This window comes from Haliotis asinina, chromosome 10, assembly GCF_037392515.1.
Source record: "Haliotis asinina isolate JCU_RB_2024 chromosome 10, JCU_Hal_asi_v2, whole genome shotgun sequence".
NCBI lineage: Eukaryota > Metazoa > Mollusca > Gastropoda > Lepetellida > Haliotidae > Haliotis > Haliotis asinina.
The window spans coordinates 6566027-6618806 of NC_090289.1; the positions used below are offsets into that span (position 1 = coordinate 6566027).

The 52780-nt window shown below is 39.7% G+C and overlaps 3 protein-coding genes and 1 pseudogene across 3 annotated transcripts; all 4 read right to left on the reverse strand.

Moving 5' to 3' along the window:
- Positions 1–407, reverse strand: part of LOC137297838 (uncharacterized) — a 2336-nt pseudogene extending 1929 nt beyond the window's left edge.
- Positions 408–3712: 3305 nt separating this feature from the next.
- On the reverse strand, positions 3713–13635 carry LOC137299136 (solute carrier family 49 member 4 homolog). Its single transcript, XM_067831669.1, has 11 exons — positions 13226–13635; positions 12424–12520; positions 11440–11603; positions 10889–10955; positions 10624–10676; positions 9861–9911; positions 9099–9228; positions 8325–8501; positions 6141–6259; positions 4664–4846; positions 3713–4064 (listed from the first exon to the last, which is right to left on the reverse strand). Exons 1-11 carry the CDS (start codon positions 13632–13634, stop codon positions 3931–3933), a joined length of 1584 nt encoding a protein of 527 aa, XP_067687770.1. The 5' UTR covers position 13635; the 3' UTR covers positions 3713–3930.
- A 5836-nt stretch (positions 13636–19471) lies between these two features.
- Positions 19472–29285, reverse strand: LOC137297873 (solute carrier family 49 member 4 homolog). Its single transcript, XM_067829842.1, has 11 exons — positions 28877–29285; positions 28075–28171; positions 27091–27254; positions 26540–26606; positions 26275–26327; positions 25513–25563; positions 24636–24765; positions 23876–24052; positions 21939–22057; positions 20211–20393; positions 19472–19605 (listed from the first exon to the last, which is right to left on the reverse strand). Exons 1-11 carry the CDS (start codon positions 29283–29285, stop codon positions 19472–19474), a joined length of 1584 nt encoding a protein of 527 aa, XP_067685943.1.
- Positions 29286–40839: 11554 nt separating this feature from the next.
- LOC137297842 (solute carrier family 49 member 4 homolog) lies at positions 40840–48686 on the reverse strand. Its single transcript, XM_067829804.1, has 9 exons — positions 48598–48686; positions 47401–47564; positions 46926–46992; positions 46675–46727; positions 46008–46058; positions 45030–45159; positions 43551–43727; positions 42622–42740; positions 40840–41075 (listed from the first exon to the last, which is right to left on the reverse strand). The coding sequence occupies exons 1-9, from the start codon at positions 48684–48686 to the stop codon at positions 40840–40842; spliced, it is 1086 nt and encodes a 361-aa protein (XP_067685905.1).
- Positions 48687–52780: the final 4094 nt, after the last annotated feature.

The window sequence follows — 52780 nt, forward strand, 5'->3', positions numbered from 1 at the left end:
CCTGCTTCTGGATGAAGCCCGTGGGCCTCTGGTTGAAATTGAGAGTCCCCACCCAGATGACGCTGCTCCCGCCGGTTATCATGTAGAAACACGACAGGAGCCAGAAACCTTGGTGACTGGAGTAACATTAGAGCCACTTACCCACGAATTACTACAAATAAGGGGTATTCTACACTGACGTTGGTAATAACACATATAAATAACATAATAATTGTCGGAAAGATTTTTAAAAATGACATGTTTGATCATCAATCAATTATCAAGTTAAAATGACGACAGGAGACGCGACAGTGCGATCCGAAAATCAGTAACGTGTACGAACGGAAAAATGATGGGGGTTTGCAGTCTTACAATCTGGACAGCGATCGGTCAGCTTGGTCCCTCTCTTCCCTTGGTAATCGTGGCATGTGGCTACTGCCGAACAGTGAATAGTTCGGTGCATGTTCGGTGAATCTTCCTATACGGATGCGCGTACATTGTCATTTTCGTGAACCTCGTCCCATCATTACTTTAGTGACTGCCTTTTGACGACATGTTTTTGTATCAACTACAGAATCTGAAAACAAAGTTACTTGAACAATGGATACGAACCAGTTCTAGCTAACATATAAAAAAGTGATTTTTTAAAAATCAAAATTGAGATAAAAAATAACTGGCAAATTTTTTGGTTGGAAGACTATATCAGAACTATATCAGAATCAGGTGTTTGTTAGCTTGGTTGGTTAATGCCTTACCTACAACTACCTCATAGATTTCTTGTGGATGTGGGAAGGGGTATGTCGCTTTTATTCTAAAATTATTGTTGTATTTACATCTCGTGTTTTACACATAAAACACGAATAGATGTAGGTACCAAATTAAAGGCCTTTTCATAAGTTAGTCATTCTGATACATTCACATCGTGTAGATATAATTCAGTATCAAGTATATATTACGTTATAAAGAAAAAATCACAAGTTCCTATTTAACAATACTTTCATTATTTAAAGCAATAAGTATTAGTGGAGGAAGGTATCACTTAGTGACCTCTGTTATCGATACGAAATCCTTATGGTTGCTGATACAAGAAACTTGGAGATAACCGACTTAACTTACACTCTTCACAAAGGTCATGGGCCATAGTCATGAGTCATGAGCCAAAGACAAGTGTTGATGACCTAAACATCAGTGTTGAGTATGACTAAACAATATGCCGTAGTCAGTATTCCCAAATATCGGGTGGTTACCTGGGAAGTCCATTTCCGGTGTCCCCCGCCGTGATATTGTTGGAATATTGCTGGATTTGGCGTAAAAGCATACTCACTCACTCACTCACTCACTCACTCACCACAGCAAATACATGGAAATACTAAAGGTTTCTTTGAGGAAATGGAATCAATGTACAACTTTGAAACCAAGTCAAATTTCATTCAATACTGATGCAATGCTGAAACAAAAGTGTGAAACTGCTTTGCTTTAACAGTGACGCCCTAGTTTCATAATAACGTTTAGCGTATTTTGTCCTTACTGGTGCGTGTTACACGCACTGCTGACACTTGTCTGCATTAATGGTATGCTTGAATGCCAAATGAATTCAGTGGTATTATAGAGTAATAACTGCCTTTCAAAATACTGATGTAACAGAATGTCAAATCAAACTCAAACTCTGTAAAATGAATCACATGATAGTCTCACGATCGTGTACTCTATGTTAAACAATAAATGTAACTTATTGAAATTCTCTTGTGTTCCTGTGAGAGCAGCATTTCTCTGAAGTTTCAAAGTTTCCTGATTAGACATTTCTACCAATGCACACTTGAAAATAACAAATTCCGAGTGTCAGTAAATACAAATTCTGGACCTATCGGAAGATAAGGTCAGAAAGACTGTCCCTTTTAACTCAAGAAATAATCATACATTGAACGCCGAAGGCAGGATAATCCACGATCGAGGTAGCTCTTAGTTTTCTATTCTCCCTTTGCGTTTTATCGTATATGAGATATCGACGGTATTTAAATTTGCAGAATGTTATTTAGAGTGGGGTTATACATGTGTCGGTTTTACCATATCGACTTGCCCAAGTGTTGTGCTACAATTTACATGCACTTTGCGTCTTTGATGTTGTAATTGTGGTACTTTGACCAGCTCGTCTTCACTGAACTGCGTGATTTTGTTTATAGACGAACTATCAACACGAGGGCCATGGAAGGGACATAACCAGAAATAGCCGTTAGTGGCGCTACGATTAAGCCTCGAAACCCCGGATTTTTTAAGTAACTCAAAGTCGGGGAAAAGAACCCAATTAGTACATGCACAAGAACGGTTTAACCGGAAAAATATTTTCATATTTTCTGAACGAGTCTGCAAACTAACTAACTAACGCCACAGTTCTGCAGAAGAAGTATCACGATGAAAGCATTTTGAAAACTTTTCTTTAATTCAGTATGAACCAGGCCGGAGTCCCATCATACAGGAAACATAGGAAACTACAGAAGAAAAGACAGAAGAAAATGGTCCCAGTGTCATTGTGTATTGATTCAAGTTTCAGCTGTTATCAATAGCAGCAACTAGTTAACAACATTGATGTGTATAATGCATACTGAGTGAAAGGAATGTTATATAGCCAATGTCCGTACATTATAAAGTTCACATGCAGTTAATTAGATTAACATCTAATGTCTGTAATGAACATTTTACAGAAAAAAAAGGTTCATAAATAATAATCATTATATATAATGAAAAGGAGCTCAGAGATTTTCTTCAGTTTCATAAACTGTGGTAAACTAGACTTGTCACGTATTCTAGACATGCATGGATTTTCTTTCACGCTTTGTGTTTGTTTCAAGGTCTGTCTGACAAACTAACAGATACCCACCGTTGTGTTGAACTTGAGGTGTTTAGAAATACAAGCTTGGTTCCTATGCTCCAAAGCATTTCTTGTCGATCACAGGATAACCCGAAGAGTATTACACAGCCAACACCAAATTCGACACATTTTTTTACGTTATATGGAAATTAATGAATCAAAATCAAAAGCTCCTTAATAACCGTACCCTAGTACAGATTTTTTTTTTATTTCAGGCTGTTTGGCACTACAATGCAATTGAGCGCAGACAAATTGAAATGCTCCACAGAGAGTATGCAATATTCTAGTATTGAACTCATATATACGCCTATTAGTAAGCGAAGTTTCAGCATGAGGTAAGGAGCGAAATCAGGGTAGCATTATAAATGTACAAATGTGGTTTAATGTGGTGAAAAGGACAAATTTATAAGGACGTCAGAAAAGCTTGGGGAAAGTCGTTAGGTCTATAACTTTTTGACCAGCCCTCGTACGCCCAATGGTTAGAAATGAAAACGAAATATTTGACATTGCTCACATCTACTACACGCGCCATGCAAATTGTTCGTATCTAGGTGAAACTATTTCTGCACAGTGCCTTTCTGAGAAGCCTCCCTTTTCATACTGATTATCATAGTCACTGTAAGTTTTCAGATAACAAAAGAGAACATCAACTGCCGCACCAGATCCAAATGTATATCTGAAATTGGATTTCACAAACATACTATGAAGACGTTAACAGGCAGAGACAGGTGAAGTAAGAATGAAAACGTTAGCAGGCAGAGACAGGTGAAGTAACAATGCAAACGTTAACAGGCACAGACAGGTGAAGTAACAATGAAACCGTTAGCAGGCAGAGACAGGTGACGTAACACTGAAAACGACAACTAATATGTTCGTAAATTTATTTTAAAAAATATCACTATCGAATACTATTGAATAGCCACGAGTGTATACTTTTTGTAAGGAAATTTAGATGATAAATCAGACATTGTGTAAACTATTACTGATTCAAAAGTACTTTTAATATTTAATCTCATACCAGTTAATAACACTGACAATGTGTGACACGTCAGTGGTGTATTTTCGAGAGCGGTATTATCATTAAATCAGTGTTCCTTTTTCACGGAAGGAGTATGTTCTGTATCAATATCTAGCCGTTGATGTCGCTCACGAAGAAGTAGTAATAACAAAGGCGTTGATGCCACTGCTCCAAAAATCCCCCAGTTGAGCCACATCGAACCTGAAAGAAATACTATTTTATACCATACCGTCACTCAAATCATAACAGTTGAAGACCCACCGTGATGTTTGTGTATGTTTTCTTTCTATGTTGTTCAAGGCTATTCTGAGCAGTATAACAGAAGCATGGCGACAGTCTGTAAATATCGCGCCTGTACCATACAATCCAGTGATTATCTGTGAGATTGAACACCCCAAGCCATATATATACATGTATATAGAGAGTCTGGTAGGTGGGGTAGCCTAGTTGTTAAAGTGGATAATCATATTCACCACGACATAATTGTACTGGAAAAGCTTCAGAAAAGTCGCTGTAAGGAGGTGTGAAACTGTACATTAACCTCATAGTATGGACAAACTACTCCTATCAGGTATACAATGGTATCCAACGTTCATGGCCAAGCAAAAATGCCTTACAAAAAAAGGTACATGAAATTCAAATTGTTATCTTGCCGAGTATTGTAACCCAATTTTCACGTGTCTAGCTACGAAAGGGTCACTGTTCTTTTTGTTTTGAAAAAAATAACCCAACAGATTTTTGTTGTTGTCTCTGGTAATTATAAACAGTAACCATGGCGACGAAGGGCGTATCATACTCACCAACATGTGGAATCATCATTATAAAGAGAAACACAATGGTACCAAGCTGGTTTGTGAAGGTTAATATAACGCTTGCTGTCCCCTCCCCGACAGGATAGGCCACCTCACAGGCCAACTCGAAGAACAGCGGGGCACAAGCGGTCGGCGGCATCTGGGCGGTCAGGAGGCACACGTACAGGCTCACTGGGCATAGGGGAGAGGTAGCACTATGCATGTATCATTAACATATCAAATACAGACCGATTTTAAAAGTGAACAATCTCCTCTCAGATACAGATTTCTAGATTTTATCATATTCGATACGTTCGGTGCTCGTTCTGTAGTCTCATATCCGCTTGTTTTAAACACGATTTCACTCGGATGAGTGAGTTTCGGTTTAAGCCGCACTCTCCAATATTCCACCTAGGTCGTCTGTAAATAATCGACTCTGGGCCAGACAATTGTCAACAGCATGAACATCGATCTATGCAACTGGGATATGATAACGTGTCAACCAAGTCAGCGAGCCTGACCACCCGATCCGTTAGTCGCCTCTTAAGACAAAGTGGGTTACTGAAGTTCAGTTCTAACCCTGATCTTCACGGGTATTTTCGCTCGAAACATCTTGACAGATAAGTACGATGTTTAATTGTATGTTTGTACTGTAGGTAATATATATTACTACAAACTGGTTAGAAATTCTTCTGCTTTATTTGGGTATCAAAGTGAATACAGGTTGTTCAAAACAATGCTTACGTCGTCAATACAATACCCTGCCTTTCATATTACTCATCAACCAGATAAAGGCTTGTCAAGCTGGTAATAATATTAGTTAATGTTTAAAACATGCGTGATTTGTTGCTAGTTCCACAAAGTACTATCTTAGTTGATATGAAGCATCACAAAAGTAGCTCTGGATGAAACTATATGAATAGTTATCTCCCTTGGGAGTGATTTCTAATTATACTGTAGGGTGGGATTATTGAAAGTCTGTTCACAGGGTTGTTTCTGCATAGATTTATGTATACTGTAAAATCCTATCTTCTAGACATATACTAGTAGTTATAAGAATTTTAGACCGTTTCAATGAATTGCATTGACCTTTGTCCAACGTCTGCTGAAAGTGGCTGTTTCGCTAACAAGAATTAGACTATTACAAAATGTAGTGGTTATACGATCTTTCTGAAGATAACATACTTGTATTCATTTAATGGCATAAAAACACTTTATAAAGTACACCTGCAAATACTGTTTTTGCCTTAACTTCTCTCGATAGTTTCATTCAAACAATAACACCTTTCAACCAATTATTTTAAAGACGGCTAAACAGACGTCTCATAAGAATCATTTTACCGTTACGTTCATAAATAAATCATAAATATGTTGTGACTTTGAAAGAATGAATTTCTATAAGGGCGACTGGCTCACAGGTGCGCTTGAATAGAAGTAAATGCAGACTGAAGTAAATACTTCGATGAGAATATGACTGACTACATACCCAAAGAAAACGGCGCCACTTTGATGCAGATGAGGGCGAACCATAAGTACATGGAGGCCGATATCAAATACAAGCCCGAGATGTACCACTTCATGTACCGAGCAAAGTAGTCGGTCAATCTGAATAAAATAATGGATACATTAGTACAAGATATTCCACTTATGCTATTTACTATCAATTTTGTGTTTGTGTATAGATTCCATTTACACTGTGTTATATATTTCGTTGAACACACCAGTTTCGGGCAAGTGTTTTAATGATGTGCACGTGAACATGGGTAAAATCCTAAATTTACAATGAAACGAAGAATCTGAGGAAGAAGACAGCTCAGGTAATTTGATATTGGTTTAATCTAAGAAAATGACGCGCATTGTATCTCACTTTACTAACGGCTTCGTCCACCTGGCATGCCTGACGGTGGAACTAAACGTGCATTGTGTACGAGACCGTAACGTTTCGCTGTCATTAACGGATTACAATCATGATATCGATATGATTGTAAAAAAACAAAAACCGAACAAACAATGGCGACACCTGGTGCACAATTCCGTTCTAACAGATCGACAGTGTTATGAAATCAGTGTTAAGGTGCCTCTCAAAATGGATTTTAATCTCATAGAGCTATAGGAGTGACTTCACAGGCGATTAGTAATAGGTTACATAGATGGAGCCTGCGTCATGAATCATGGCGGTCGTCTACGTGGACTGTTCATGGTTGAGTAAACGTTTTCGGAACCATGGTTTACTTTGGACTTATTTAACAGGCGAAACATAGTGACATTTACAGAGTATGTTTTGTTACTAAGTACCTCCAACAGGAGAACATAATTGTCACCAAATAAACATATTCATATGGGATATCATTGAACCGCCAACAACCACCGATCACTCTCAACCAACTTCGCGCTGCCCTGCAGGAAGGGTCCCGCAGGAAATATGGAATGAAATGAAGAGGCGGATATGAAAGAGTGTGACTTTTCATGGTAAATGATGCGATGGACAGTAGAGCAAAGCAATATGTATAAAAAAAACTATGGTCATCTGAAGTTCAACAACATGTGTAACTGTTAGTCCCTACTACACTGTTAAAATATTTATCACTATGATATAAAACGTGCACTATTTTGGACACCTATATACTTAACATCCCTTACTTATCAGTCGTATGTCATATGACTTTTGTAAAACATCAGTCCCGACACATGATTATCATACTCATCACTAAAGAATGTTGAATGTGTTGTGTTAAACAACAAAACCTCATCTCAAGGTTCTGTGCATACATGTATCTATAGCTACTCGTTGTGGTAAACAACAAAACCTCATCTCAAGGTTCTGTGCATACATGTATCTATAGCTACTCGTTGTGTTAAACAACAAAACCTCATCTCAAGGTTCTGTGCATACATGTATCTATAGCTACTCGTTGTGTTAAACAACAAAACCTCATCTCAAGGTTCTGTGCATACATGTATCTATAGCTACTCGTTGTGTTAAACAACAAAACCTCATCTCAAGGTTCTGTGCATACATGTATCTATAGTTACTCGTCATTTTACGAAATAAACATAGCATGTTATGATTAACATTAATATATCATGATTTTTAACTGCCTTCGCCTAGATGAATATTTTGTATATATCAGTATGTCAAGGGTACCTTGTGTTCATTTATATCCAATTTAGTCTGGCATTTTAGCTTTTAGCAAATTATACTCGCGGTAACACACAAGACGAAGAGAACGTCCGTGATCTTATTATACGGCTTTAAATGTAATACACACGTACAAAAGAATATTACCCAGTCTTGACTATTCTCAGGAATACCACATTTTGACTACTATGAATACTTAATCTTGACTATCCTAAAGAATACCCAAACCTTGAATACCCTCAAGAATACCCAACCTTGACTATCCCCAGGAATACCCAATATTGAATAACCACAGGAGTAGATTGCTTTTTGGACTGCAGGGAAAATGACGATGAAAATATTATGAATGAATCCCCTGATACCAGTTGCGCGCTTAATCTGGAGGCGTGCCTATGGGAAGCAACTCTGTTACGTGCATCTATATTGGTCGCATATTGAAAGCGGTGGCCTAAACTATAAAGTCCTTCAACGTTACGTAATCGACGACGTCATGCCGTGGGTACCATGACTGAACAGTAAGGGTGTGTCTACCTTGCCAGAATAAGCATCCCCGTACAAACGACCAAGTAGCTGTAGAAGCCGATCCACCCAGCCTCTTTCTGACTCACGTCCACTGATTTCAAATTGAGGCTGAACACACCCATCCAAGCCCCGCTAAATCCGCCAACCATAATGGATATCACAGATAGGATCCAGAAGTTGACATTTCTAGAAATATAAATCACAATACCAAAATGTGTAGTCATAGGAAAAGGTGATTTGTTCTTCACAATATTACAATAAACCATATGACCATATCAAATTAAGGGTTTTAGATGAACGAACAAATTGTTTTCATAAGAAATCAGAACAGACGGAAAACATATTCATAAGGAAATGTTTATCAATGTCATGACGAAGGGGGAGTGGGAGTCCAGCTGGTTGGCTGTTGTTTGTTGAATGAGTGAGTTTTTACGCCGCACACAGCAACATTCCAGCTATATAGCGGCGGTCTGTAAATAATCGAGTCTGGACCAGGACAATCTAATGATCAGCAGAACAGCATGGGCCTCGACCTACGCACTTAGGATTTGATAGCATGTGTCAACCAAGTCAGCTAGCCCTGAACACCTGATCCCCTGAGTCGCCTCTTACGACAAGCATGGGTTTCTGAGCACAAATTCTAACCATGACTTATGTTCTCACCCATCCCAACACTCACCCTTACACATTCATTGTAACCTAGGATATTATGTAGGACATTATCAATACTCCGGAGCAGAGTGATAATAGAGTTATAACCCAGGACACGTGCCTGTCACTCACACAACAAGTAGCTTGAGTCCAGGTAGGAAGTCCTCCCTCTTCAGAGCAGCTGAGCGACATGGCGGCGCCGGTGGCTTGCTGGGGAAGTACACCAGTATCAGTACGAGCAGTACACCCGCCACACAAGCCTCTGACAAAAGACAATAGACACCAGTATCAGTACCAGTAGTGCACCCGCCACACAAGCCTCTGACAAACGCAATACACACCAGTATCAGTAGTACATCTGCCATACAGGCCTCTCGCAGAACACAAAACACATCAGTATCAACACGAGTAATACACCTGCAAAACCCTATGCACAATGCTCAACATTAGGAGAGTTGGACTCATAAAAGCAAAAGGACAACTGAAACAGAAGTAAGTGAATGTGGTTTAAGTCAAATAAATCTAATTGTCATTTCATATGCCATCTTCTGTTGTCGAGGGCTTTAAATCACCATTCCCTTTACTGAATACTTCGGGTCCATTCACTTTGTTTCACACAGCCTCTATAGAACGACTGTAAGATTAGCCGCCCAATCGAATTATTCTCGAAGGAACAAATGCTTCCGAACCATAGCTATGACAATATGAGTAATAGTGGCTTTGGAATCAGCGTTTTATAGGAGGGTTGCGTAATACATGATCTCTTTCGACAAAAAAGGCAAAGTCGCGTAGAGAGGTTCATTGGATGCGTTCATGCTTGAATCCAAAGCCGTATTTTTAGCATCATCAAATTGTTGTCAATCATTTGCTCATTCCAATGACATGTACACTTACGTAGTTCCAGGTAGAAATAGATATCCCGTTTCAGTTCCTCCACTGTATGCCCTACAAATAGATTACCGTTTGTAACATTATCATAGAATTTGTATGACTGAACCCTACTGATAATCCTTGTATTCCAACATGATTAGGTGAAGAGTGGTTTCGCATATTTTCTATGTACACATATAGGTATACTAATATGGATCATGTCCAGGTTACAACACCTGGCTCAGAAACATAATCAAGGCTATGTTAGGTTTAACCCCACGGTTACAAACCCCTTACACTCGTCATAGCGCAGCCCTGAACGGCTCACCTCTTCCCTTGATGATCCTTCATAACTAGGTGCACAGCTGCTAGTACGTATGCCACCAAAATGCCCAAATGAAATGATGTTCCTACGTAAGACGGGATAACGGTATGAGCATGACGTAAGTCCAACATAAGATGGACATCTTTATTCTTGTTCACAAGGAATTCCTGCAAAAGCAGCGTAGATTGACGCTTCCAACTCAAGAGTATGAATTTATGAGTCTCTATCCAATAACGATAATAAAAAATGGGCGTATCATACCTCGCTGATGGCGAACCTGACATACGCATTCAAAGGCAACGTGTTTTTTTCACCTGAAGTTCACGAGAACATTGTCAAACAGGGACAAATCAGGTTATTGGTTTTCAACATTACACCTACACGAACAGTCCTGTTTGTTTGAAGTAATCGCTGCAAGTCCATTACATACAACATATTACAGATGTGATGGGGTCAACTAACCTGAAATATTGCTACGACTTCCACTTTCACCAATGTCTGAATAATCTTCAAGGCTATTAAGAAAACAAAACAAGGTAAATGAACAAAAGAAAACATGAAGCAATGAGACACTTATTCAGCAAGAGCCTTTAACATGTGCCGGATGCAACGTAATGCGAGAAGTCTGCCTTTTCGTATTCAAGCATTTAAACATAAGTAAATAGCATCCTTTTCATCTGAATAGGCGATTCTATTTATACACAATAATGATACCTCTGACGTATACCTAAATGTTGTATTGGAAGCTGTACGGTTCTGATTCAGTCGAGGTGCATCTGGAACCAGAATTGGGCCTGAAAATGAAAGAAAACTGTTACACTCAGTAAAATATAATCTACAGGGTGCAGAGAAATATGATTTAGATAAGACGATCCAGTGACTGATAACACGAATATTGATCAACGGTTTATTGATCATATGGTATACATAACACGCAATCAAGTAAGTCTAGCCAGCCAATTCCTTTAATCGCCTCTTCAAAGAAAATAGACTAGTATATTCATAGGGCGTCCCAGCGAGGAAAAGAAATCAAAGAAGATCAAAGAAGTAATAACAGTAATAACACTTGCCATTATACCATTTCACTTTGAAGTAATGTTTCAGTCGTGTAACAATACATGTTTTCTTGCACTCTCTTTACAGTTAACACTAAATGTGAACCCTGCAATAACTCCTCCTGGTAGGAATCCTAGTTCGACTCGAAACCTTTTTTAATGCGTATGGCGAAGATGTTATCTACGAACTGTTGAAATATTCATATCGCCGAAATATATGTACCAATTATGAAAGACCCAGCAAGAACCAGGAACTTGATTATCAGCGGAATCGCAGTCGCTGTTGTCCTTTCGTTTGGAGGAAACCAGTGTGAAGATATTGGCGCCATTGCGCTCGTGCAGACCGGGCCTCCAATAGCATTAAGGATCTGGCCAGCGTTGATCAACCTGAAACATAAAGTGCAAGACAGGACCACGATACTGTAGCTCACCGAAATATTTAGAATCTGAACAAAGAGTTACTCATTCATAATGGTCATAATGATCCCTAACGATCGTAATGGACAATAAAATCAGTTTTATTGAACAATCGAGACGTTGCTGGAAGCATTCATATTCAAACAAGGCCTGCATGATTACCTTTTTCCACTCCAGTAAACAATATATGATGTACCCGTGATCATAAAGAGAACCCAAAAAGCTTCCCCTGGCTGGCTGCACCATAGGATGGAAAGTTTTCAGGAACAGACATGCATATCAGTGTAGTTCAAGCATGGTAACAACGAGGTCAAGCATAATGTTTTGAAAAAGGGAATAGTATGTGTGGAATCTAATAACAAAAAAGTAAAAACACATGAATGTAACTCCATTGGTTAACTGCTTTGGAAGACTTTCGCCAAATGACTGTGCCCAACAATATTCATCGTCGACAAGTATGGAATGGTTCCATTACACTGTCATGTTCGCTCTGTTTGTGACTGTTACACTAGTATAGTAAAGTACTGTTGGAGTCCCCAAGGTCAAAAACATGAGTACCATTCCTTTCACCTTCATACCGCCCTTGTGTGAGGCCCATTTTCTGGTGTCCCCCCGCCGTGATATCGCTGGAATATTTCTAAAAGCGGCATAAAACCAAACTCACTCACTCACTCATAGCGCCCTTACCTTCATTTCAATGACAGACATTTAAACGATACCGGATAAATACATATTCATTGAAAGGTCACATACAGCATTTGGTCATATAAGGGATTAGGAAAAAACTCACCATCGATGCAGCATTGACGGTTGTTGAGCAGGGATCAGTCTGATCCCACATGCTAATCCCAAACTCAGCACTGTGATAACCATACACATTCTGAGACCTAACCAAAAAGAGACATGTCCGATGTGATTTTTGATAAGATGCTTCAGTGGAAAGCTGATCTGTTATTTTTCGACTGGTGTACTGCATTCAATTACCATGTAATATAAATAGAGTACAAATAACCTGAAGCTACACAGTATAATATTCCTGGGCCCCCTTTCACAAAACTCTCGTAAGCGTAAGGTCTTGTATTTTTTCTCGTAGCATTCCTACTTCCGATGTTACAGTATAGGCTGTACGGATGCTACGAGAACGGTTACACGATCTTAGACTCAAGAGAGATTTGTGAAACGGGGTCCTGATACGCTACCAGTGATGTGACAATGAGAACATAAGACATAAGAGCATACAAGAAGCACACAGCATCATACGCGTAAAAATACACCCTCATCTTTACGGTAGTTCAACTGGTTTGCCGCCTCTTTGATTCCTGTATCATCAAAATAATTAAGCCTATACTGTATAGAATATAGACGCATTAAAACTGATAGAAGTGTTGTCATGTAAATTGGCACAGACTATAGCCATTGAATAAAGGTTCACGCTCCAGTTGACTGATGCAAATTATCTGGTTCGCATCTCTCACCTTGCCAAACAGTGCCTTAGCTATACCTTTTTCGGTAGTCTCTGGCTAAGTGAGAGTGAACCTTCATAACAACACAGCTGAACACGGATGCATTATGTGACTGACGCAGAGTCTCACCTTTTGTATCCATCATCCAGGCAAAAATAGGCATCGTTATCATGAATGTGATAGGGCCCCAGTTAGCAAGTAATGAAATATCGGCATCATCCCAACCAAACACCGCCTCGGCAGTGTGGGAGATTGGTCCCCACGTGTTCCAGACAAGCATTTGAACAGACGCCAACAGGGAGAACAACACGACTATGTACCATCTCCTTTTGTATAGTCGTATATGCTTTTTTGAAATGTCCTGTTGATTTGGCGCTGTGACCTCAGTGATATCATCGGGAGAAGATATTCTTTCTTTGTGAGATGAGGAACTGTACTGAATTGAAGTGTCAGCTTCCCGTGTGATTGTAGAACAATAGGTAGGGGTTTCTTGTTTTTGTTTTTCAGAGAGTAGCGGTGATGTGTCAGTATCTCCCATGGTAAAACTGAAAATGGCATCGAAAAATGGTAGCTTAACGAACAGTCAATCATTTCTGTCCGAGTATATCCAGCAACAGAATATGCTAATGATGTGAACTGCTGATTCCTGAAACAGATGTTGCATTCGGCTCGTCATTCGATATCTCTACAGGATTCCGTGATGGTTTTCAAATGTTATTGAAATGATGCCAAGCTATAATGCAGAAGGAACAATCTGATAAGTGTGAGAATTCCTAGATGTGTATAGAATGTTTGGCATCTTTCTTAAAATTTTATAAAAATCATCCGAAATATTAGGGCTGTATACTTTTACAAACTAAGACCATATTAGGCGTCTTGAATCCTCGTACTTTACGTATTGTTACGAGTGTATATTTCCTCTATATTTTGTTATTACTTAAGTAATGATTACTATTGGGTCACAATGTTTAGTGTTTTGAATAGTAAATATTATGGGTCACATTTCGTTTTAATATCTGGTCAACACTTTTAGCATTCTGGCATTCCGGAATTGATCTGTTCCTAGTTTTCGATGCTCACTTCTGGGATACTGTCGCGACCATTCTACAGTGTTAACGACGTTCGTTTGTGCCCGAACTATCGGGAAGAGACTTAGTTTATATATAAACAGGCTGGTTGCCGTGTTGAGGGTGACACTCACACTAAAACTCATTTACATCTCTGCCACGCTTGATCATCAGAATCCTGTCAACACGTGAATCTACATTATCTGCTGTCGCACCGATCGGCGATCGCTTTGTTGACATTTTGCCATAGCTGTTACCTCTCACATCAAGACTTTGGTGAGTTTGATATATTGTATTTTTGTGACCCACTGTCTTAGATTTTGTCTCTCTTGAATTGTACCTGAAATCTGCATTGTTATATTGACTTGTGACTCTGTATATCTTGCTCTCGTTGTATAACAAAATAGAATTTGAACGTAAACAACTTGTCATTGTTCTGTTTTGCTGATTTACAAGGGGATTTCTTAAATTGTTGTCACGGTAAATTCTTAACCGTAACAAAATGCCTGCACACATTTACAATGTATGATGTTTCTGTACAAAATTGGTTAATCTTGACATGCTTTACGACTATGCGGAGTCGGATCTTAAGCGGAAGCTTAAATTTCAGTTTTAAGGATTTTTTTCTGTTGAACCTGACGAATACAATACTCAGGGTAATTGTGTATTCACATACTACCGACTGGGAAAGATGTGATTTTCTTTAGATAGCAAACAGATTATCACTTACTTGTATACTCGTGCGGAAATTAGCCATAAATTTCGTCACAGACAATAGTCAATCTGGTTTCTATCGTTCATCTGGCATCATCACCTTTGGACAGAGGATCGTGATGTTGTCGGAATCATACCAACTGGCTTTTATCATGATGTCCATATTTATGACGTCAAATGTATATTATCTTCCTGAGGATGATTCATAACTGACGATTGGTGTTTAACAAGGCCAAGGTAACGGGTGTGTTTGTAAGGTGTTGGTGTTTTTGTTTGTATCCTACTATTTTATTTTTAATCTAACATTTTTGTTGGGATTGGTGGCGGCTGTTGTTCTTAATAGCACTGCTATTTATGAGGTCGTTCGCCACAATGATTATCTGGTTCAGCCTTGATCTCGTCACCCCGTTGCGATAGTGTTATCTGACAATGTATACATTCCACCACCAGATAAACTATCAACATTTTCGAGATCTAGTTTAGAATGCTGTTTCAAATCAAGATCACTTCATATCCAATTTCATACAATACTGGAACAAAAGTGTGAAACTGCTTTGTTTTAACAGTGATGCCCTAGTTTCATAATAACGTTTAGCGTATTTTGTCCTTTCTGGTGCGTGTTACACACACTGCTGACACTTGTCCGCGTTAATGGTATGCTTGAATGCCAAATGAATTCAGTGGTATTATAGAGTAATAACTGCCTTTCAAAATACTGATATAACAGAATGTCAAATCAAACTCTGTAAAATGAATCACATGATCGTGTACTCTCTGTTAAACAATATCTGTAACTTATCGCAATTCTCTTGTGTTCCTGTGAGAGCAGCATTTCTCTGAAGTTTCAAAGTTTCTTAATTAGACATTTCTACCAATGCACACTTGAAAACAACAAATTCCGACCAAGTGCCAGTCAATACATCGGAAGATAAGGTCAGAAAGACTGTCCCTTTTAACTCAAGAAATAATCATACATTGAACGCCGACGGCAGGATAATCCACGATCGAGGTAGCTCTTAGTTTTCTATTCTCCCTTAGCCTTTTATCGTATATGAGATATCGACGGTATTTGCAGAATGTTATTTAGAGTGGGGTTATACATGTGTCGGTTTTACCATATCGACTTGCTCAAGTGTTGTGCTACAATTTACATGCACTTTGCGTCTTTGATGTTGTAATTGTGGTACTTTGACCAGCTCGTCTTCACTGAACTGCGTGATTTTGTTTATAGACGAACTATCAACACGAGGGCCATGGAAGGGACATAACCAGAAATAGCCGTTAGTGGCGCTACGATTAAGCCTCGAAACCCCGGATTTTTTAAGTAACTCAAAGTCGGGAAAAAGAACCCAACTAGTACATGTACAAAACGGTTTAACCGGAAAAATATTTTCATATTTTCTGAACGATTCTCCAACGCTCCTCAACGTCACCACCGACACTTTGATGATCGTGTCAGGTATTTTGTTGACTGGTACGTGAAAATGATGCTGTGTCTCTGTATTCACTCTCATCCTACATTCTCTCCAATCTCTCCAATCTCTTCAAACTAACGCCACAGTTCTGCAAAAGAAGTATCACGATGAAAGCATTTTGAAAACATTTCTTTAATTCAGTATGAACCAGACCGGAGTCCCATCATACAGGAAACAGAGAAAACTACAGAAGAAAAGACAGAAGAAAATGGTCCCAGTGTCATTGTGTATTGATTGAAGCTTCAGCTGTTATCAATAGCAGCAACTAGTTAACAACATTGATGTGTATAGTGCTCACTGAGTGAAAGGAATGTTATATAACCAATGTCCGTACATTATAAACTTTACATGCAGTTAATTAGATTAACATCTGATGTCTGTAATGAACATTTTACAGAAAAAAAGGTTCATAAATAATAATCATTAAATATAATGAAAAGGAGCTCAGAGATTTTCTTCAGTTTCATAAACTGTGGTAAACTAGACTTGTCACGTATTCTAGACATGCATGGATTTTCTTTCACGCTTTATATTTGTTTCAAGGTCTGTCTGACAAACTAACAGATACCCACCGTAGTGTTGAACTTGAGGTGTTTGGAAATACAAGCTTGGTTCCTATGCTCCACAGCATTTCTTGTCGATCACAGGATAACCCGAAGAGTATTACACAGCCAACATCAAATTCGACACAACATTTTTTTACGTTATATGGAAATTAATGAATCAAAATATAAAAAACCTCCTTAATAACCGTACCCAAGTACAGATTGGTTTTTATTTCAGGCTGTTTGACACTACAATGAAATTGAGCTCAGACAAATTGAAATGTTCCTCAGAGAGTATGCAATATTCTAGTATTAGCATTCAACACATACAGCGCATACTTGGAACTCAGATATACGCCTATTAGTAAGCGAAGTTTCAGCATGAGGTAAGGAACCAACTCAGGGTAACATTATAAATGTACAAATGTGGTTTAATGTGGTGAAAAGGACAAATTTATAAGGACGTCAGAAAAGCTTGGGGAAAGTCGTTAGGTCTAAAATTTTCGACCAGCCCTCGTATGCTCAATGGTAAAAAATGAAAACGAAATATTTGACATTGCTCACATTTACTACACGCGCCATGCAAATTGTTCGTATCTAGGTGAAACTATACTACCGATAGAAAATAAGGGAACCAAGAAATTGAATGTAGATGACTTTGACTGTGACAGGGTCCGTTGTCGTGGCGTATCTCCCAAACGCAACATCCAATGACAATGGAATTTCGCATAATGCATGTCCAGCACGTGCCACACGTGCATACAGAAGTTAACTCCTGTAAATGTACTGAAGTCGCAATCACTAATGCAATAGAGATTGACACTTACTGACAGAAATGCCTCCGAGGCAGTATCTCGGTGAAGCAACAAAATGGAGAATTGTGGGGATGATAGAGGAGGGGACATCATTGTGTGAAGTTGCCCGGCAGATGGGTAAATCAAAAAGTGTAATTTCACGCCTGTGGGATAAGTACCGTCAAACGGGTGGTGTTGCAACGAGACCTGGGCGTGGTAGACCAAAATCAACGACACCACGACAGGATCGTCTCATTACGTTAATTGTTCTACGCGATAGGTTGAAATCGGCCCCTGCCATCAATAGAGAATTCCGCACACTCACTGGAAGATGCATTTCAACCTCAACCGTTACAAGCCGACTCTATCAAGCTCGTCTTAAAGCAAGACGGCCTTTTAAGGGTGTCACCCTTTCAGCTCACCATAAGCGCCAAAGATTGGCATGGGCTAGGCAGCATCAGGGACGGGCTATGCGCCACTGGCGTTACACCATGTTCTCTGATGAGTCAAGATTTTGCCTACGATTCACAGATGGCAGAAAACGTTGTTGGCGTCGGAGCGGGGAGCGATATGCCAGAGCAGCAATTCTTGACCATGATCGAGAATATATGGTATAGGTGTGTCATGGTGTGGGGGTGGGATTACACATGACAGACGATCAGATTTGGTCATCATTAACGGAGCCATGACTGGTCAGCGATACGTTGACCAAATATTGCGTCCTGTTGTGGCTCCATTGGCTAGAGTTATCGGCCGAAATTTTGTATTCCAAGATGATAATGCCAGACCACGTCGGGCCCGAATTGTCTCCGCTTATCTCCGACAAGAAGGTATCCAGACATTGGACTGGCCCATACGCCAGGGACCCAGGACCCGCCAACCTGGCCCAGCTTGGTGCAGCTCTCCAAGAGGAATGGCGGGCAATACCACGGGCAACCATCCGGAAATTGATTAACAGCATGCCATCAAGGTGCCGTGAATGTGTTGCCCAACATGGTGGACACACCAGATATTGAACTTGACGCTCAAAATTGATTTAGTGGATATTTAAAGCAGTTTCAAATTCGCTATTATTTCATTAGTTCCCTTATTTATTGTCGCTGGTATATTTCTGCACAGTGCCTTTCTGAAAGCCTCCCTTTTCATACTGATTATCATTGTCATTGTAAGTTTTCAGATAACAAAAGAGAACATCAACTGCCGCACCAGATCCAAATGTATATCTGAAATTGGATTTGACAAACACATACTATGAAAACGTTAACAGGCAGAGACAGGCGTCGTAACAATGAAACCGTTAGCAGGTAGAGACAGGTGAAGTAACAATGAAAACGTTTACAGGCAGAGACAGGCGTCGTAACAATGAAAAAGTTAGCAGGCAGAGACAGGGGAAGTAAGAATGAAAACGTTTACAGGCAGAGACAGGCGTCGTAACAATGAAACCGTTAGCAGGCAGAGACAGGGTAAGTAAGAATGAAAACGTTTACAGGCAGAGACAGGCGACGTAACGATGAAAAAGTTAGCAGGCAGAGACAGGGGAAGGAAGAATGAAAACGACAACTAATATGTTCGTAAATTTATAAATAAATATCACTATCGAATACTATTGAATAGCCACGAGTGTATACGTTTTGTAAGGAAATTTAGATGATAAATCAGACGTTGTGTAAACTATTACTGATTCAAAAGTACTTTTAAGATTTAATCTCATGCAAGTTAATAACACTGACAATGTGTGACACGTCAGTGGTGTATTTTCGAGAGCGGTACTATCATTAAATCAGTGTTCCTTTTTCACGGAAGGAGTATGTTCTGTATCAATATCTAGCCGTTGATGTCGCTCACGAAGAAGTAGTAATAACAAAGGCGTTGATGCCACTGCTCCAAAAATCCCCCAGTTGAGCCACATCGAACCTGAAAGAAATACTATTCTATACCATATCGTCACTCAAATCATAACAGTTGAAGACCCACCGTGATGTCTGTGTATGTTTTCTTTCTATGTTGTTCAAGGCTATTCTGAGCAGTATAACAGAAGCATGGCGACAGTCTGTAAATATCGCGCCTGTACCATACAATCCAGTGATTATCTGTGAGATTGAACACCCCAAGCCATATATATACATGTATATATAGAGTCTGGTAGGTGGGGTAGCCTAGTTGTTAAAGTGGAAAATCATATTCACCACGACATTATTGTACTGGAAAAGCTTCAGAAAAGTCGCTGTAAGGAGGTGTGAAACTGTACATTAACGTCATAGTTTAGACAAACTACTCCTATCAGGCATACGATGGTATCCAACGTTCATGGCCAAGCAAAAATGCCTTACAAAAATAGGTACTTGAAATTCAAATTGTAATCTTTCCGATTATTGTAACCCAATTTTCACGTGTCTAGCTACGAAAGGGTCACTGTTCTTTTTGTTTTGAAAAAAAACCCAAAAAACAAACAGATTTGTGTTGTTGTCACTGGTAACTGTAAATAGTAACCATGGCGACGAAGGGCGTATCATACTCACCAACATGTGGAATCATCATTATAAAGAGGAACACAATGGCACCAAGCTGGTTTGTGAAGGTTAATATAACGCTTGCTGTCCCCTCCCCGACAGGAAAGGCCACCTCACAGGCCAACTCGAAGAACAGCGGGGCACAAGCGGTCGGCGGCATCTGGGCGGTCAGGAGGCACATGTACAGGCTCACTGGGCATAGGGGAGAGGTAGCACTATGCATGTATCATTGACATATCAAATACAGACCGATTTTAAAAGTGAACGGACTCCTTTCAGTTACAGACTTCTACATTTTATCATATTCGGAAATACGTTCGGTGCTCGTTCTGTAGTCTCATATCCGCTTGTTTTAAACACGATTTCACTCGGATGAGTGAGTTTAATTTTAAGCCGCACCAATATTCCAGCTACATCGTCTGTAAATAATCGTCTCTGGGCCAGACAATGATCATCAGCATGAACATCGATCTACGCAACTGGGATATGATAACGTGTCAACCAAGTCAGCGAGCCTCACCACCCGATCCGTTAGTCGCCTCTTAAGACAAGAGTGGGTTACTGAAGTTCAGTTCTAACCCTGATCTTCACGGGTATTTCACGGGAAACATCTCGACAGATGGTGACAAGTACGATGTTTAATTGTATGTTTGTATTGTAAGGTAGTATATATTACTAGAAATTGGTTAGAAATTCTTCTGCTTTATTTGGGTATCAAAGTGAATACAGGTTGTTCAAAACAATGCTTACGTCGTCAATACAATACCCTGCCTTTCATATTACTCATCAACCAGATAAAGGCTTGTCAAGCTGGTAATAAAGATTAGTTAATGTTTGAAACATGCGTGATTTGTTGCTAGTTCCAGAAAGTACTATCTTAGTTGATATGAAGCATCACAAAAGTAGCTCTGGATGAAACTATATGAATAGTTATCTCCCTTGGGAGTGATTTCTAATTATACTGTAGGGTGGGATTATTGAAAGTCTGTTCACAGGGTTGTTTCTGCATAGATTTATGTATACTGTAAAATCCTATCTTCTAGACATATACTAGTAGTTATAAGAATTTTAGACCGTTTCAATGAATTGCATTGACCTTTGTCCAACGTCTGCTGAAAGTGGCTGTTTCGCTAACAAGAATTAGACTATTACAAAATGTAGTGGTTATATGATCTTTCTGAAGATAACATGTTTGTGTCCATTTAATGGCATAAAAACACTTTATAAAGTACACCTGCAAATACTGTTTTTGCCTTAACTTCTCTCGATAGCGTCATTCAAACAATAACACCTTTCAACCAATCACGGCGCCGCGTATAGCAGTCCAGAGTAAACGTCTCCCAACTGTGTCATAAAGACATAAACTATATTGACAAACTTTATGGATAACAACTTCTTTATTTCGTGAATCCTGACAACAATACAAATATCTCTACCAAAATGTCGCACGCATGAAACAAAGAAGTTGCTATCAATAAAATCTGTATATATACTTCTAAAATGCCAAAGAAGCAATCCATCACTACCTATCATTTTCTTTCATTCCAGTTTTTAAAGACGGCTAAACAGACGTCTCATAAGAATCAGTTTACCGTTACGTTCATAAATAAATCATAAATATGTTGTGACTTTGAAAGAATGAATTTCTATAAGGGCGACTGGCTCACAGGTGCGCTTGAATAGAAGTAAATGCAGACTGAAGTAAATACTTCGATGAGAATATGACTGACTACTTACCCAAAGAAAACGGCGCCACTTTGATGCAGATGAGGGCGAACCATAAGTACATGGAGGCCGATATCAAATACAAGCCCGAGATGTACCACTTCATGTACCGAGCAAAGTAGTCGGTCAATCTGAATAAAATAATGGATACATTAGTACAAGATATTCCACTTATGCTATTTACTATCAATTTTGTGTTTGTGTATAGATTCCATTTACACTGTGTTATATATTTCGTTGAACACACCAGTTTCGGGCAAGTGTTTTAATGATGTGCACGTGAACATGGGTAAAATCCTAAATTTACAATGAAACGAAGAATCTGAGGAAGAAGACAGCTCAGGTAATTTGATATTGGTTTAATCTAAGAAAATGACGCGCATTGTATCTCACTTTACTAACGGCTTCGTCCACCTGGCATGCCTGACGGTGGAACTAAACGTGCATTGTGTACGAGACCGTAACGTTTCGCTGTCATTAACGGATTACAATCATGATATCGATATGATTGTAAAAAAACAAAAACCGAACAAACAATGGCGACACCTGGTGCACAATTCCGTTCTAACAGATCGACAGTGTTATGAAATCAGTGTTAAGGTGCCTCTCAAAATGGATTTTAATCTCATAGAGCTATAGGAGTGACTTCACAGGCGATTAGTAATAGGTTACATAGATGGAGCCTGCGTCATGAATCATGGCGGTCGTCTACGTGGACTGTTCATGGTTGAGTAAACGTTTTCGGAACCATGGTTTACTTTGGACTTATTTAACAGGCGAAACATAGTGACATTTACAGAGTATGTTTTGTTACTAAGTACCTCCAACAGGAGAACATAATTGTCACCAAATAAACATGTTCATATGGGATATCATTGAACCGCCAACAACCACCGATCACTCTCAACCAACTTCGCGCTGCCCTGCAGGAAGGGTCCCGCAGGAAATATGGAATGAAATGAAGAGGCGGATATGAAAGAGTGTGACTTTTCATGGTAAATGATGCGATGGACTGTAGAGCAAAGCAATATGTATCAAAAACTATGGTCATCTGAAGTTCAACAACATGTGTAACTGTTAGTCCCTACTACACTGTTAAAATATTTATCACTATGATATAAAACGTGCACTATTTTGGACACCTATATACTTAACATCCCTTACTTATCAGTCGTATGTCATATGACTTTTGTAAAACATCAGTCCCGACACATGATTATCATACTCATCACTAAAGAATGTTGAATGTGTTGTGTTAAAAAACAAAACCTCATCTCAAGGTTCTGTGCATACATGTATCTATAGTTACTCGTCATTTGACGAAATAAACATAGCATGTTGTGATTAACATTAATATATCATGATTTTTAACTGCCTTCGCCTAGATGAATATTTTGTATATATCAGTATGTCAAGGGTACCTTGTGTTCATTTATATCCAATTTAGTCTGACATTTTAGCTTTTAGCAAATTATACTCGCGGTAACACACAAGACGAAGAGAACGTCCGTGATCTTATACGGCTTTAAATGTAATACACACGTACAAAAGAATATTACCCAGTCTTGACTATTCTCAGGAATACCACATTTTGACTATCATGAATACTCAATCTTGACTATCCTATAGAATACCCATACCTTGAATACCCCCCAAAATACCCAACCTTGACTATCCCCAGGAATACCCAATCTTGAATGACCACAGGAGTAGATTCCTTTTTGCAGGGAAAATGACGATGAAAATATTATGTATGAATCCCTGGACCTCGGTATGACACCAGCTGCGCGCTTAATCTGGAGGCGTGCCTACGGGAAGGAACTCAGTTACGTGCATCTATATTGGTCGCATATTGAAACCGGTGGCCTAAACTATAAAGTCCTTCAACGTTACGTAACCGACGACGTCATGCCGTGGGTACCATGACTGAACAGTAAGGGTGTGTCTACCTTGCCAGAATAAGCATCCCCGTACAAACGACCAAGTAGCTGTAGAAGCCGATCCACCCAGCCTCTTTCTGACTCACGTCCACTGATTTCAAATTGAGGCTGAACACACCCATCCAAGCCCCGCTAAACCCGCCAACCATAATGGATATCACAGATAGGATCCAGAAGTTGACATTTCTAGAAATATAAATCAAAACACCAAAATGTGTAGTCATGGGAAAAAGTGATTTGTTCTTCACAATATTACACTAAACCATATGACCATATCAAATTAAGGGTTTTAGATGAACGAACAAATTGTTCTCATAAGAAATCAGAACAGACGGAAAACATATTCATAAGGAAATGTTTATCAATGTCATGACGAAGGGGGAGTGGGAGTCCAGCTGGTTTGCTGTTGTTTGTTGAATGAGTGAGTTTTTACGCCGCACACAGCAACATTCCAGCTATATAGCGGCGGTTTGTAAATAATCGAGTCTGGACCAGGACAATCTAATGAGCAGAACAGCATGGGCCTCGACCTAGGCACTTAGGATTTGATAGCATGTGTCAACCAAGTCAGCTAGCCCTGAACACCTGATCCTCTGAGTCGCCTCTTACGACAAGCATGGGTTTCTGAGCACAAATTCTAACCATGACTTATGTTCTCACCCATCTCAACACTCACCCTTACACATTCATTGTAACCTAGGATATTATGTAGGACATTATCAATACTCCGGAGCAGAGTGATAATAAAGTTACAACCCAGGACACTCACACAACAAGTAGCTTGAGTCCAGGTAGGAAGTCCTCCCTCTTCAGTGCAGCTGAGCGACATGGCGGCACCGGTGGCTTGCTGGGGAAGTACACCAGAATCAGTACGAGCAGTACACCCGCCACACAAGCCTCTGACAAAAGACAATAGACACCAGTATCAGTACCAGTAGTGCACCAGCCACACAAGCCTCTGACAGAAGATAACACACACCAGTATCAGTATGAGTAGTGCACCCGCCACACAAGCCTCCGACAACCGCAATGCACACCAGTATCAGTAGTAGTACACCCGCCACAAAAGCCTCTGACAAACTCAATCCACATCAGTATCAGTAGTACATCTGCCATACAGGCCTCTCGCAGAACACAAAACACATCAGTATCAACACGAGTAATACACCTGCAAAACCCTATGCACAATGCTCAACATTAGGAGAGTTGGACTCATAAAAGCAAAAGGACAACTGAAACAGAGGTAAGTGAATGTGGTTTAAGTCAAATAAATTTGATTGTCATTTCATATGCCATCTTCTGTTGTCGAGGGCTTTAAATCACCATTCCGTTTACTGAATACTTCGGGGTCCATTCACTTTGTTTCACACAGCCTCTATAGAAAGACTGTAAGATTAGCCGCCCAATCGAATTATTCTCGAAGGAATAAATGCTTCCGAACCGTAGCTATGACAATATGAGTAATAGTGGCTTTGGAATCAGCGTTTTATAGGAGGGTTGCGTAATACATTATCTCTTTCAACAAAAAAGGCAAAGTCGCATAGAGAGGTTCATTGGATGCGTTCATGCTTGAATCCAAAGCCGTATTTTTAGCATCATCAAATTGTTGTCAATCATTTGCTCATTCCAATGACATGTACACTTACGTAGTTCCAGGTAGAAATAGATATCCTGTTTCAGTTCCTCCACTGTATGCCCTACAAATAAATTACCGTTTACAACATTATCATAGAATTTGTATGACTGAACCCTACTGATAATCCTTTATTCCAACATGATTAGGTGAAGAGTGGTTTCGCATATTTTCTATGTACACATATAGGTATACTAATATGGATCATGTCCAGGTTACAATACCTGGCTCAGAAACATAATCAAGGCTATGTTAGGTTTAACCCCACGATTACAAACCCCTTACACTCGTCATAGCGCAGCCCTGAACGGCTCACCTCTTCCCTTGATGATCCTTCATAACTAGGTGCACAGCTGCTAGTACGTATGCCACCAAAATGCCCAAATGAAATGATGTTCCTACGTAAGACGGGATAACGGTATGAGCATGACGTAAGTCCAACATAAGATGGACATCTTTATTCTTGTTCACAAGGAATTCCTGCAAAAGCAGCGTAGATTGACGCTTCCAACTCAAGAGTATGAATTTATGAGTCTCTATCCAATAACGATAATAAAAAATGGGCGTATCATACCTCGCTGATGGCGAACCTGACATACGCATTCAAAGGCAACGTGTTTTTTTCACCTGAAGTTCACGAGAACATTGTCAAACAGGGACAAATCAGGTTATTGGTTTTCAACATTACACCTACACGAACAGTCCTGTTTGTTTGAAGTAATCGCTGCAAGTCCATTACATACAACATATTACAGATGTGATGGGGTCAACTAACCTGAAATATTGCTACGACTTCCACTTTCACCACTGTCTGAATAATCTTCAAGGCTATTAAGAAAACAAAACAAGGTAAATGAACAAAAGAAAACATGAAGCAATGAGACACTTATTCAGCAAGAGCCTTTAACATGTGCCGGATGCAACGTAATGCGAGAAGTCTGCCTTTTCGTATTCAAGCATTTAAACATAAGTAAATAGCATCCTTTTCATCTGAATAGGCGATTCTATTTATACACAATAATGATACCTCTGACGTATACCTAAATGTTGTATTGGAAGCTGTACGGTTCTGATTCAGTCGAGGTGCATCTGGAACCAGAATTGGGCCTGAAAATGAAAGAAAACTGTTACACTCAGTAAAATATAATCTACAGGGTGCAGAGAAATATGATTTAGATAAGACGATCCAGTGACTGATAACACGAATATTGATCAACGGTTTATTGATCATATGGTATACATAACACGCAATCAAGTAAGTCTAGCCAGCCAATTCCTTTAATCGCCTCTTCAAAGAAAATAGACTAGTATATTCATAGGGCGTCCCAGCGAGGAAAAGAAATCAAAGAAGATCAAAGAAGTAATAACAGTAATAACACTTGCCATTATACCATTTCACTTTGAAGTAATGTTTCAGTCGTGTAACAATACATGTTTTCTTGCACTCTCTTTACAGTTAACACTAAATGTGAACCCTGCAATAACTCCTCCTGGTAGGAATCCTAGTTCGACTCGAAACCTTTTTTAATGCGTATGGCGAAGATGTTATCTACGAACTGTTGAAATATTCATATCGCCGAAATATATGTACCAATTATGAAAGACCCAGCAAGAACCAGGAACTTGATTATCAGAGGAATCGCAGTCGCTGTTGTCCTTTCGTTTGGAGGAAACCAGTGTGAAGATATTGGCGCCATTGCGCTCGTGCAGACCGGGCCTCCAATAGCATTAAGGATCTGGCCAGCGTTGATCAACCTGAAACATAAAGTGCAAGACAGGACCACGATACTGTAGCTCACCTAAATATTTAGAATCTGAACAAAGAGTTACTCATTCATAATGGTCATAATGATCCCTAACGATCGTAATGGACAATAAAATCAGTTTTATTGAACAATCGAGACGTTGCTGGAAGCATTCATATTCAAACAAGGCCTGCATGATTACCTTTTTCCAGTCCAGTAAACAATATATGATGTACCCGTGATCATAAAGAGAACCCAAAAAGCTTCCCCTGGCTGGCTGCACCATAGGATGGAAAGTTTTCAGGAACAGACATACATATCAGTGTAGTTCAAGCATGGTCACAACGAGGTCAAACATAATGTTTTGAAAAAGGGAATAGTATGTGTGGAATCTAATAACAAAAAAGTAAAAACACATGAATGTAACTCCATTGGTTAACTGCTTTGGAAGACTTTCGCCAAATGACTGTGCCCAACAATATTCATCGTCCACAAGTATGGAATGGTTCCATTACACTGTCATGTTCGCTCTGTTTGTGACTGTTACACTAGTATAGTAAAGTACTGTTGGAGTCCCCAAGGTCAAAAACATGAGTACCATTCCTTTCACCTTCATACCGCCCTTGTGTGAGGCCCATTTTCTGGTGTCCCCCCGCCGTGATATCGCTGGAATATTTCTAAAAGCGGCATAAAACCAAACTCACTCACTCACTCATAGCGCCCTTACCTTCATTTCAATGACAGACATTTAAACGATACCGGATAAATACATATTCATTGAAAGGTCACATACAGCATTTGGTCATATAAGGGATTAGGAAAAAACTCACCATCGATGCAGCATTGACGGTTGTTGAGCAGGGATCAGCCTGATCCCACATGCTAATCCCAAACTCAGCACTGTGATAACCATACACATTCTGAGACCTAACCAAAAAGAGACATGTCCGATGTGATTTTTGATAAGATGCGTCAGTGGAAAGCTGATCTGTTATTTTTCGACTGGTGTACTGCATTCAATTACCATGTAATATAAATAGAGTACAAATAACCTGAAGCTACACAGTATAATATTCCTGGGCCCCCTTTCACAAAACTCTCGTAAGCATAAGGTCTTGTATTTTTTCTCGTAGCATTCCTACTTCCGATGTTACAGTATAGGCTGTACGAATGCTACGAGAACGGTTACACGATCTTAGGCTCAAGAGAGATTTGTGAAACGGGGTCCTGATACGCTACCAGTGATGTGACAATGAGAACATAAGACATAAGAGCATACAAGAAGCACACAGCATCATACGCGTAAAAATACACCCTCATCTTTACGGTAGTTCAACTGGTTTGCCGCCTCTTTGATTCCTGTATCATCAAAATAATTAAGCCTATACTGTATAGAATATAGACGCATTAAAACTGATAGAAGTGTTGTCATGTAAATTGGCACAGACTATAGCCATTGAATAAAGGCTCACGCTCCAGTTGTCTGATGCAAATTATTTGGTTCGCATCTCTCACCTAGCCAAACAGTGCCTTAGCTATACCTTTTTCGGTAGTCTCTGGCTAAGTGAGAGTGAACCTTCATAACAACACAGCTGAACACGGATGCATTATGTGACTGACGCAGAGTCTCACCTTTTGTATCCATCATCCAGGCAAAAATAGGCATCGTTATCATGAATGTGATAGGGCCCCAGTTAGCAAGTAATGAAATATCGGCATCATCCCAACCAAACACCGCCTCGGCAGTGTGGGAGATTGGTCCCCACGTGTTCCAGACAAGCATTTGAACAGACGCCAACAGGGAGAACAACACGACTATGTACCATCTCCTTTTGTATAGTCGTATATGCTTTTTTGAAATGTCCTGTTGATTTGGCGCCGTGACCTCAGTGATATCATCGGGAGAAGATATTCCTTCTTTGTGAGATGAGGAACTGTACTGAATTGAAGTGTCAGCTTCCCGTGTGATTGTAGAACAATGGGTAGGGGTTTCTTGTTTTTGTTTTTCAGAGAGTAGCGGTGATGTGTCAGTATCTCCCATGGTAAAACTGAAAATGGCATCGAAAAATGGTAGCTTAACGAACAGTCAATCATTTCTGTCCGAGTATATCCAGCAACAGAATATGCTAATGATGTGAACTGCTGATTCCTGAAACAGATGTTGCATTCGGCTCGTCATTCGATATCTCTACAGGATTCCGTGATGGTTTTCAAATGTTATTGAAATGATGCCAAGCTATAATGCAGAAGGAACAATCTGATAAGTGTGAGAATTCCTAGATGTGTATAGAATGTTTGGCATCTTTCTTAAAATTTTATAAAAATCATCCGAAATATTAGGGCTGTATAGTTTTACAAACTAAGACCATATTAGGCGTCTTGAATCCTCGTACTTTACGTATTGTTACGAGTGTGTATTTCCTCTATATTTTGTTATTACTTAAGTAATGATTACTATTGGGTCACAATGTTTAGTGTTTTGAATAGTAAATATTATGGGTCACATTTCGTTTTAATATCTGGTCAACACTTTTAGCATTCTGGCATTCCGGAATTGATCTGTTCCTAGTTTTCGATGCTCACTTCTGGGATACTGTCGCGACCATTCTACAGTGTTAACGACGTTCGTTTGTGCCCGAACTATCGGGAAGAGACTTAGTTTATATATAAACAGGCTGGTTGCCGTGTTGAGGGTGACACTCACACTAAAACTCATTTACATCTCTGCCACGCTTGATCATCAGAATCCTGTCAACACGTGAATCTACATTATCTGCTGTCGCACCGATCGGCGATCGCTTTGTTGACATTTTGCCATAGCTGTTACCTCTCACATCAAGACTTTGGTGAGTTTGATATATTGTATTTTTGTGACCCACTGTCTTAGATTTTGTCTCTCTTGAATTGTACCTGAAATCTGCATTGTTATATTGACTTGTGACTCTGTATATCTTGCTCTCGTTGTATAACAAAATAGAATTTGAACGTAAACAACTTGTCATTGTTCTGTTTTGCTGATTTACAAGGGGATTTCTTAAATTGTTGTCACGGTAAATTCTTAACCGTAACAAAATGCCTGCACACATTTACAATGTATGATGTTTCTGTACAAAATTGGTTAATCTTGACATGCTTTACGACTATGCGGAGTCGGATCTTAAGCGGAAGCTTAAATTTCAGTTTTAAGGAATTTTTTCTGTTGAACCTGACGAATACAATACTCAGGGTAATTGTGTATTCACATACTACCGACTGGGAAAGATGTGATTTTCTTTAGATAGCAAACAGATTATCACTTACTTGTATACTCGTGCGGAAATTAGCCATAAATTTCGTCACAGACAATAGTCAATCTGGTTTCTATCGTTCATCTGGCATCATCACCTTTGGACAGAGGATCGTGATGTTGTCGGAATCATACCAACTGGCTTTTATCATGATGTCCATATTTATGACGTCAAATGTATATTATCTTCCTGAGGATGATTCATAACTGACGATTGGTGTTTAACAAGGCCAAGGTAACGGGTGTGTTTGTAAGGTGTTGGTGTTTTTGTTTGTATCCTACTATTTTATTTTTAATCTAACATTTTTGTTGGGATTGGTGGCGGCTGTTGTTCTTAATAGCACTGCTATTTATGAGGTCGTTCGCCACAATGATTATCTGGTTCAGCCTTGATCTCGTCACCCCGTTGCGATAGTGTTATCTGACAATGTATACATTCCACCACCAGATAAACTATCAACATTTTCGAGATCTAGTTTAGAATGCTGTTTCAAATCAAGATCACTTCATATCCAATTTCATACAATACTGGAACAAAAGTGTGAAACTGCTTTGTTTTAACAGTGATGCCCTAGTTTCATAATAACGTTTAGCGTATTTTGTCCTTTCTGGTGCGTGTTACACACACTGCTGACACTTGTCCGCGTTAATGGTATGCTTGAATGCCAAATGAATTCAGTGGTATTATAGAGTAATAACTGCCTTTCAAAATACTGATATAACAGAATGTCAAATCAAACTCTGTAAAATGAATCACATGATCGTGTACTCTCTGTTAAACAATATCTGTAACTTATCGCAATTCTCTTGTGTTCCTGTGAGAGCAGCATTTCTCTGAAGTTTCTTAGTTTCTTAATTAGACATTTCTACCAATGCACACTTGAAAACAACAAATTCCGACCAAGTGCCAGTCAATACATCGGAAGATAAGGTCAGAAAGACTGTCCCTTTTAACTCAAGAAATAATCATACATTGAACGCCGACGGCAGGATAATCCACGATCGAGGTAGCTCATAGTTTTTTATTCTCCCTTAGCCTTTTATCGTATGTGAGATATCGACGGTATTTGCAGAATGTTATTTAGAGTGGGGTTATACATGTGTCGGTTTTACCATATCGACTTGCTCAAGTGTTGTGCTACAATTTACATGCACTTTGCGTCTTTGATGTTGTAATTGTGGTACTTTGACCAGCTCGTCTTCACTGAACTGCGTGATTTTGTTTATAGACGAACTATCAACACGAGGGCCATGGAAGGGACATAACCAGAAATAGCCGTTAGTGGCGCTACGATTAAGCCTCGAAACCCCGGATTTTTTAAGTAACTCAAAGTCGGGAAAAAGAACCCAACTAGTACATGTACAAAACGGTTTAACCGGAAAAATATTTTCATATTTTCTGAACGATTCTTTGATGATCGTGTCAGGTATTTTGTTGACTGGTACGTGAAAATGATGCTGTGTCTCTGTATTCACTCTCATCCTACATTCTCTCCAATCTCTCCAATCTCTTCAAACTAACGCCACAGTTCTGCAAAAGAAGTATCACGATGAAAGCATTTTGAAAACATTTCTTTAATTCAGTATGAACCAGACCGGAGTCCCATCATACAGGAAACAGAGAAAACTACAGAAGAAAAGACAGAAGAAAATGGTCCCAGTGTCATTGTGTATTGATTGAAGCTTCAGCTGTTATCAATAGCAGCAACTAGTTAACAACATTGATGTGTATAGTGCTCACTGAGTGAGTTGTTTTTTTTTTTTTGTTTTTTTTTTGACAGGTTACGTCCCTTTCCGAGGGCAACATGTTTTCCATCGAGGGAGGGTTTTTTCTTTAAAATATGGATTAAGAGACCTTCCCAGGGAACGATCACTGGACGGTGAAGTTATATATAGTATAGTCTACACATCTGGAGGACGAAATGGTTTCGATTGATGTCTATCGAGCCAGAATCGGCAGTTTCTCTCACCCGAAGGGAACACGACAAGTGACGTTGCACAAACAAGAGAGTGAGTACTCACCATTCGTGTCGGGGACAGATCTTCACTTTAGGCTGATAATTTGTACATTTCTCACCGCTGTGCATCTTACCTCATCATACCTCTTGATAGATGCACTTGAAAATGTCCATTTTGAGCGATTTGTGCCGAAAGAAAACATCTACCTTTGTACATCATGTGACGTCACTACTGTCAATTGTGACCCAGTTTTGGCTATGCATACCACTCCAATTGCACGTGGGATTTGCTTTCTGGGTGGTAACGTGCCGCCCGTGGGTGTTGTGAAGCATATTCTGATGTGTGCAAATGACATTGAAACTAACCCCGGCCCCCTGACTTTGGAAGAAGTGAGAGACTGCTTAATAGCTGAAATACGTGACGTCAAATTAGATCTGTCATCACAGATCACCGCCTTGAAAACTGAAATGATATCAATCGGATCGAGATGTGATCAATTAGAGAAGGCGGTGGTAGATATCAAATCAGACATCGCCACCTCCAAACATGAGTACGGCATCATGTACTCTGATCTGGACGCCATGGACGAAAAGGTTAATGGATTTGATGAACGTTTGACCATGATAGATGATGAACTAGATAAGTTGGAATCCTTTAGCCGTCGCGACAACGTCATCATACATGGTGTACCGGAAACCGAAGATGAAAAATCAATAGCATGCAAAGAAACTATTTTAAAACTGTTCACAAAGTTCCTAACGTTCAAAACGTGGCAACCAACTGACGTAATCAGAGCCCATCGCCTTGGGCGCAAACGTGCTGATTCAACTAAGTCACGCCCGATAATTGTCAAGATGCTAATGTCAGATGACAAAGTTAGAGCACTTAAATCTAGGTCTGTATTGAAGGAAAATGGATATGGTATCTCGAGTGACCTGACAACACGCCAACGTCAAAAACTTCAGGATCTGAAGGAAACTGGCCAGTTTGGCTACTATAAGAACGGCGAACTCGTAGTGGTACCGAGTGAACATACACACACTCAGTCCCGTCCCCATATGCGTATTACACACCGTAGACGCCAGCCACGTACCGTTCGTGACGACCGTCAACCACTTGCAAGTACTATATCTGAATAGGACGGCGGCCAAGGCCCGGACTTTATTTCACCGGGTCCTCTTAGCAATGACACCGGTGATTATAATCATTGCTTCACTCGAATTGAATCTGTTAGTGAGAGAACCCACTTTCTGTGTTGGAACATAAATGGGCTTACTGAAAAGATTGATGACATTAGTTTTATTGATTACATTGGTAAATTTCATATTATATGTTTGACTGAGACATTTGTAACCAGCATCTCCTTCAGTTGGCTGGATGGGTATGATGTGTTTTATAGCCCTGCCGTCAAGTTGTCAGATCACGGTAGACTGTCAGGTGGTGTTTGTATTTGTATTCACCATTCGCTTAGAAATATGTATAGACAATTAGCATCTGATATCGATAATTTCATCTGTATCAAATTCTTAAAGGAATTGTTTTCACTTGATAAAGATTTGAATTTAATGTGCACTTACATCCCTCCTATTGGTTCAACATATTATAAGCATACGAATCGCAAATGTAACATTGAACAACTGGAGCAATATCTACTAGCGAATCTCCCTGACTTTGCTGAAAGTCACACTGTTATCTGTGGAGATCTGAATGCCCGCACAGGAAAACAAAACAATGTGTGCCTTAGTCTTGATGATGATGATAATATGAATCATATATTTCAAGCGAGCGCTGATAGTGACATCTATCCTATCGATGATCGGAATTCTCACGACAGTGTTGTTAATAATTTTGGAAATTTGTTATTAGACTTATGCTATTCCTTCAACCTTTTCATAGCGAACGGTAGAGTATATGGAGACTCGCAAGGCGAATATACGTTTCATGGGCAACATGGATCAAGTGTCAATGACTATTTTATTGGTGCACCAGATTTCTTTCAATGTATTAACTCGTTAAATATTGGAGACAGAGTAGACTCCGACCATTTACCATTAGAACTGACTTGCCAGTTTCCCAATATGAACAGCTCGGATAACAATAGCCATATTGATGATTATAAAGAAAAGATTGTTTGGAACGACGCCTTCTGCGAAACATTTCTAGATAATTTGAAAAGTAAATTATTACTTTATAATGACCGTCTCTTATCACAGCTCGAGTTCGATCTAAAGGGAGCTCTAGATGAGTTTGTCCATGTCATATTAGTTTCAGCAGATTGTATGAAGAAAAAGATTAAGCCTTTTAAGCAAAACCATAAAGCACCCTTAAATGACGAGTGTAAAACTGCACGACGAGACGCGCGTAAAGCACTTAGACGTCTTCGGTGTAGACCCTCGGAGAGCAACAGATATTATTTTTGTAAAATGAGGAACATGTACAAAGCTTCATGCAGAAAATTCAAATCTAACCTGTGTAATAAAAGACTGAACAGATTGAATGATTCTATCAACAATACTACTATGTTCTGGAAACAAATTCGTTCATTTAGAAAGAGATCAAATCCAAAAAGTAATATTTCAAAAAGTGAATGGATGACGCATTTCATGAGGGTTTTTTCTAATGATGCCGTTTTTCCAAGTGATGGTTACACATTCGATGATGATAACTTCCCTTCGAATGAATTTGACACTGTTGATCAAATGATTTTGGAAACGCACATTTCAGTTGATGAGACTGATTAAGAATGCTATAAGTAGCTTAAAGAGCGGAAAAGCAGCTGGTCCCGATAACATTATAATCGAAATGGTTAAATGTTCTCAAGCCGTGTTAATGCCCTTCATCCATAAGTGTTTTAATACTGTATTCGAAAGTGGTTCGTTTCCCGAAAGTTGGTCTCGTTCAGTCATTATACCTATACATAAAAAAGGGACTCAAGACAATCCAGATAATTACAGAGGCATATCTTTAATGAGTGTTATTGGGAAAATATTTACAACTGTTTTAAACAAAAGAATTTCAAACTGGTCAAATATGAGAAACTTAATCCCTGAATGCCAGGCGGCTTTTAGAAAACAATATTCAGCCATTGATCATATCTTTACATTATATGCGATAATACAAAAATGTCTGTCGCGTAATAAAAACAAACTCTATGTAGCATTTGTTGACTTTAAGAAAGCCTTTGACTCTGTGGATCGTTCTAAATTATGGTACTGCTTACGAAAATCTGGTCTACAGGGGAAAATGTACACTATTTTAAAATCTATGTACTTGAATATAAAATCATGTGTTCGTTGTGGTGATGATGTCACCGATTTTTTTGACTGCCCCATGGGAGTTCGGCAAGGGTGTATTTTAAGTCCAATATTGTTCTCCTTCTTTATAAGCGAACTGTATTATGATATTTCTAATTCAGGCAAACATGGTGTGCAAATGGTTCCAGATATTATTGAAATTTTTATCCTCCTTTTTGCCGATGATGTAATTTTAGTGTCAGATACTATTGTTGGTCTACAAAACCAACTGAATATTTTGGAATGTTATACAAATGAATGGAAATTATCTGTAAATTTTGAAAAAACAAACATAATTATCTTTAGAAGAGGGGGCCCTGTGGCCTCTAAAGAAAAATGGTTTTTGAATGGCAAACCTCTATCTGTTGTTAACCACTATACCTATCTCGGACTAGTGTTTTCTCATACCATGAACTTTAAAAAGAGTGTTATAGATTTGAAATCACGTGCTAAGAAGGCTCTGATTAACGTTATGTCAGTCTCCCAAAATATTGGAATTTTAACCCCGAAAATATATTTTAAATTGTTTGATGCACAAATTCAACCGATTATGCTCTATGGTTCTGAAATTTGGGGATTTCAACGTTATGAATGCCTGGAGAAACTGCACCTTTTAGCATGCAAAAGATTTTTAAATGTAGCGCAAGCAACACCATCTTCTATGGTTTATGGAGAATGCGGTAGACATCCGATCTATATAAATTCTCAAATCAGATGTCTAAAATATTGGTTAAAGATTCTTGGAATGCATGAACAAAGAATCCCAAAACTAGCTTATAATATGCTTGTATTTTTAGACGCTAGGGGTAAGACAACATGGGCTTCCTATATTAGAAATCTCTTGTTTTCTCATGGCTTTGGATTTGTTTGGCTAAATCAAACAGTTGGTAATATCAGTCTATTTCTTAAACAATTTCGAGATCAATCTGTAAATATGTATTATCAAGAATGGCATTTCTGTCTAGACAACAGTTCGAGATATCAGTTGTATAGATCTTTTAAGAGCTTAATCCAACCAGAATTATATCTGTCTGTATTGAGATCTAGAAATATCAGACGTATATTTGTTAATTTTCGATTGGGCCTATTAGACTTATCAGTCAATAAGGGCAGACGACTTTCAATAGAGAGACATTTAAGGTTATGTCCATTATGTAACTCGGCCATAGAAGACGAAATCCACTTCGCTTTTGTGTGTCCACATTACACTGATTTAAGAAAAAAATATATCCCAAATAACTACCTGTTGAAATATCCATCAACTGCATTTACTTCCATTCTGTCCTCCAAAAATGAAAATGTAATACGTAATCTTGCCCTCTATGTGAAACATGCTGTTAACCTTAGAAGCAATATTTTATCTGCACTGTAAGTTCTTCCGTGAAATGTCTGTAACATGTGCTAACAATGTACTTGTATTACTTGTATATGGGCCGGAGGCCTTAAGTACAATAAATATCTTTGTCTTGTCTTGTCTTGAGTGAAAGAATGTTATATAACCAATGTCCGTACATTATAAACTTTACATGCAGTTAATTAGATTAACATCTGATGTCTGTAATGAACATTTTACAGAAAAAAAGGTTCATAAATAATAATCATTAAATATAATGAAAAGGAGCTCAGAGATTTTCTTCAGTTTCATAAACTGTGGTAAACTAGACTTGTCACGTATTCTAGACATGCATGGATTTTCTTTCACGCTTTATATTTGTTTCAAGGTCTGTCTGACAAACTAACAGATACCCACCGTAGTGTTGAACTTGAGGTGTTTGGAAATACAAGCTTGGTTCCTATGCTCCACAGCATTTCTTGTCGATCACAGGATAACCCGAAGAGTATTACACAGCCAACATCAAATTCGACACAACATTTTTTTACGTTATATGGAAATTAATGAATCAAAATATAAAAAAAACCTCCTTAATAACCGTACCCAAGTACAGATTGGTTTTTATTTCAGGCTGTTTGACACTACAATGAAATTGAGCTCAGACAAATTGAAATGTTCCTCAGAGAGTATGCAATATTCTAGTATTAGCATTCAACACATACAGCGCATACTTGGAACTCAGATATACGCCTATTAGTAAGCGAAGTTTCAGCATGAGGTAAGGAACGAAATCAGGGTAACATTATAAATGTACAAATGTGGTTTAATGTGGTGAAAAGGACAAATTTATAAGGACGTCAGAAAAGCTTGGGGAAAGTCGTTAGGTCTAAAATTGTTGACCAGTCCTCGTATGCTCAATGGTAAAAAATGAAAACGAAATATTTGACATTGCTCACATTTACTACACGCGCCATGCAAATTGTTCGTATCTAGGTGAAACTATACTACCGACAGAAAATAAGGGAACCAAGAAATTGAATGTAGATGACTTTGACTGTGACAGGGTCCGTTGTCGTGGCGTATCTCCCAAACGCAACATCCAATGACAATGGAATTTCGCATAATGCATGTCCAGCACGTGCCACACGTGCATACAGAAGTTAACTCCTGTAAATGTACTGAAGTCGCAATCACTAATGCAATAGAGATTGACACTTACTGACAGAAATGCCTCCGAGGCAGTATCTCGGTGAAGCAACAAAATGGAGAATTGTGGGGATGATAGAGGAGGGGACATCATTGTGTGAAGTTGCCCGGCAGATGGGTAAATCAAAAAGTGTAATTTCACGCCTGTGGGATAAGTACCGTCAAACGGGTGGTGTTGCAACGAGACCTGGGCGTGGTAGACCAAAATCAACGACACCACGACAGGATCGTCTCATTACGTTAATTGTTCTACGCGATAGGTTGAAATCGGCCCCTGCCATCAATAGAGAATTCCGCACACTCACTGGAAGATGCATTTCAACCTCAACCGTTACAAGCCGACTCTATCAAGCTCGTCTTAAAGCAAGACGGCCTTTTAAGGGTGTCACCCTTTCAGCTCACCATAAGCGCCAAAGATTGGCATGGGCTAGGCAGCATCAGGGACGGGCTATGCGCCACTGGCGTTACACCATGTTCTCTGATGAGTCAAGGTTTTGCCTACGATTCACAGATGGCAGAAAACGTTGTTGGCGTCGGAGCGGGGAGCGATATGCCAGAGCAGCAATTCTTGACCATGATCGATATGGAGGTATAGGTGTGTCATGGTGTGGGGGTGGGATTACACATGACAGACGATCAGATTTGGTCATCATTAACGGAGCCATGACTGGTCAGCGATACGTTGACCAAATATTGCGTCCTGTTGTGGCTCCATTGGCTAGAGTTATCGGCCGAAATTTTGTATTCCAAGATGATAATGCCAGACCACGTCGGGCCCGAATTGTCTCCGCTTATCTCCGACAAGAAGGTATCCAGACATTGGACTGGCCCATACGCCAGGGACCCAGGACCCGCCAACCTGGCCCAGCTTGGTGCAGCTCTCCAAGAGGAATGGCGGGCAATACCACGGGCAACCATCCGGAAATTGATTAACAGCATGCCATCAAGGTGCCGTGAATGTGTTGCCCAACATGGTGGACACACCAGATATTGAACTTGACGCTCAAAATTGATTTAGTGGATATTTAAAGCAGTTTCAAATTCGCTATTATTTCATTAGTTCTCTTATTTATTGTCGCTGGTATATTTCTGCACAGTGCCTTTCTGAAAGCCTCCCTTTTCATACTGATTATCATTGTCATTGTAAGTTTTCAGATAACAAAAGAGAACATCAACTGCCGCACCAGATCCAAATGTATATCTGAAATTGGATTTGACAAACACATACTATGAAAACGTTAACAGGCAGAGACAGGCGTCGTAACAATGAAACCGTTAGCAGGTAGAGACAGGTGAAGTAACAATGAAAACGTTTACAGGCAGAGACAGGCGTCGTAACAATGAAACCGTTAGCAGGCAGAGACAGGGGAAGTAAGAATGAAAACGTTTACAGGCAGAGACAGGCGTCGTAACAATGAAACCGTTAGCAGGTAGAGACAGGTGAAGTAACAATGAAAACGTTTACAGGCAGAGACAGGCGTCGTAACAATGAAACCGTTAGCAGGCAGAGACAGGGGAAGTAAGAATGAAAACGTTTACAGGCAGAGACAGGCGACGTAACGATGAAAAAGTTAGCAGGCAGAGACAGGGGAAGGAAGAATGAAAACGACAACTAATATGTTCGTAAATTTATAAAAAAATATCACTATCGAATACTATTGAATAGCCACGAGTGTATACGTTTTGTAAGGAAATTTAGATGATAAATCAGACGTTGTGTAAACTATTACTGATTCAAAAGTACTTTTAATATTTAATCTCATGCAAGTTAATAACACTGACAATGTGTGACACGTCAGTGGTGTATTTTCGAGAGCGGTACTATCATTAAATCAGTGTTCCTTTTTCACGGAAGGAGTATGTTCTGTATCAATATCTAGCCGTTGATGTCGCTCACGAAGAAGTAGTAATAACAAAGGCGTTGATGCCACTGCTCCAAAAATCCCCCAGTTGAGCCACATCGAACCTGAAAGAAATACTATTCTATACCATATCGTCACTCAAATCATAACAGTTGAAGACCCACCGTGATGTCTGTGTATGTTTTCTTTCTATGTTGTTCAAGGCTATTCTGAGCAGTATAACAGAAGCATGGCGACAGTCTGTAAATATCGCGCCTGTACCATACAATCCAGTGATTATCTGTGAGATTGAACACCCCAAGCCATATATATACATGTATATAGAGAGTCTGGTAGGTGGGGTAGCCTAGTTGTTAAAGTGGAAAATCATATTCACCACGACATTATTGTACTGGAAAAGCTTCAGAAAAATCGCTGTAAGGAGGTGTGAAACTGTACATTAACGTCATAGTTTAGACAAACTACTCCTATCAGGCATACGATGGTATCCAACGTTCATGGCCAAGCAAAAATGCCTTACAAAAATAGGTACTTGAAATTCAAATTGTAATCTTTCCGATTATTGTAACCCAATTTTCACGTGTCTAGCTACGAAAGGGTCACTGTTCTTTTTGTTTTGAAAAAAAACCCAAAAAACAAACAGATTTTTGTTGTTGTCACTGGTAACTGTAAATAGTAACCATGGCGATGAAGGGCGTATCATACTCACCAACATGTGGAATCATCATTATAAAGAGGAACACAATGGCACCAAGCTGGTTTGTGAAGGTTAATATAACGCTTGCTGTCCCCTCCCCGACAGGATAGGCCACCTCACAGGCCAACTCGAAGAACAGCGGGGCACAAGCGGTCGGCGGCATCTGGGCGGTCAGGAGGCACATGTACAGGCTCACTGGGCATAGGGGAGAGGTAGCACTATGCATGTATCATTAACATATCAAATACAGACCGATTTTAAAAGTGAACGGACTCCTTTCAGTTACAGACTTCTAGATTTTATCATATTCGGAAATACGTTCGGTGCTCGTTCTGTAGTCTCATATCCGCTTGTTTTAAACACGATTTCACTCGGATGAGTGAGTTTAATTTTAAGCCGCACCAATATTCCAGCTACATCGTCTGTAAATAATCGTCTCTGGGCCAGACAATGATCATCAGCATGAACATCGATCTACGCAACTGGGATATGATAACGTGTCAACCAAGTCAGCGAGCCTCACCACCCGATCCGTTAGTCGCCTCTTAAGACAAGTGTGGGTTACTGAAGTTCAGTTCTAACCCTGATCTTCACGGGTATTTCACGGGAAACATCTCGACAGATGGTGACAAGTACGATGTTTAATTGTATGTTTGTATTGTAAGGTAATATATATTACTACAAATTGGTTAGAAATTCTTCTGCTTTATTTGGGTATCAAAGTGAATACAGGTTGTTCAAAACAATGCTTACGTCGTCAATACAATACCCTGCCTTTCATATTACTCATCAACCAGATAAAGGCTTGTCAAGCTGGTAATAAAGATTAGTTAATGTTTGAAACATGCGTGATTTGTTGCTAGTTCCAGAAAGTACTATCTTAGTTGATATGAAGCATCACAAAAGTAGCTCTGGATGAAACTATATGAATAGTTATCTCCCTTGGGAGTGATTTCTAATTATACTGTAGGGTGGGATTATTGAAAGTCTGTTCACAGGGTTGTTTCTGCATAGATTTATGTATACTGTAAAATCCTATCTTCTAGACATATACTAGTAGTTATAAGAATTTTAGAGCGTTTCAATGAATTGCATTGACCTTTGTCCAACGTCTGCTGAAAGTGGCTGTTTCGCTAACAAGAATTAGACTATTACAAAATGTAGTGGTTATATGATCTTTCTGAAGATAACATTTTTGTGTCCATTTAATGGCATAAAAACACTTTATAAAGTACACCTGCAAATACTGTTTTTGCCTTAACTTCTCTCGATAGCGTCATTCAAACAATAACACCTTTCAACCAATCACGGCGCCGCGTATAGCAGTCCAGAAGTAAACGTCTCCCAACTGTGTCATAAAGACATAAACTATATTGACAAACTTTATGGATAACAACTTCTTTATTTCGTGAATCCTGACAACAATACAAATATCTCTACCAAAATGTCGCACGCATGAAACAAAGAAGTTGCTATCAATAAAATCTGTATATATACTTCTAAAATGCCAAAGAAGCAATCCATCACTACCTATCATTTTCTTTCATTCCAGTTTTTAAAGACGGCTAAACAGACGTCTCATAAGAATCAGTTTACCGTTACGTTCATAAATAAATCATAAATATGTTGTGTCTTTGAAAGAATGAATTTCTATAAGGGCGACTGGCTCACAGGTGCGCTTGAATAGAAGTAAATGCAGACTGAAGTAAATACTTCGATGAGAATATGACTGACTACTTACCCAAAGAAAACGGCGCCACTTTGATGCAGATGAGGGCGAACCATAAGTACATGGAGGCCGATATCAAATACAAGCCCGAGATGTACCACTTCATGTACCGAGCAAAGTAGTCGGTCAATCTGAATAAAATAATGGATACAAGTGTTTTAATGATGTGCACGTGAACATGGGTAAAATCCTAAATTTACAATGAAACAAGAATGCGAGGAAAAAGACAGTTCAGGTAATTTGATATTGGTTTAATCTAAAAAAATGACGCGCATTGTCTCTCACTTTACTAACGGCTTCGTCCACCTGACATGCCTGACGGTGGAACTAGACGTGCATTGTGGGCGAGACCGTAACGTTTCACTGTCATTAACGGATTACAATCATGATATCGATATCAGTATGTCAAGGGTACCTTATGTTAATTTGCATCCAGTTTAGTCTGACATTTTAGTTTTTAGCAAATTATACTCACAAGACAAAGAGAACGTCCGTGATCTTATTATACGGCTTTAAATGTAATGCACACGTACAAAAGAATATTACCCAGTCTTGACTATTCTCAGGAATACCAAATTTTGACTATCATGAATACTCAATCTTGACTATCCTATAGAATACCCATACCTTGAATACCACCCAAAATACCCAACCTTGACTATCCCCAGGAATACCCACTCTTGAATGATCACAGGAGTAGATTCCTTTTTGGACTGCAGGGAAAATGACGATGAAAATATTATGAATGAATCCCTGGACCTCGGTATGACACCAGCTGCGCGCTTAATCTGGAGGCGTGCCTACGGGAAGCAACTCAGTTACGTGCATCTATATTGGTCGCATATTGAAAGCGGTGGCCTAAACTATAAAGTCCTTCAACGTTACGTAATCGACGACGTCATGCCGTGGGTACCATGACTGAACAGTAAGGGTGTGTCTACCTTGCCAGAATAAGCATCCCCGTACAAACGACCAAGTAGCTGTAGAAGCCGATCCACCCAGCCTCTTTCTGACTCACGTCCACTGATTTCAAATTGAGGCTGAACACACCCATCCAAGCCCCGCTAAACCCGCCAACCATAATGGATATCACAGACAGGATCCAGAAGTTGACATTTCTAGAAATATAAATCACAACACCAAAATGTGTAGTCATAGGAAAAAGTTATTTGTTCTTCACAATATTACACCAAACCATATGACCATATGAAAATAGGTGTTTTAGATAAAGAAACAAATTATGCGGATAATTTCATAAGAAATCAGAACAGACGGAAAACATATATTCATAAGCAAAAATCAATGTCATTGAGGGGGAGTCCAGAAAATGGGCTCGTTGACTGTTGTTGTTTGTTGAATGAGTGAGGTTTTACGCCGCACACAGCACGATTCGGTCTGTAAATAATCGAATCTGGACCAGGACAATCTAACAGAACAGCATGAGCACGTACTCGAGCTACGTACTCAGAATTAGCATGTGTCAACCAACTCAGCTAGCTCTGAACACCTGATCCTCTTACGACAAGCATGGGTTTCTGAACACAAATTCTAACCATGGTTTATGTTCTCACCCATCTCAACACTCTCTCTTACACACTCACTGTAACCTAGGATATTATGTAGAACATTATCAATACTCCGGGGCAGAGTTATAATAGAGTTATAACCCAGGACACGTGCCTGTCACTCACACAACAAGTAGCTTGAGTCCAGGTAGGAAGTCAGCTAGCCCTGAACACCTGATCCTCTGAGTCGCCTCTTACGACAAGCATGGGTTTCTGAGCACAAATTCTAACCATGACTTATGTTCTCACCCATCTCAACACTCACCCTTACACATTCATTGTAACCTAGGATATTATGTAGGACATTATCAATACTCCGGGGCAGAGTTATAATAGAGTTATAACCCCGGACACATGCCTGTCACTCACACAACAAGTAGCTTGAGTCCAGGTAGGAAGTCAGCTAGCCCTGAACACCTGATCCTCTGAGTCGCCTCTTACGACAAGCATGGGTTTCTGAACACAAATTCTAACCATGGTTTATGTTCTCACCCATCTCAACACTCTCTCTTACACACTCACTGTAACCTAGGATATTATGTAGAACATTATCAATACTCCGGGGCAGAGTTATAATAGAGTTATAACCCAGGACACGTGCCTGTCACTCACACAACAAGTAGCTTGAGTCCAGGTAGGAAGTCAGCTAGCCCTGAACACCTGATCCTCTGAGTCGCCTCTTACGACAAGCATGGGTTTCTGAACACAAATTCTAACCATGACTTATGTTCTCACCCATCTCAACACTCACCCTTACACATTCATTGTAACCTAGGATATTATGTAGGACATTATCAATACTCCGGGGCAGAGTTATAATAGAGTTATAACCCCGGACACATGCCTGTCACTCACACAACAAGTAGCTTGAGTCCGGGTAGGAAGTCCTCCCTCTTCAGTGCAGCTGAGCGACATGGCGGCGCCGGCGGCTTGCTGGGGAAGTACACCAGTATCAGTACGAGTATTACACCCGCCACACAAGCCTCTGACAAAAGACAATAGACACCAGTATCAATACGAGCAGTACAGAAGACAATACACACCAGTATCAATACGAGCAGTACAGAAGACAATACACACCAGTATCAATACGAGCAGTACAGAAGACAATACACACCAGTATCAATACGAGCAGTACAGAAGACAATACACACCAGTATCAATACGAGCAGTACAGAAGACAATACACACCAGTATCAATACGAGCAGTACAGAAGACAATACACACCAGTATCAATACGAGCAGTACAGAAGACGATATACACCACTATCAGTAGTAGTACACGTGCCACACAAGTCTCTGACAGAAGGCAATAAACATCAGTATCAGTAGTAGTACATCTGCCATAAAGGCCTCTCGCAGAACACAAAACACATCAGTATCAACATGTGTAGTACACCTGCTGCACAAACCTCTGACAAAACCCATACACAATGCTCAATATTAGGAGAGTGGAAACAGCTTAAATAGTTGTTAGTGAATGTGGTTTAAGTTGATTGTCATTTTATAAGCAATCTTCTGTTGTCGAAGGTTTGAAATCACCATTCCGTTTACTGAATACTTCGGGTCCATTCACTTTGTTTTACACAGCCTCTATAGAACGACTGTAAGATTAGCCGCCCAATCGAATTATTCTCGAAGGAATAAAATGCTTCCGAGCCGTAGCTATGACAATATGAGTAATAGTGGCTTTGGAATCAGCGTTTTATAGGAGGGTTGCGTAATACATGATCTCTTTCGACAAAAAAGGCAAAGTCGTGTAGAGAAGTTCATTGCATGCGTCATGCTTGAATCCAAAGCCGTATTCTTAGCATCATCAAATGTACACTTACGGAGTTCCAGGTAGAAATAGATATCCTGTTTCAGTTCCTCCACTGTATGCCCTACAAATAGATTACCGTTTGTAACATTATCATAGAATTTGTATGACTGAACCCTACTGATAATCCTTGTATTTCAACATTATTAGGTGAAGAGTGGTTTCGCATATTTTCTATGTACACATATAGGTATACTAATATGGATCATGTCCAGGTTACAATACCTGGCTCAGAAACATAATCAAGGCTATGTTATATTTAACCCCTCGATTACAAACACCTTACACTCGTCATAGCGGAGTCCTAAACGGCTCACCCCTTCCCAAATGAAATGATGTTCCTACGTAAGACGGGATAACGGTAAAAACATGACGTAAGTCCAACATAGGATGGACATCTTTATTCTTGTTCACAAGGAATCCCCACTAAAAGCAGCGTAGATTGACAACTCGGTTCCAACTCTGTTAAGAGTATGCATTTATGAATCTATCCAATAACCATAATAAAAATGGGCGTATCATACCTAGCTGATGGCGACATTGTCAATCAGGGACAAATCAGGTTCTGCTTATATCTGGCTTTCAACATTACACCTACACGAACAGTCCTGTTTGTTTGAAGTAATCCGCTGTAAGTCCATTACATACAACATATTACAGATGTGATGGGGTCAACTAACCTGAAATATTGCTACGACTTCCACTTTCACCAATGTCAGAATAATCTTCAAGGCTGTTCACAAAAACCAACGTAAATGAACAAAACAAAACATAGAGCAATGGGACAGCAGAAGACTTCAACATGTGCCGGATGCAACGTAATACGAGAAGTCTGCCTTTTCGTATTCAAACATTCAAAAAGTAAATAGCATCCTTTTCATCTGAATTGGTGGTTCTATATATAAGCAATAATGATACCTCTGATGTATACCTAAATGTTGTATTGGAGGCTGTACGGTTCTGATTCAGTCGAGGTGCATCTGGAACCAGAATTGGGCCTGAAAATGAAAATTGTAACATATAATCTACAGGGTGCAAAAATAAGCTATAGATAAGACGATCCAGTGACTGATAACACGAATATTGATCAACGGAATATGGTATACATAACACGCAATCAAGCAAGTCATGCCAGCCAATTCATGTAATCACCTCTTCAATAAAAATAATATATTTCCTCAGCCGGAGTCCCAACGAGGTAAAGAAATCATAATGAAATACGTACACTTGAAATTATACCATTTCACTTTGCAGTAATGTTTCAGTCGTGTTACAATAAATGTTTCTTGCCAGTCTCTTTACAGTTAACACTAAATGCGAATCCTGCAATAACTCCGGTAGGATGTGTATGGTGAACATGTCATCCACGAATTGTTGAAATGTGCATAACGCCGAAATATATCTACCAATTATGAAAGACCCAGCAAGAAACAGGAACTTGATTATCAGCGGAATTGCAGTCGCTGTTGTCCTTTCGTTTGGAGGAAACCAGTGTGAAGATATTGGCGCCATTGCGCTCGTGCAGACCGGGCCTCCAATAGCACTCAGGATCTGGCCAGCGTTGATCAACCTGAAACATGAAGTGTAAGAAAGGACCATGACACTGTAGCTCACCTAAATATTTAGAATCTGAACAAAGAGTTATTCATTCATAATACGTTCCTCAACGATCGTAATGGACAATGAAATCTGTTTTATTGAACAATCGAGACGTTGCTGGAAGCATTCATATTCAAACAAGGCCTGCAGGATTACCCACCTGCAGTTCAGTAAATAATATATGACGTCACCGTGATCATAAAGAGAACCCCAAACGCTTCCCTTGGCATGCAGACCAATGAAGTCAATGGTCAAAACGAGCTCATTCGTAATGTTTTGAAAAAGGGAATAGTATCTGTGGAATCTAATAACAACCGAAATAAATACAATATTTCTTTACAGTTTGTACAAAAATTACTACACAATTACTAATTTCAAATTTATCGTTTCTCTTGACAATCATACTGAAAATCATATTAAATCCCATGGTTTCGTTAGAAGATTCTCTTTCAGTGTCAGTCTCTGCATTTTTCATATAAAGCCTGCAGCCCATCACTAAGCCCGCCACTAGCTGTTGGTGGCCATATCATTAGTATCAAACGTCTTACAGCATATACAGGCATCATTATTGGTGTAAAAGCACATGACTGTTGCGTTCAAACTCCATTGGTTAGCTGCTTTGGAAGACTTTCACCAAATGACTGTGCCCAATAATATTCATCGTCCACAAGTATGGTATGGTTCCATTACAGTGTCATGTTAGCTCCGTTTGTGACCTGTACACTAGTACAGTAAAGTTCTGTTGGAATCCCCAAACTCAAAAACATGAGTACCATTCCTTTCACCTTCATACCGCCCTTGTGTGAGGCCCATTTTCTGGTGTGCCCCGCCGTGATATCGCTGGAATAATGCTAAAAGCGGCGTAAAACCAAACTCACTCACTCACTCATAGCGCCCTTACCTTCATTTCAATGACAGACATTTAAACGATACCGGATAAATACATATTCATTGAAAGGTCACATACAGCATTTGGTCATAAAGAAATTAGGAAAAAAACTCACCATCGATGCAGCATTGACGGTTGTTGAGCAGGGATCAGTCTGATCCCACATGCTAATCCCAAACTCAGCACTGTGATAACCATACACATTCTGAGACCTAACCAGAAAGAGACATGTCCGATGTGATTTTTGATAAGACGCGTCAGTGGAAAGCTGATCTGTTATTTTTCGACTGGTGTACTGCATTCAATTACCATGTAATATAAATAGAGTACAAATAACCTGAAGCTACACAGTATAATATTCCTGGGCCCCCTTTCACAAAACTCTCGTAAGCATAAGGTCTTGTATTTTTTCTCGTAGCATTCCTACTTCCGATGTTACAGTATAGGCTGTACGAATGCTACGAGAACGGTTACACGATCTTAGGCTCAAGAGAGATTTGTGAAACGGGGTCCTGATACGCTACCAGTGATGTGACAATGAGAACATAAGACATAAGAGCATACAAGAAGCACACAGCATCATACGCGTAAAAATACACCCTCATCTTTACGGTAGTTCAACTGGTTTGCCGCCTCTTTGATTCCTGTATCATCAAAATAATGAAGCCTATACTGTATAGAATATAGACGCATTAAAACTGATAGAAGTGTTGTCTCATCCATCCGGTGACAGAACTGCTGGCTCAAGACTATAAACAAAACATTTGATGGTGGCCTACATTGGCAACAAACAGGAATGGTTGTTTACGGTGGTGCATTTAATACTGACATCGTAGTTGTGTTTTATACCCTGTAGTATTACATTTAGCCTCGTAACGTTTTGATAACGTTTGTAATTATTTAGTCAAATCCGATTTTCTTCTGTCTGTCAGTTCATTTAAATTGGTACAGACTATAGTCATTGAACAAAGGCTCACGCTCCAGTTGACTCTGGCTAAGTGAGAGTGAACCTTCATAACAACACAGCTGGACACGGATGACAGGCTGTTGCATTATGTGACTGACGCAGAGTCTCACCTTTTGTATCCATCATCCAGGCAAAAATAGGCATCGTTATCATGAATGTGATAGGGCCCCAGTTAGCAAGTAATGAAATATCGGCATCATCCCAACCAAACACCGCCTCGGCAGTGTGGGAGATTGGTCCCCACGTGTTCCAGACAAGCATATGAACAGACGCCAACAGGGAGAACAACACGACTATGTACCATCTCCTCTTGTAAAGTCGTATATGCTTTTTTGAAATGTCCTGTTGATTTGGCGCCGAGACCTCTGTGGTATTATGGGGAGAAGATATTCCTTCTTTGTGAGATGCGGAACTGTATTGAATTGAAGTGTCAGCTTCCGGTGTGATTGTAGAACAATAGGTAGAGGTTTCTTGTTTTTGTTTTTCAGAGAGTAGCGGTGATGTGTCAGTATCTCCCATGGTAAAACTGAAAAGATATGATTCTTTTTGGATAACAAACGGATGATCACTTACTTGTATACTCGTACGGAAATTAACCATAAATTTCTTTCCGAAAGCAGGTTCCATAGGTGTCAAAGTAGAGTTGTTACAGTAATATAAATGGATTAGTCAAAATCAGGTATTACACCTGCTCTACTGGCAGAACCCATCACTGCGAGACTGGTTGGGTTTTATTTTCTGTTTTCAGTTTTGAAATGTTTTACGAGCTTAATTATACTAACTTTTATGCAGTCTGTATAAGAAGTCATCGAACATCGTTGCCCTTAGTCCTTTCTAACGGCAATCGTCGTTGTGTCCCTATATTCATGGAGATTAATACCTAAAGCTGACCAGAAAAATGTTGGTCAGTTCGTGTGACTGACACTGACCAAGAAAATTCACATTGTCACTGTTGACCTTTCGTGTGATCGTAAGTGACCCCGTTTGCTGGGAAAGAACATACTGAGAAGGAAGAACATGGCCCCTGTGCCTGTGATGGTCTGATCCGATGAAGGATACTGACATGAAGAGGAAAAATGACATAGGGGCACCAACCTTTAGAGTAACTGTTTCAGCTGTAAATTCGCCACCACTGAGACATATTTGATGTGTCGTCACTGGCATGTGTCAAGCACGTGCACACGTATTACTCAATCCGTGGGAGATGGGATACCGGTTATCATTCTGATAAAAGATAAACTGCAGATAGCGAGTCATACATCCTTTACACCAAGGATTATTTAAATGCAGTATGTGCCGACGTCACTCTCTTTCCCCCTCTCTCTCTCCCTCTCTCTCTTTCTGTGTATAATATACGCACATGCAAAAGTAACGCAAGTTTCTTACTCAGACCCCTAAAATTATACAAACGTTGTTAAATATTGATGGTTGATGTTGTTGTTAACATATTCTGCTGCGTTTTGCAAAGCCAGTGTGGGAACAGAAGAAAATCCGAATCCCCAGAAGGCACCGTCTTAATGGTGATGTAGACATCATGCACACTTTCCCCATGCAATCAGGCACTGAGCCAAAACCTTTGGCCAGTCACTCATTGCTCAACAAATGGCACGTTTGGATCGTTTCGAGAGGAACCAGGCTATCGGACAGTTGCAAGCTGGGGAGACTGTCAAAGATGCTGTCCGTCACTTTTATGTCAAAATAACCGTCCCGACACGACACAACGCAGCATCGACACGACACAACGCATTCTACAGATGACCCTCCCCGAAGCGGCCGACCTAGGGACACCACCCCTCGACAAGATCTACACATTACACTTCAACACCAGCGAGATCCTTTCTTGACGGCGAGCCAGACTGCTCGAGACACAAAAGGAACACATAATCGACACATCAGCCACGATACTGCCATCCGACGTCTGCATTCCAACAACCTACGATGTCGCCAACCAAACACGCCGCCCTGTCCTCCAATGACAAGCACGACTTCAGATGAAATTCGGTTTTGTGTGCTACATGCAGATGGAAGGGTCAGAATCTGGCGATGTCAAGGAGATTGTTTTGCTGACAGAAATGTTTGGACATGGATGAAAGGGGTGGACCTAGTGTCATAATGTGGACCGGAACTGGACTTAAGGGGCTTGGACCAGTGTGCTTCCAGAATGTGGGTCAAGGTCGAGGACATGGGGTCACAACTCAGCATTACATTGACCAAGTCATCAGGCCCCATGTTGTTCCATTTTTCGCCCAACATCGTAACCACCTTGTCCAGCAGGATAAGGCTCGTCCACATGTTGCAAGGGTTACCATAGACTATTTTCAACAACACAACATCCGTGTCCTATCGTGGAAAGCTCTCGGCCCTGACCTGAACCCCATCGAGCACATGCATTACAATTATGGGCTTTTGAATGAATTGATTATATATTTTCGATCTAGTTATGTGTTTGTCTCGTACATCTGGCATCATCACCGTTGGACAGAGGATCGTAATGTTGTCGGAATCATACCAACTGGCTTTTATCATGATGTCCATATTTATGACGTCAAATGTATATTATCTTCCTGAGGATGATTCATAACTGACGATTGGTGTTTAACAAGGCCAAGGTAATGGGGGTCTTTGTAAGGTGTTGTGATTTTATTTGTATCCTATTATCTTATTTTTAATGTAACATTTTTATTGGGTTTGGTGGTGGCTGTTGTTCTTTATAGCACTGCTATTTATGAGGTCGTTCGCGACAATGATCGTCTGGTTCAGCCTTGATCTCGTCACCCCGTTGCGATAGTGTTATCTGACAATGTATACATTCCACCACCAGATAAACTATCAACATTTCCGAGATCTAGTTTAGAATGCTGTTTCAAATCAAGATCACTTCATATCCAATTTCATACAATACTGGTGCAATGCTGAAACAAAAGTTGGGTTTCTTTTGCTATGTTCTTACCTACCTTTCTTTAGCGTTGTAAGCCCGTATCAGTATTAGTAGTTTTATCCCACGGAACTTTCTGTGAAGACATATTCTATTTGTGGTACAAATATTTTAAAACCACCCATATATATGTAGAATGAACATGTATCAAAAGTGAATTATCTCTTGTGAAATAGTTTAATGGTCGTCTGTCAAAAGATGACACATATCTTAAGACGCTAACCCATGTTTATTTTTTTCTTCCAGCTTTCATAGGTACAAATATCTTTTTTCAGACTGTATTAAATGAATGTGTGAATATGGGTCTATATCGTCTTTGTAATATCCCCAAGTACTGCATCACGTCGGGGAACATCATAAATAGGCTTCACATATTGTACCCATGTGAGGAATCGT

Excerpts from the sequence above, each read along its gene's own strand:
- LOC137299136 (XM_067831669.1), bottom strand. The coding sequence starts at position 13,634 with ATGGGAGATACTGACACATCACCGCTACTCTCTGAAAAACAAAAACAA. Across the intron at positions 9,229-9,860 it reads CTATTTCTACCTGGAACTAC|AGGCTTGTGTGGCGGGTGTA; the intron begins GTAAGTGTACAT and ends GTCTTTTGTCAG. Across the intron at positions 4,847-6,140 it reads AGTGGCGCCGTTTTCTTTGG|TGAGCCTGTACGTGTGCCTC; the intron begins GTATGTAGTCAG and ends CCCTATGCCCAG.
- LOC137297873 (XM_067829842.1), bottom strand. The coding sequence starts at position 29,285 with ATGGGAGATACTGACACATCACCGCTACTCTCTGAAAAACAAAAACAA. Across the intron at positions 27,255-28,074 it reads CCGTCAATGCTGCATCGATG|GTTGATCAACGCTGGCCAGA; the intron begins GTGAGTTTTTTC and ends TTTATGTTTCAG. Across the intron at positions 22,058-23,875 it reads GGGATGCTTATTCTGGCAAG|ATTGACCGACTACTTTGCTC; the intron begins GTAGACACACCC and ends TATTTTATTCAG.
- LOC137297842 (XM_067829804.1), bottom strand. The coding sequence starts at position 48,686 with ATGTGTATGGTTATCACAGTGCTGAGTTTGGGATTAGCATGTGGGATC. Across the intron at positions 46,728-46,925 it reads GCCTCCAATACAACATTTAG|CCTTGAAGATTATTCTGACA; the intron begins GTATACATCAGA and ends TTTTGTGAACAG. Across the intron at positions 46,059-46,674 it reads AAGTCGTAGCAATATTTCAG|GGCATACAGTGGAGGAACTG; the intron begins GTTAGTTGACCC and ends ATCTATTTGTAG.